The sequence below is a fragment of the Oncorhynchus gorbuscha genome, linkage group LG13 (assembly GCF_021184085.1).
Source record: "Oncorhynchus gorbuscha isolate QuinsamMale2020 ecotype Even-year linkage group LG13, OgorEven_v1.0, whole genome shotgun sequence".
Classification (NCBI taxonomy): Eukaryota; Metazoa; Chordata; class Actinopteri; order Salmoniformes; family Salmonidae; genus Oncorhynchus; species Oncorhynchus gorbuscha.
This window is the reverse complement of record NC_060185.1, coordinates 93,333,436-93,403,283: the sequence shown is the minus strand read 5'-3', so window position 1 is coordinate 93,403,283 and position 69,848 is coordinate 93,333,436. Positions and strand designations below refer to the sequence as shown.

The following is a 69,848-nucleotide window of genomic DNA, read 5'->3' as shown; positions in this document are numbered from 1 at the left end:
ACACACTTATGCTTTGTTAGGACCTTAGAGAGACCCTTTCCCGAAGGCTAAATCGGTCTCAAGTCCGAGTATTCAATTTAAATATCCGTCATTCACACTTGGCCCTGCCTAATGCATCACGTTCGCATCATACGACTTTCTATTCGCACTTTGGTGGCCACCCGTTACCCATCATTCATACATGTGGTAAGTGTTCTCTGTTACCACCTACCAACCAGGCATACTAGTACATCCCATACACAATGCACCATTAAGTATGGTTGATCAATAATAAAATTGCAGTTGCCAATGGAGATATTACTTTCTCAACTATTTTCCAATCTCACACATCATAATAGTTTAAATTTAGTAACTTACATCAAACAGGTGTCTCACAAAACTACATTTGGATAACTCCAATGTGCAGAACTTTAGTTTTTCACAACAGGTGTCTGCTTACCCTTTTTAGTTGACCGGTCAGGATTTGTGAGACACACCGTCCGACGACAGTACTGGCCAATCGGCTGGCATACCAATGTCCAGCGATGTCTTTTTACCAGATCACGTCGGGGTCACCATTTGTCATGTATTGTATGTTTTAGTAAATATATCAAACGTATCTAAAACCCAAAACAGGGCACGCGGCAGTAATACAAAACTGGTTACCTATTAATGTTTACACACGGGACACACAGCTCCTCCGTGGAATAAAATGATTTAATTTACCTCCTTGACCGTACACAACGCGTCAACAGGACACACGGGGCACACAGCTCTTCCGTGGAATAAAATGATTTAATTTACAACAGGACACACGGGGCACACAGCTCTTCCGTGGAATAAAATGATTTAACTTACAACAGGACACACGGGGCACACAGCTCTTCCGTGGAATAAAATGATTTAATTTGATTTAAGTTACTGTCTCGTCTTTGAATTAGCATTTTAATTACGACTCTTTTCCCAATGTATTATTCCCAACAAATCATTTAGTGAACAGACATCGCCTTGCATCAAAATCTCCGTTCTTATATTAAGTTGAATGAATTAGTCTTTCAATTTGAACCAAACAAACTATTTAAAACGTTCAGTTTATATCTTATACCAATACTAGTGACTATAACTTTCTCTGCAAAACAATTAGTTTAATTACAACCAAAAACTCAGACAAATATAATTATTTTTACACCTCAGCTGGGAACCGAACCCTGGCCTCCCGCATGGCAGACGTGAATTCTACCACTGAACCACCAATGCTATGGAACTGAGATTCTCCGCACATAGACCCAATTTTCAGTTATCTGTATTTGTTACTCCGGCATCTGAACAACAGAAAATAGCACTAATTTAAACGCCCAAAGTTTTCCCTCAATTAGGATTCTCATTAATCTCGCTCCCTTCGTATCTGACCCTTCTTTCTTAAATACGTGATTTTTGTTCTTTTCTGCCTCTTTCTCTCTAGCTTCCTGCAACGTCTCTCTTAACCCACATTGCATTTTAATATAAACAGTTACAAATAGACAAAACAAGACAAAACAACCCGTGTTATATCTCTGACCCCTGAAAGCCGATCCTTATCAGTGAACCTCTATCATACTAGCCTCGACCGGGTCACGGGACAAAATTACAATTTCTCCCCTCGGCGCTAGGTTTAATGAATAGTAGTTAACTATCCCCTTACTGATCTCTATTCCTGATCCCTATCGAGCTGACCCCTATCAGAATTATTACACATGTCCGACCCCTATCAGAATCTCTATCAGACTGAGCCGTACCGGGTCGCGGGACAAAATTACAATTTCTCCCCTCGGCGCCAGATTTAATGAATAGTAATTAACTATCCCCTTACTGATCTCTATTCCTGACCCCTATCGGAACTATTACACATGTCTGACCCCTATCAGAATCTCTATCAGACTGAGCCGTACCGGGTCGCGGGACAAAATTACAATTTCTCCCCTCGGCGCCAGATTTAATGAATAGTAATTAACTATCCCCTTACTGATATCTCATCAATGATTTAATCACCCGGCCGTCGCCGGTTTGTACCACATATGTTCACTTCACTGTTCTTTGACTCGTCAGCAAATTATAAATTTACACAAGAATTCATACTTACTCGGAAATACTGATCAAAATTTAGACAGACTATACGACAATATGCAAAGTTTGATTAAAAAGGTTTTGCTTACCTTGTTTATGGTGCACCTTTTAGATCAGTTTCCCGAGTTGAGCAGAATTTTTGTCCTCCCCCGAATGTCTTCACCCGTCTTCCTACAACCGTCCTTCCGTCACTCGCCTTCTCACACCCAAATCAACTCACTTCGACCGGACCGTTATTCAACCATCCTCCTGCTACCAAGGTTCTGTTGATAATAGGATTTGTAGAAGGGTGAGCCGGTTAAGGATCGATTCAGACAAGGTGGTAAAATTGTATGACAAGCGACAGTTTTATTCAGAGTAAAGATATCTGGTACAGTGTATATACGGGCCCTTCTATTAGCTCATGAGGAACCAACAAAAAAGCCCCGCTAATCGTTTGCACAAGCAATTAATACAGAACAGAAAGTAGGTTGATTCTAGGAGTTCGGTTCTTCGGATTGGTTCAGGCTCAAGGCTCTCAAGGCTCTCAGTCACACAATGTTCAGCTAGAAAAAGGAGGTTATGTGTGTGCGCTGGTTTGTCTCCAAGTCAAGGTTGTCTCTCCCTATTCTGTTTCTCCCTGCCAATGTGTGTAGGAGTCTTATCTGTATGTCCTCGGCAGTTAGTGTGTGTATGTGTGTGTGTGTGTGTGTGTGTGTGTGTGTGTGTGTGTGTGTGTGTGTGTGTGTGTGTGTGTGTGTGTGTGTGTGTGTGTGTGTGTGTGTGTGTGTGTGTGTGTGTGGGAGCTATCCTGTAGGGGACCCAACATGCTTTACTGTGAAAATACGTTGCTATGTATTTAGCAGTAGGCTGGTCACTTGCATAAGAAATAGCAATTCTTTACACTTCTCCCATGCTAAAGCCTACTAAAAAGTAAATTATCTTGAAACTGATAGCGCAACTCATGTCCACGTTATGATTAAGCGATTAATAACCAGAGACATTTATCGTTCACAAGTTGTCTGCACATTTATGAAAACTATTTCCCACTCACCAGACACCGCCATGTTTATTTACCATGGAGACAGACGCCCATAGAGATAGATAGAATTAACAACCAGTGAAGAACAAACACCATTATAAATACAACCCATATTTATGCTTATTTATTTTCCCTTGTGTACCCTTAACCATTTGTACATCATTTGTACAACACTGTATATATACGTAATATTACATGTGTAATGTCTTGATTGTTTTGAAACTTCTGTATGTGTAATGTTTGCTGTTAATTTTTTATTGTTTATTTCACTTTTGTATATTATCTACCTCAAATGCTTTGGCAATGTGAACACATTTCCCATGGCATTAAAGCCCCTTGAAAATTGAAATAGAGTTGATAGAGAACTCTAATGGGCAGCGACAACGTCACCCAACGTCACCGCCTGTAGAGAAAAATACTGTGGTTACCTAGGTTACCCCCATTTGGCTCATAGCAACGACAAACAAACAAAAATATATATTTTCCAAACGCAATGTTCCTTGTTGTCTGTTTGTTTTAGTCGATTACACAGCTATATTTAAGAAAAGTACAACATGTTTAAATGACTTTTCAACAATTGTCTGCTCTTAAGCGTTCTCACTACTTAGAAAAGCGTCATATTGTAGGGCTTTCCTCATGCCCTTTTTCATGATGGCGCTAGCAACCAGAACATTAAGCTAGCCAATACCAACAACAAACAAACGGACTGTACAGCTACAAGTAGTGAATGGAAACGGAGGACACTAAACAAGTTAAATGTATTTCCTGTGGTGAAATGTTTTCCACACACATAGCTACGTGTAGCCTACTTGGAGACCAGGTCCACACATTTCCTATTCTCCCAGGCTGAATACCCTGAAGCCACGGGGCTCTTCTCCCAGGCTGGATACCCTGAAGCCACAGGGCTCTTCTCACAGGCTGAATACCCTGAAGCCACAGGGCTCTTCTCCCAGGCTGAATACCCTGAAAGCACAGGGCTCTTCTCGCAGGCTGAATACCCTGAAGCCACAGGGCTCTTCTCCCAGGCTGAATACCCTGAAGCCACAGGGCTCTTCTCCCAGGCTGAATACCCTGAAGCCACAGGGCTCTTCTCCCAGGCTGAATACCCTGAAGCCACAGGGCTCTTCTCCCAGGCTGAATACCTTGAAGCCACAGGGCTCTTCTCCTAGGCTGGATACCCTGAAGCCACAGGGCTCTTCTCCCAGGCTGAATACCCTGAAGCCACAGGGCTCTTCTCCCAGGCTGAATACCCTGAAGCCACAGGGCTCTTCTCCCAGGCTGAATACCCTGAAGCCACAGGGCTCTTCTCCCAGGCTGAATACCCTGAAGCCACAGGGCTCTTCTCACAGGCTGAATACCCTGAAGCCACAGGGCTCTTCTCGCAGGCTCTATTTCCCAAAGTGGGAGCATTGCGAAACATTGGTCAGGCTTTTTTAAAACCTGGTTACATCGACATTGAACAACAAAACAGCTTTTCGGCATGTTTTGTTATTTGTGTAAAACAAAAAAATGTACTACGAAATAGAGTCTTTTACACTGGGAGTCAAGGAGGAAAGGTTGTTTGTTTTCACCGATTTGTGGATGAGGTAAATTCATTATTATTACGTGAATATCGGTTGCGGTCCAAATGGGAAGTAAACTAGACGGCTCCCAACCCTTGAATTATGTTTTACATCCTCACATCTGAGTTTACCTTCAATGTCCCTTGCCCAGATGGAGAGTGATGCTCGGAGAGGCAATGTTCTTGGTTGAAATCTTGGAAGTTGAGGCTATAAATAACGTACCTAAAGCTTTTGATGTACCTAGCAAGCTAATGGTGCTAGCTAGCACTCCTGTCAGGTAGTTAGTGTAACAATAGCTATCAGAGCTTGAAAGGATCTGCAGAGAATAATGGGAGAAACTCCCCAAATACAGGTGTGCCAAACTTGTAGCGTCATACCCAAGACCGAAGGTGCTTCAACAAAGTACTGAGTAAAGGGTCTGAATACTTATGTAAATGTGATATTTCTGTTTTCTTTTGTATACATTTGCAAACATTTCTCATTTGGCTTTGTCATTATTGGGTATTGTGTGTAGATTGATGAAGTATTATTACATTTATATTTAATCAATTTTTAGAATAAGGCTGTAACATAACTAAATGTGTGTATTGTTAGATATTACGGCACTGTTCTGCCTAAAAACAACCAACCTAAAGCTGTTGATGTACCTAGCAAGCTAGTCGCTAGCCAGCACTCCCATTAAGAAAATATTTACCAAATAACCTAAAGTAATAAGTAACACAATAAAATAACAATATTTATTTTATTTAACTAGGCAAATCAGTTAAGAACAAATGCTTATCAAATCAAATTTTATTTGTCACATACACCTGGTTAGCAGTTTTCTATCCTAAGCTGTCAATTATATGCATATTCTAGCATTTTGTCCTGACAAAATAGCCCGTTTACTTTGGGAATGTTATTTTTCCAAAAATGAAAATGCTGCCCCCTAGTTACAAGAAGTTAAGAACAAATGCTTATCAAATCAAATTTTATTTGTCACATACACCTGGTTAGCAGATGTTAATGCGAGTGTAGCGAAATGCTTGTGCTTCTAGTTCTGACCATGTAGTAATATCTAGCAAGTAATCTAACCTAACAATTTCACAACAACTACCTTATACACACAAGTGTAAATGAATTAATAGGAATATGTACATAAAAATATATGAATGAGTGATGGCCGAACGGCATAGGCAGTAGACGGTATAGAGTACAGTACATACATATGAGATGCGTAATGTAGGGTATGTAAGCATTATATAAAGTGCCATTGTTTATTTACAATGATGGCCTACCAGAAGGCCTCCTGTGGGGACAGGGCCCTGGGATTACATTTTTTAAAATAAATATAGGATAAAACACACATCACAACAAGAGTGACAACACTACATAAAGAGAGACCTAAGACAACAACATAGCAAGACAGCAACACATGACAACACAGCATGGTAGCAGCACAACATAACAACAACATGGTAGCAGCACAAAACATGGTACAAACATTATTGGGCATGGACAATAGCACAAAGGGCAAGAAGGTAGAGAAAACAAAACATCACACAAAGCAACCACAACTGTCAGTAAGAGTGTCCATGATTGAGTCTTTGGATTTAGAGATTGAGATAAAACTGTCCAGCTTGAGTGCTTGTTGCAGCGCGTTCCAGTCGCTAGCCGCAGCAAACTGAAAAGAGGAGCGACCCAGGGATGTGTGCGCTTTGGGGACCTTTAACAGAATGTGACTGGCAGAACGGGTGTTGTATGTGGAGGATGAGGTCTGTAGATATCAGATAGGGGGAGTGAGGCCTAAGAGGGTTTTATAAATAAGCATCAACCAGTGGGTCTTGCGACGGGTATACAGAGATGACCAGTTTATATAGGAGTATAGAGTGCAGTGATGTGTCCTATAAGGCGCATTGGTGGCAAATATGATGGCCAAATGGTAAAGAACATCTACCTGACAATCTATAAATTATCTAACCATACTCCAAAGGACTTGTATGAGGTGACTACCTCATGCTCTAAACCCTCAAGAGGTAGTAATAACACCTTGGGAGGAGGGGCATTCTTCTTACCAAACCACATTACCTTTGTTTTGGAGGTGTTCAGAACAAGGTTAAGGGTAGAGAAAGCTTGTTGGACACTAAGAAAGCTTTATTGTAGAGCATTTAACACAACATTTGGGGAGGGGCAAGAGTATAAGACTATCATCAGCATATAAATGGATGAGAGCTTCTTACTGCCTGAACTATGTTTTTGATGTAAATTGAGAAGAGCGTGGGGTGTAGAATCGAGCCTTGGGGTACTCCCTTGGTGACAGGCAGTGGCTGAGACAGCAGATTTTCTGACTTTATACACTGCACTCTTTAAGAGAGGTAGTTATCAAACAAGCCCAAAGACCCATCAGAGACACCAATACTCCTTAGCCGGCCCACAAGAAGGGAATGGTCTACCGTATCAAAAGCTTTGACCAAGTCAATAAAAATAGCAGCACAATATTGCTTAGAATCAAGGGCAATGGTGACATCATTAAGGACCTTTAAGGTTGCAGTGACACATCCATAACCTGAGCGAAAACCAGATTGCATACCAAAGTGAATACTATAGACCTCAAGAAAGCCAGTCAGTTGATTATTGACAAGTTTTTCCAACACTTTTGATAAACAGGGCAAAATAGAAATAGGCCTATAACAGTTAGGATCAGCTTGATCTCCCTCGTTAAATAAAGGATGAACCGTGGCTGCCTTCCAAGCAATGGAAACCTCAGGTTAAAAAGGTTGGAGATCAGTTTGGCGATGATAGGGGCAGCGACCTTAAAGAAGAAAGGGTCGAAACCATCTGACACAGATGTTTTTTTGGGGGGTCAAGTTTAAGGAGCCTCTTTAGCACCTCGGACTCAGTGACCCCTGCAGGGAAAAACTTTGTAGCAGGGCAAAAATGGGGAGAAGCATCGGGGATAGTTGCATTGGAAGGGGTGGGAGATGAGGAAATGTTGGACGGGCAAGGAGGCATGGCTGAGTCAAATAGGAATCCTGACTTAATGAAGTGTTGATTAAAGAGCTCAGACATGTGCTTCTTGTCAGCAACAACCACATCATCAACTTTAAGGGACATGGGCAGCTGTGAGGAGGAGGGTTTATTCTCCAGGTCTTGAACCGTTTTCCAGAACTTCTTGGGGTTAGACCCACAGAGAGAACTGCTCCTTAAAGTAACGAACTTTGGCCTTCCGGATAGCCTGAGTACATATACAGGGTGTACTGGTACTGAGTCAGTGTGCCGGGGTACAGGCTAGTCAGTCATTTGTGCATGTAGGTAGAAGTAAAGTGACTATGCATTGATAATAAACAGTGAGTAACAGCTGTGTAAAATACCCGAAGCGAGCATAAAAGGCATTTAGCTCATCTGGTAGGCTCACGTCACTGGGCACCTCATGGCTGGGTTTCCCTTTGTAGTCCGTAATAGTTTAAGCCCTGCCACATGCGATGAGCATCAGAGCCAGTGCAGTAGTATTCAATCTTAAACCTGTATTGACGCTTTGCCTGTTTGATGGTTCGTCTGAGGGCGTAGCAGAATTTCTTATAAGCGTCCGGATTAGTGTCCCACTCCTTGAAAGTGGCAGTTCCTTTAGCTCGATGCGGATGTTGCCTGTAATCCATGGCATCTGGTTGAGATAGGTACGTACGGTCAACTGTGGGGACGTCGTCGGTGCACTTATTGATGAAGCCTATGACTGAGGTGGTATACTCCTCAATGCCATTTGATGAATCCCGGAACATATTCCAGTCTGTGCTAGCAAAACAGTCCTGTAGCGTAGCATCCGCATCATCTGACCACTTCCGTATAGAGTGAGTCACTTGTACTTCCTGCTTTAGTTTTTGCTTGTAAGCAGGAATCAGGATAGAATTATGGTCAGATTTTCCAAATGGAGGGCGAATAAGAGCTTTGTATGCGTCTCCGTGTGTGAACATCCTTCTGGTTGTGCGTGACATGCTGGTAGAAATGAGGTCAAACGGATTTAAGTTTGCGGCCACAAGGAGCACCATTTCTGGATGATAATTTTCTTGTTTGCTTATGGCCTTATACAGCTGGTTGAGTGGGGTCTTAGTGCCAGCATCGTTTTGTGGCGGAAAATAGATGGCTACAAATAATATCGGGTACTCTCTCGGTAGATAGTGTGGTCTACAGCTTATCATAAGGTACTCTACCTCAGGCGAGCAATACCTCAAGCGTTCTTTAATATTAGACATCGCTCACCAGCTGCTGACAAATAGATGACTGACATGGGACACTGTTTTTAAGCCACTATTGTAACAAAACAATTCGGAAGATATATAAATTCCGTTAAATGTCTACATTTGTTTTGCCATGCTTATTCTATTACAGACATCTTAATGCATTACTTAAATTACGTGAGCTAAACATAATAAAATAAACATTTCCCTTTTAAGTATAATTTGTAGAAAGTACTAATGTTACTACTATATATATATATACACCTATATAAAACATGTAATTTATTTGAAATACTGTAGAATTGCATTCATTCCTATGGAGGACTGCTCCTACTGAGGAGTGCCAATATGGCCGACCACTGGCTTCAAAGCCTTTCATTGGCCAATACATAGCGTCAGTCATCCAGGGTTTATATACATCATTGGTTATAATCCTGAACCTAGAGCAAACTAGAAGGCGGTGATATTATCTTGTTTGAAGAATGTTAAATTACAAAAATGCAATAATTAAGCATGTTTATTAACAATCTTTTAGAGAATGAAGTTCAATTTAACACAAATCTTGAAAACAAATTACATAGGAAAACCGAACAAACAATTCACATTACAGAAAGTAGATCTGAGCTATTTTAACACAAACATAACAATATATATATATTTAGGTAGGTGCTGAACATTTGTTCAGATTAACGTAATCTGCAATCTCATTTATTGTTCTAGGATGAGTTTCACAAAGAGCCTCATGGATGAGGTAAACCTGTGCCGTTCTTCTTGAGTGCAATATAAAGAAAAATCCAGATTCTCCCCCCTCCTCCGGAACACTTCCTGTTAAATTGGGCCTAAAACTGTCATCTTGTCAACTTCCTCCAGAGATGGACATCTTTTAGCTAGAGGCTGTGTCATCACCTGAATGTTCCTGTGAGACAACAAATCATACAGCTCAGTAACCGTCCAGGTAAACATGTAACGTACACAGCAAATAACTGCACAGAAATGTTGGTTGAATAATGTAAAGAATAGATATCCGCGATCTATCCCCTCCATGATCCTACTTTCTCAAACCTGTGCACCTGTGACTTACATTATTTGGTAATAGGGTTACTATATAAAAGAGCAGTCGGCCAACCCTTGTTTCTACACTTATGGTAAAGAAGCATAGACAACTCAAGTGAGATGATTCTGAGGAGATTCAACAGGATTCTGGGTGCTTTACCATAAACTTCAGATAGTGACAGAGGCTGCTGCAGTGTTGGTTCCTAGCTTCGTCCTCATTGACATAGATGACTTGACACAGGTTGCAGAAGTAGCCAATGACAGGTTTAATGAATTCTCTTCCTGTAACAAACACATTAGAAAGCATAGTACTGTACTTCATAAAGACAATGCCTCTTTACTACGGTTCATTGCTGCACAACTTGGTAGTGTTTTCAAAGCAAACTAATTAAAATAGTTGTTTCAAGTGATGAAGTCTAAAAAGGTACTTTTGTTATTTTTCTTGAAAGGAGACATGACAGTAGCCTTGGGTGCCAGTCTTATTGTGCTCTCTTGCCTACTCCTTATAGAATTGTCATGCCATGGAGTTGACAAGAGCACAAACAGATCTGAGACCAGGCTATAGAAAGAGGTAACAGATATGAGACCAGGCTATAGAAAGAGTCAACAGATCTGGGACCAGGCTATAGATACAGACAACAGATCTGAGACCAGGCTATAGATACAGACAACAGATCTGAGACCAGGCTATAGAAAGAGGTAACAGATGTGAGACCAGGCTATAGAAAGAGAACAGATCTGAGACCGGGCTATAGAAAGAGAACAGATCTGAGACCAGGCTATAGAAAGAGACAACAGATCTGAGACCAGGCTATAGAAAGAGACACCAGATCTGAGACCGGGCTATAGAAAGAGGTAACAGATCTGAGACCAGGCTATAGAAAGAGACAACAGATCTGGGACCGGGCTATAGAAAGAGAACAGATCTGAGACCAGGCTATAGAAAGAGATACCAGATCTGGGACCAAGCTACCATGAGTGCAGTGAGGCTATGAATCACATCCAAACACTTACCCACTGGGTTGTTGGCCTGGAACGATGACTCCATACCAGTCTTTATGGAATCTGGTCTTGTTTCCACATTATCCTCCATCTTGGTTTCTGCATTATCCTCGTTGCTACAGGCCTTCTCTTCCTCAGCAGCAGGGACAGGGGCATCCTTTTGGTCTTCACCGTTGGAGGATTGGTCAATATCCCCTTCAGACGCTTCTCTGTCCTCCTTGTCACAGTGTTGGGCTGGCTCGGAGCATACTTGTCGTGCCGTCTTCTCTTTTGTCTCCTCGTCCTTCTCTTTTGTCTCCTCGTCCTTAGCTGCTGACTTTGAGTGACTGCTGGTCCGTCCACTCCTTATCCTGCTACTGCTTCTAGTACTCATGTGATCCTTCTTCCGATCACTTTTAGAATCAGATTCAGGTTTCCACCTGACAAAATAAGAGAATTCCTTTTTAAGTCCAGACTTATATAAAGTTTAGAAACGTTTACCTTAAGATAGATAGGCAGAAATCACTGCACGTAAAATATGATCAGACGGGGATATTTTCTATCAGAAGAGACAAAGAAGCAGCAATTATCAGTGGTTCCCACAAGGGATGGGACGGAGTGTGTTACACGTCTGTTTAGCAGAGCAGACACCAACCCTGTTGTTAGTCTCTTGTATTTCTGAGACCGCAGGACGATCAACCTCTGGCCGTATAATTTACAGCCATCATAACGCAGCGATCTTAAAGCCTTTGTCACATCAGAAGACCTCTCCATCTCAATGAAGCCCTGAGAGATTGATGAGAGAGGAGAGAGAGACCAGGGTTACTGAAACAACAAATGTGATCAGACTTGTAGTACATCATGAGGATCGACTCCATTTTAGATTTCCTTCTGTGAGGAACATACCTCTTCACCATTGCGAAGGAGGAAATAGCGATGCACTCTCCCGAAGCCTTTAACAATCTTCAGGAAGTCACTATCTGTATAGAAGCCTCTGGGAAGGTTTTTGACGTAGATCACTCTACCAGGTGTCTGATCACGTCCTGAGGGCTGAAATAAAAATATATTTTACAGGTGTGGTTGTAACAACCTTATTGACAATAGTTAACTAAAGCTGCATTGAACCCCTCAACCCAGATCGTATATATGGTGTTAGACTGATATATTGCTTAAAACCAATCTTCCCCAGTTAGAAGATTGAATGAACAATTCTAAACAGATGACCAGTACTGACTCACAGAACACATCAGAAACAATGGTGAACAAAGATATATACATTTGCTCACTTTGCTCTTGGATCTGCTCTTGATCTCATCTGTTGACTGGTTATCTGCAATGTAAGATAAACACACAATCAATGACCTTCATAACAATGTTACTCTTTCTCTAAAAATGCTGAAGTTTGAATGGAATCTATGGTCGAGTTGCTAGGTGTTGAGTAATAAGTCACCTTGGTTATCACCCGAGGAATCCTCCTCCAGCTCATCCAACGTAATAAGATTCTCAAGGTCCTCTGGGAAATCAGGCTGAGGGGAACAAACATCAAAACATAACATTTAGGATTTACTGAAACACACAACACGTATTAAACATGGCACCTTGTATTTTGCACTTTTGGAACTATGTTACTTGTCTTTTTTTCAATTTGACTCATTAAATAGACGAACTACATGTTAAAGACCTGACAGATTATGTATAGATGAACTACATGTTAAAGACCTGACAGATTATGTATAGATGAACTACATGTTAAAGACCTGACAGATTATGTATAGATGACTACATGTTAAAGACCTGACAGATTATGTATAGCTGAACTACATGTTAAAGACCTGACAGATTATGTATAGCTGAACTACATGTTAAAGACCGGCATATACTTTACCTCATCATCAACGTATGAAATATCTCCTTTCTGGTCCTCACCATCCATCTCTTTCCCCTGTTCTGACCCGGTCGCTGAGAGCTCTTTCCCCTGTTCTGACCCGGTCGCTGAGAGCTCTTTCCCCTGTTCTGACCCGGTCGCTGAGAGCTCTTTCCCCTGTTCTGACCCGGTCGCTGAGAGCTCTTTCCCCTGTTCTGACCCGGTCGCTGAGAACTCTTTCCCCTGTTCTGACCCGGTCGCTGAGAGCTCTTTCCCCTGTTCTGACCCGGTAGCCGAGAACTCTTTCCCCTGTTCTGACCCGGTAGCCGAGAGCTCTTTCCCCTGTTCTGACCCGGTAGCTGAGAACTCTTTCCCCTGTTCTGACCCGGTAGCTGAGAGCTCTTTCCCCTGTTCTGACCCGGTAGCCGAGAGCTCTTTCCCCTGTTCTGACCCGGTCGCTGAGAGCTCTTTCCCATGTTCTGACCCGGTCGCTGAGAGCTCTTTCCCCTGTTCTGACCCGGTCGCTGAGAGCTCTTCTGTAGGAGCATCATCTACAGTCCCAGAAGTTGCTTTCTGCCTGGGCTCACATAGGTCTTTAAACTCCTGGATTAAGTCCTCAGCACTCTCCTGCAGTTCCTCTCGTTCCTCTCCCTCCCCCACCTCTCCCATGTCAGAGTTCTCCTCCCCATCCTCCCCATACACGGCCATCCCCTCGATGTCACTGTCCATATCACAGGCCTCCATGGCTCCATCCTCCTGGCTGTCGTGGGTCGCAGTTTCTTGCTTGCTCTGGTCAATCGTGTCGACAGCCTTTTTGGACTTCTCCATCACAGTGGAGGACTGGGATGGGGTCTTATTCTTGGTGGGAGGTTGTGAGCGAGTGGATGAGGAAATGGGGGATACCTTCTCACTGGACACCCGCTCTTTAGTATGGGAGCGAAGGCTTCTGGGGACCGACTGGAGCTCTGTTTGCTGGGGGACTTTGGCCTGTTTTTACCCCCACAGTTTGATTTCGCCCGTTCTTTGTGACGGTCGCTATCCCTCTCTACTCCTCCTCCTCTTTGAGGAGATTGGGGAATCTCTCCTGGGGCTGAGGGACCGCCTTCTGGGGCTTGGGGTTCTCTTTCTCTTCGATCTGTCTTCAGACTTCCTGCTCCTGTCTGAAGACTTCCTCTCAGACATGGTCCTGCATGATGTGATGAAAAAAAAAAAAGGTTTACAGACAACACTTTTATTTCCATGTTTTCTAGCTTTTAAAATGAACTATTTCTCCTTTAACACAGTGGTTATAACAGGGACACTGTTCTGACGGTCTGAACTCAGAAGCCATGATCAATGCATGTTCGCATGCAAAACAAAAGGTAATGGCACAACAGGGGGCGCATCAACTTACCGAAGTGTATTATACTCTGATGAGAAGGCCACTTTAATATGTATCTCATCTATTTTCAGGTGTTTGGATGTATGGTGTCCAACCAGCTTCTGTGCATCCAGTGCATTAGTCATTTCCACAAATGCCTAAGAGGACAGAATACACTGTAAGCAAATTGTAGTATACTATAACAAAGACCCCCCCCAAATGCTGTATAATACCTGCGTAGGTAAGAATAGAGAGTGCTCCACAGGTCCAAATCCTTCAGCGACGGCCAGTAACTCTCTCTTCCACGCGGCGGACTCTTTACCAGGAGGCACCGGGGAAAAACTCAACACCCGGGAACTCTATACGGACGTAAATTGATTTATTTAACTCAATGAATAATACTGTGTGTGTGTGGTTGTGTGTGTGTGTGGTTGTGTGTGTGTGGTTGTGTGTGTGTGTGTGTGTGTGTTGTGTGTGTGGTTGTTTTAGGAAAAATCCTCAATTACCCTTTCAAACAAATGTAAACAAAAAAATGGTGTCAATTCATCTTGTAAAAATGTACCTGTAGGAAATTAAATGTTGACGAGACAGAGAAGGTGACTTGTCCTCCTTTCACCATCACTGGGTTACTGAGGTAGTATGTCACAATATCGGCGGCCTGGTCAGTTGAGCCCATCTCCACAAACGCCTGAAGCTGCAGCGTTACAAGAACCGTAAAAACATTATTACTAGAATGGATATCCCTATTGGAGTCAATGAGGCCATGGGATGGGTGGTCGATTCTACTTCTATACTTACAACATGATGACGATAAGATTTTCTCAATTATTATTCAGTCACTGCAAGACTTTTGACCCATTTCAGAGGAATTGAAAACACATATATTAGGTATTTTAATAGATGGCAGGATGAATAAAGCTCCTAGTCTTCTTACCAAAGCGGGGAACATGATGACTTTCACAACTTCCCCAAACGGTTTAATCAGGTCCTTCAAACCATCTTCGTTGAGACACCGGGCGGTAAATTTAGCACAAACCACTTTGCCACTCCCCTGGAAAATCAAGGCAAAGTAAACAGACAATGGGGGGGGGACCTAGATAGTAATAAACCAGAAGAACAACAATACCTTTGTAACCTTTGTCTTAGTGTCTACGTTTTTTCTAGAGCCTCTACTTGACGGTTTACCTACAGGACAATATAAAAGGTATGTTACGTTAATATGTTACATGGATAAATCAGACATATACCAGCAAGGCAAATGGTCCTGTGTGGCTCAGTTTGTAGAGCATGACGCTACCAACACCAGAGTTGTGGGGCGGTAACCTAGTGGTTAGAGCGTTGGGACTAGTAACCGAAAGGTTGCAAGATCGAATGCCAGAGCTGACAAGGTAAAAATCTGTCGTTCTGCCCACTGAACACCACTGAACAAGTTCCTTTACCAGTTAACCCACTGCAGTTAACCCACTGTTCCTTTACCAGTTAACCCACTGTTCTGAGGTTGTCATTGTAAAATAAGAATTTGTTCTTAACTGATTTGCCTCGTTAAATAAAGATACATTTAAAAAAATTAATCTAAAATTCCAAATGCTTGATAAAAGTGTCTGATAAAATGGTATATACAGGAAGTATTCACACCCCTTGACTTATTCCACATTGTTGTGTTTCAGCCTGAAGATAAAATGGATTAAAATTAGATTTTGTGTCACTGGCCTCTATTATGTTCTGAGAAATGTTAACAAATTAATGAAAAGCTGAAATGCCAATATGTATTCAACCACTTTGTTACGGCAAGCCTAAATAAGTTCAGGATTAAAAATGTATTTTATAAGTCACAAGTTGCAAGGACTCATTCTGTGTCCAATAGTAGCGTTTAATATGATTTTTGAATGACTACCTCATCTCTGTACCCTACACACAAAATGATCTGTAAGGTCTCTCAGTTGAGCAGTGAATTTCAAACACAGATTCAACCACAAAGACCAGGGAGGTTTTCTAATGCCTCGCAAAGAAGGGCACGTATTGGTAGATGGGTAAATATAAAATAAAGCAGACATTGAATATCGCTTTGAGCATGCATGGAGAAGTTATTAATTACACTTTGGATGGTGTATCCATCAATACACCTAGCCACTACAAAGTTACAGGTGTCCTTCCTAACTCAGTTTCCGTAGAGGAAGGAAACCACTCAGGGATTTCACCATGAGGAGAATGGTAACTTTAAAACAGTTACAGAGTTTAATGGCTGTAACAGGAGAAAACTAAGGATCAACAACATTGTAGTTAAGCCACAATACTAAAGGGGATACCTAGTCAGTTGTACAACTGAATGCCTTCAACTGAAATGTGTCTTCCGCATTTAACCCAACCCCTCTACAAAAAAATAACTTTATGTCCTGAACACAAGACCTCACTGAGTAACACTCTTAATAATTTCAAGCATGGTGGTGGCTGCATCATGTTATGGGTATGTTCGTCATCGACAAGTACTAGGGAGTTTTTTAGGATAAAAAGAAACAGAATATAGCAAAGCACAGGCAAAATCCTATAGGAAAACCTGGTTCACCTTTCAGAAGACAATAACCTACAACTCAAGGCCAAATATACACTGGAGTTGCTTACCAAGATGACATTGAATGTTCCTGAGTGGCCCAGTTATAGTTTACTTAAATCAGCTTGAAAATCTATGGCAAAACTTAAATGGCTGTTTTGCAATGATCAACAACCAACTTGACAGAGAATGAAGAATTTAAAAATATAATAATGTGCAAATAGTGTACAATTCAGGTGTGCTAAGCTCCTCGAGACTTACCCAGAAAGACTAACAGCTGTAATCACTGACAAATGTGATTCTAACATGCATTGACTCAGGGGTGTGAATACTTATGTATTTCATTTTCAATACATTTGCAACAATTTCAAAAAACATGTTTTTACTTCGTCACTATGGGGTACTGTGTGTAGATGGGCGAGAGAGAACAAAATATATTTAATCCATTTTGAATTCAGGCTGTAACACAACAAAATGTAGAATAAGTCAAGGGGTATGAATACTTTCTGAAGGCACTGTATTATGTATAGGCAAGCTAATGCAGTTAGTTTACCTAAGTAGTTAATAGACCTATGGGAAGGTCCAGCAGTCTTCTCTTCAACCCTTGGTCTGTCTGTGTGGTCGTCACCACTGAAGGGATTGAAAGGCCTGTAGTTAGGATCGATTCTACATTAATACCAAGCCCACACACACACCCAGACAGAGAGATATGCTCTTACCTTCTGGCGGTCTGCATCCGGCAATCCCATTCAGGATACCTAAAAACATAGGCCCAAGACGAAGAGATAGAATGATTTAAAAAATATATTTTTAAAAAGCTGGACAACTTAGGAACTTAAATGGATTTAAGCTAGGCCTATTACAATATCAATAATGACAGTAAGAGTTTGAAACGTCATCAAATGTATTGGTCACATACACATATTTAGCAGATATAGCAAAATGCTTGTGTCATGCTGTTGAGTGGAGAACTGGAAAACACATTGAGTATGTGATTACTCACATTTGAAGAAGTGTGAGCTGTCCGTCTGCATGTTGAGTTCCATTGACGTGTGTGAACCAGAACTGCAACAACAACAAAAAGGACACAACAACAAAAAATCTCACTGATTGTTCATATTTAAGATAATGCATAGGCTGTCTTCTAACATACGTAGCAGTAACTGTATATTATTAGTGGCACAAATAGGCTTAAGATTCATACACTTTTGACCCTTTCACACACACATGAACCTACCTGAGACCCAGATAATGTGTGTGTGGCCTTCCGGAGACACCTGAAACCCCACCTCTTTAAGGAATACCTAGGATAGGATAAAGTAATCCTTCTCACCCCCCTCTTAAAAGATTTAGATGCACTATTGTAAAGTGGCTGTTCCACTGGATGTCATAAGGTGAATGCACCAATTTGTAAGTCGCTCTGGATAAGAGCGTCTGCTAAATGACTTAAATGTAAATGTAATAATGCAGATTCAACAGAAATAAGAGGAGTAAGCTACTTACCTTTTCAGAGAGCACAGTAATATCGCAGAGAGAGCACGAATAAGGAAACGTTTGGGGGATTTCTCCGTGGAAGTCAAGAGCAGCCTTCTTGGTGGGAGTTTTGCCAGAGGTGGCCATCTTGATTGTGACAACTGGGACATCTTGGTCTGGGCGTGGTCTGTAGTCTGTAGGTGGTGGGTACCTGTAATCTACTGCTGGTTGGGATGAGTTGGGGGGTTTCCAGGTGTTGCTGCTTCCTCCTTGGGCCGTGTTGTAAGTGGACCTAGGAGTTTGGTAACTTCTGGGAGTTTCTTTACCATAGTGGTAGTCCACAACTCGGACAGGCACAGGTTCCAGGCGAGAGCGTGTGTACTGCATCGGGTTGCCATGACGATCTAGTTGCCAGGGCTCAGCCTGTTCTGTGGGAAGGAGTTGGGAAGGCGGAAGAGCGGGGTGGGGGTAGTCTAATGGCTGAGAACGACTCTGGTCAGGCTGCTCCCACGCACGGCCTGGAGGAGGGGTAGCAGTGGGGGGCGAGATGTGGCAGCAGGGGGTAAGAGGTCATAGCTGGATATGGTGGCTGCTGTGTCGCCCTCTTCTTTCTGATCTCCAGGAGCAGACGTGGTAGGTTCTCCACAGTGATGAGCTCCTCAGGCATCTCGGCTAGTAGAGACAAGTCTTTGGGCTCAAGCCCACAGCTGCTCAGGAGGGTCAGAGTTTGATCTGACCGGCTTAGAGAGGAAGAGTAAGGGTCTGACCGGCTTAGGGAGGAGTAAGGGTCTGACTGGCTTAGTGAGAAGGAGTAAGGGGACTCGGTGGCAGCAGAGGCTCTGGATGAGGAGGATGGGTAGGATGGTATTGTGGAATGAGACGGAGCCTCCTGGGACGATCTGTAAACATTGTGACTGTGGTCTCCAGGGTGCAGGTGATCTGGAGAGTCGAAAGCGCTGGCTCTTAGATCTTTAGCTGGTGGTGGTCGTCTGTAGGAGTAGTTGTGAGACATGCTGGAACGTAAACGTATCGAATCTCTGTAGAGAAAGTTGCCAGTGAAGAGATGAGGGATCAAAGAAGCAATCTAGGGGAATATGGATTTAATATCAGGAAACTTGGGGGCGGGACCTATCTTGACTTTAGCTGATTCCTTGTAGGTGTGACATGCTGGCGATAACCAGCAGGCCTAGCCCGAACCGTCATGCAGATCTAGCTAACGTCACTGGCAAATGCTGGCTGAACGTTAGTTAGTTCTGACATGGAGCCAAACCATAGGCCTGAAAGGGTTGCTCATGCAAGTGATAAAAATGACATAGATAGATATGGTAGACCATCGAAATACCAAAAAGTTATAAATAGCATAAATTTACAAAAACGAAACTGACACTGGCTGAACTAGCAAAGCTAACGTTGACGTAAGCAAGCTAACTTCCTCTCGCGTTAGCTCGATAACTAGCCATCAAACAAACCAGCAATTTTTTGAAAGATGAAGATAATTAGTGAATAGATATAAAGACTTGACATAAATATCGGTATGCAACTTTTGGTCATTGTGTCTTACCGTAACCTGTAGCTAGCGCACTTCACAGGCGTCTAAACCGGAACCGGAAGTGAAAGGTAAACGACAATATTTTTGTACAAAGTCGATTGCGGTTTGTTTACTATATGAAAACAGGGTATTCAAAAGTATACATTTATGAGGCACCCATGTTTATTTTTTGGTGAAATCACAAATATAGAGTCCATCAATATTTATTTTCAAATACTTTAAGAAAAAATATATATATGTTTTTTTGTTGTATATTTGTGCAATACTTTTGGTACATTTTTATACAGCAGTTTTCCATTTTATGTGCATTTAAAAAAAAATCTAAAGTCAACATCTGCATGGCAGTAGGATATCAAGCACCTGGACGATAATGGCAGGAAGTAGAGGAGCAATGAAAATAAAAGACTCCTTAACAGCTTTCACCCACAAGCCATAAGACTGCTGAACAATAAATCAAATGGCCACACAGACTATTTAGAATCTGCATTTCAATAAAAGGAATTCATAATTCAAACCAAGATCTAATGAAAAATGTCTTTTGATTTTTAAATGAACCACTAATTTTGATTGAACAGAAAATTATTATTTGATGGGGCAGGTATGTTAGAACTACATAGGCCTATATTATTCAAAAAGGAAATAAAAGTACATGGTCTTCTGGCTCCTACCCTGTTTTTACATGCAGAAGAGTTACAAAAAACATATGATTTATATACACAACATTATTCAAAACGTTAAACATGCAGGGCTAGCTGGAAAACTTTGGCAACACATTAAGTGCAACAGATTAACAAAACTCAAACAGATCTTCCTACGCCGGCTTCAGTGTGGACAGATGACTTCTTCATCAGAGGACTAGTCTCAGTGCTTCAATCCTGGTACGAATTCTTGTGCTTCAGGGTTCAAATTGCTGTTAATCTAAAGAGAAAAAAAACATGAGGGAAAATGTAATCAAAGCTTACAGAGATTATTCAAACCAAACAAATGGAGATGTCATAGGCCGACTATTTGTACAGTATGTTCCAGCCTGAGCCATCTTGACAAAAATCATACTTTATACTTATGCTAAAATGTTTATTCTATTCTACTGAGCCATTTACTTTCTGTTCGTATTCTTATCTTTTATTATTTCTTATTGTTGGTGCATTGTCGACAAGGAACCTGCAAGTAAGCATTTCATTGGACGGTGTATCCCTTGTGTATCCCGTACATACGACTAATAAAACTTGAAACTAGAACAAGATAGCACATATATATATCTGGGACCTAGGCTAGCCTCAGTCTGTATTACATCCGGCCGTGATTGGGAGTCCCTACAGGGCGGCCACAATCGGCCCAGTGTCATCCGGGTTTGGCCGGGATAGGCCGTCATTGTAAATAAGAATTTGTTCTTAACTGACTTGCCTAGTTAAATAAAGGTAAAAAAAAAATATATATATATATATATATTTTTAAAGCCTCAGAAACACAGGCTTTTCACCAGTTGATTGTGTGAACAACGGAAAAAAATTGCGTTTTCTAACGTAACGTCATTTTTTAAAATTAAAAAAGTCGACGATAAACTTTCACAAAACACTTCAAAATACTTTTGTAATGCAACTTTAGGTATTAGTACACGTTAATAAGCGCTAAAATTGATCACGAGGCGATGTCAATTCTATAGGTGTCCGTCTGAAAATCATGTCCCAATAAATCTCAAACAAAATATCCGGTCGGATACCTGAAGAAATGGCTTGTCTCTTCTTTGTTTGACCAAGAAACAAATCGTAGGCAAATGACAAGACTGTTGACATCGTGTGAAAGCTGTAGGTATTGCAACCTCGTCCTCATTTAATCTGATTCACCTTTAACAATTCTTGGAAGTGGCGCATGGATATTTTTTTCCATTTTCAGTGATCAGATTTTCCTGCACTTTTCGATGAAACGCACGTTCTGTTATAGTCACAGCCGTGATTTAACCAGTTTTAGAAACGTCTGAGTGTTTTCTATCCACACATACTAATAATATGCATATACTATATTCCTGGCATGAATAGCAGGGTGCTGAAATGTTGCGCGATTTTTAACAAAAAGCTGCGAAAATTCGCAACTTCCCTAAGAGGTTTTAAAAGGTCGCTAAAATGTTAAATATGGGTTATCTGTATCGTTTTTTTGTTGGCAAGAAAAATATCAGATATCAGCCAAAAATGTAATATCGGTGCATCACTAATTCTCGCTACACAATAATTATTAGGCTACCATTTAGCCATCACTCATTCACTAGCCAACCATGCTAGCCAAACCATGCCAACCATTATACCATTTAACCATCGCTCATTCACTAGCCAACCATACTACCATTTAACCATCGCTCATTCACTAGCCAACCATGCTACCATTTAGCCATCGCTCATTCAATACCATGCTAATTTAGCCATCGCTCATTCAATAGCAAACCATGCTACCATTTAGCAAATCGCTCAATGGTACTCTACTTATTCTGCCTATTGATCAGGTACTAGATTAGGTAGCTAGTTGATGTCATTTTTCATGCCTACACCACACACAAATAAATACCTATTTTTGTAATGCTAATGTATCGTTATTTATTTAATTTATAGTGTTACGAAGAGTTGGGTGTCTAAAGTATTTTTTTATGCTTTTCCCCCAGGTTGAGGAGGAGCTGTGGGAGGAGGAGTTCATTGAGCAGTGTTTCCAGGAGATGTTAGAGGAAGAGGAGAACGAATGGTTCATCCCAGCCAGAGATCTCCCTCCAACCCTCGGTCAGCTCCAGGACCAACTAAACCTACTGGTCCTCAGTGACACAGGCATCGTACACAGCCTGGCGGTAAATGTTTCAGAGTGGTTTTGTTTGTCCAGATTTTATGAAAGTTAAGTCTGAGGAAAGTAGCCATTTTAGTTGGCCTAGTCCTAGTTTCGCGTTAGCCTCGTAAATACCAGACTGATTACCACTGCGTGTAGGGAACCATTCATGTAAGCGTGCAGGATCAATCGGCTCGCCAGGCTAGTTTCGTGTGGCCATCCTTCCAAATCTGTTCTCATCAACTGGTGAAAAGCCTGTGTTTCTGAGGCTTTAAAAAAAAAAATATATATATATATATATTTTTTTTAACCTTTATTTAACTAGGCAAGTCAGTTAAGAACAAATTCTTATTTACAATGACGGCCTATCCCGGCCAAACCCGGATGACACTGGGCCGATTGTGGCCGCCCTGTAGGGACTCCCAATCACGGCCGGATGTAATACAGACTGAGGCTAGCCTAGGTCCCAGATATATATATGTGCTATCTTGTTCTAGTTTCAAGTTTTATTAGTCGTATGTACGGGATACACAAGGGATACACCGTCCAATGAAATGCTTACTTGCAGGTTCCTTGTCGACAATGCACCAACAATAAGAAATAATAAAAGATAAGAATACGAACAGAAAGTAAATGGCTCAGTAGAATAGAATAAACATTTTAGCATAAGTATAAAGTGTGATTTTTGTCAAGATGGCTCAGGCTGGAACATACTGTACAAATAGTCGGCCTATGACATCTCCATTTGTTTGGTTTGAATAATCTCTGTAAGCTTTGATTACATTTTCCCTCATGTTTTTTTTTTCTCTTTAGATTAACAGCAATTTGAACCCTGAAGCACAAGAATTCGTACCAGGATTGAAGCACTGAGACTAGTCCTCTGATGAAGAAGTCATCTGTCCACACTGAAGCCGGCGTAGGAAGATCTGTTTGAGTTTTGTTAATCTGTTGCACTTAATGTGTTGCCAAAGTTTTCCAGCTAGCCCTGCATGTTTAACGTTTTGAATAATGTTGTGTATATAAATCATATGTTTTTTGTAACTCTTCTGCATGTAAAAACAGGGTAGGAGCCAGAAGACCATGTACTTTTATTTCCTTTTTGAATAATATAGGCCTATGTAGTTCTAACATACCTGCCCCATCAAATAATAATTTTCTGTTCAATCAAAATTAGTGGTTCATTTAAAAATCAAAAGACATTTTTCATTAGATCTTGGTTTGCATTATGAATTCCTTTTATTGAAATGCAGATTCTAAATAGTCCGTGTGGCCATTTGATGTATTGTTCAGCAGTCTTATGGCTTGTGGGTGAAAGCTGTTAAGGAGTCTTTTATTTTCATTGCTCCTCTACTTCCTGCCATTATCGTCCAGGTGCTTGATATCCTACTGCCATGCAGATGTTGACTTCAGATTTTTTTTAAATGCACATAAAATGGAAAACTGCTGTATAAAAATGTACCAAAAGTATTGCACAAATATACAACAAAAAAACATATATATATTTTTTCTTAAAGTATTTGAAAATAAATATTGATGGACTCTATATTTGTGATTTCACCAAAAAATAAACATGGGTGCCTCATAAATGTATACTCTTGAATACCCTGTTTTCATATAGTAAACAAACCGCAATCGACTTTGTACAAAAATATTGTCGTTTACCTTTCACTTCCGGTTCCGGTTTAGACGCCTGTGAAGCGCGCTAGCTACAGGTTACGGTAAGACACAATGACCAAAAGTTGCATACCGATATTTATGTCAAGTCTTTATATCTATTCACTAATTATCTTCATCTTTCAAAAAATTGCTGGTTTGTTTGATGGCTAGTTATCGAGCTAACGCGAGAGGAAGTTAGCTTGCTTACGTCAACGTTAGCTTTGCTAGTTCAGCCAGTGTCAGTTTCGTTTTTGTAAATTTATGCTATTTATAACTTTTTGGTATTTCGATGGTCTACCATATCTATCTATGTCATTTTTATCACTTGCATGAGCAACCCTTTCAGGCCTATGGTTTGGCTCCATGTCAGAACTAACTAACGTTCAGCCAGCATTTGCCAGTGACGTTAGCTAGATCTGCATGACGGTTCGGCTAGGCCTGCTGGTTATCGCCAGCATGTCACACCTACAAGGAATCAGCTAAAGTCAAGATAGGTCCCGCCCCCAAGTTTCCTGATATTAAATCCATATTCCCCTAGATTGCTTCTTTGATCCCTCATCTCTTCACTGGCAACTTTCTCTACAGAGATTCGATACGTTTACGTTCCAGCATGTCTCACAACTACTCCTACAGACGACCACCACCAGCTAAAGATCTAAGAGCCAGCGCTTTCGACTCTCCAGATCACCTGCACCCTGGAGACCACAGTCACAATGTTTACAGATCGTCCCAGGAGGCTCCGTCTCATTCCACAATACCATCCTACCCATCCTCCTCATCCAGAGCCTCCGCTGCCACCGAGTCCCCTTACTCCTTCTCACTAAGCCAGTCAGACCCTTACTCCTCCCTAAGCCGGTCAGACCCTTACTCTTCCTCTCTAAGCCGGTCAGATCAAACTCTGACCCTCCTGAGCAGCTGTGGGCTTGAGCCCAAAGACTTGTCTCTACTAGCCGAGATGCCTGAGGAGCTCATCACTGTGGAGAACCTACCACGTCTGCTCCTGGAGATCAGAAAGAAGAGGGCGACACAGCAGCCACCATATCCAGCTATGACCTCTTACCCCCCTGCTGCCACATCTCGCCCCCCCACTGCTACCCCTCCTCCAGGCCGTGCGTGGGAGCAGCCTGACCAGAGTCGTTCTCAGCCATTAGACTACCCCCACCCCGCTCTTCCGCCTTCCCAACTCCTTCCCACAGAACAGGCTGAGCCCTGGCAACTAGATCGTCATGGCAACCCGATGCAGTACACACGCTCTCGCCTGGAACCTGTGCCTGTCCGAGTTGTGGACTACCACTATGGTAAAGAAACTCCCAGAAGTTACCAAACTCCTAGGTCCACTTACAACACGGCCCAAGGAGGAAGCAGCAACACCTGGAAACCCCCCAACTCATCCCAACCAGCAGTAGATTACAGGTACCCACCACCTACAGACTACAGACCACGCCCAGACCAAGATGTCCCAGTTGTCACAATCAAGATGGCCACCTCTGGCAAAACTCCCACCAAGAAGGCTGCTCTTGACTTCCACGGAGAAATCCCCCAAACGTTTCCTTATTCGTGCTCTCTCTGCGATATTACTGTGCTCTCTGAAAAGGTAAGTAGCTTACTCCTCTTATTTCTGTTGAATCTGCATTATTACATTTACATTTAAGTCATTTAGCAGACGCTCTTATCCAGAGCGACTTACAAATTGGTGCATTCACCTTATGACATCCAGTGGAACAGCCACTTTACAATAGTGCATCTAAATCTTTTAAGAGGGGGGTGAGAAGGATTACTTTATCCTATCCTAGGTATTCCTTAAAGAGGTGGGGTTTCAGGTGTCTCCGGAAGGCCACACACACATTATCTGGGTCTCAGGTAGGTTCATGTGTGTGTGAAAGGGTCAAAAGTGTATGAATCTTAAGCCTATTTGTGCCACTAATAATATACAGTTACTGCTACGTATGTTAGAAGACAGCCTATGCATTATCTTAAATATGAACAATCAGTGAGATTTTTTGTTGTTGTGTCCTTTTTGTTGTTGTTGCAGTTCTGGTTCACACACGTCAATGGAACTCAACATGCAGACGGACAGCTCACACTTCTTCAAATGTGAGTAATCACATACTCAATGTGTTTTCCAGTTCTCCACTCAACAGCATGACACAAGCATTTTGCTATATCTGCTAAATATGTGTATGTGACCAATACATTTGATGACGTTTCAAACTCTTACTGTCATTATTGATATTGTAATAGGCCTAGCTTAAATCCATTTAAGTTCCTAAGTTGTCCAGCTTTTTAAAAATATATTTTTTAAATCATTCTATCTCTTCGTCTTGGGCCTATGTTTTTAGGTATCCTGAATGGGATTGCCGGATGCAGACCGCCAGAAGGTAAGAGCATATCTCTCTGTCTGTGTGTGTGTGTGGGCTTGGTATTAATGTAGAATCGATCCTAACTACAGGCCTTTCAATCCCTTCAGTGGTGACGACCACACAGACAGACAGACCAAGGGTTGAAGAGAAGACTGCTGGACCTTCCCATAGGTCTATTAACTACTTAGGTAAACTAACTGCATTAGCTTGCCTATACATAATACAGTGCCTTCAGAAAGTATTCATACCCCTTGACTTATTCTACATTTTGTTGTGTTACAGCCTGAATTCAAAATGGATTAAATATATTTTGTTCTCTCTCGCCCATCTACACACAGTACCCCATAGTGACGAAGTAAAAACATGTTTTTTGAAATTGTTGCAAATGTATTGAAAATGAAATACATAAGTATTCACACCCCTGAGTCAATGCATGTTAGAATCACATTTGTCAGTGATTACAGCTGTTAGTCTTTCTGGGTAAGTCTCGAGGAGCTTAGCACACCTGAATTGTACACTATTTGCACATTATTATATTTTTAAATTCTTCATTCTCTGTCAAGTTGGTTGTTGATCATTGCAAAACAGCCATTTAAGTTTTGCCATAGATTTTCAAGCTGATTTAAGTAAACTATAACTGGGCCACTCAGGAACATTCAATGTCATCTTGGTAAGCAACTCCAGTGTATATTTGGCCTTGAGTTGTAGGTTATTGTCTTCTGAAAGGTGAACCAGGTTTTCCTATAGGATTTTGCCTGTGCTTTGCTATATTCTGTTTCTTTTTATCCTAAAAAACTCCCTAGTACTTGTCGATGACGAACATACCCATAACATGATGCAGCCACCACCATGCTTGAAAATATTAAGAGTGTTACTCAGTGAGGTCTTGTGTTCAGGACATAAAGTTATTTTTTTGTAGAGGGGTTGGGTTAAATGCGGAAGACACATTTCAGTTGAAGGCATTCAGTTGTACAACTGACTAGGTATCCCCTTTAGTATTGTGGCTTAACTACAATGTTGTTGATCCTTAGTTTTCTCCTGTTACAGCCATTAAACTCTGTAACTGTTTTAAAGTTACCATTCTCCTCATGGTGAAATCCCTGAGTGGTTTCCTTCCTCTACGGAAACTGAGTTAGGAAGGACACCTGTAACTTTGTAGTGGCTAGGTGTATTGATGGATACACCATCCAAAGTGTAATTAATAACTTCTCCATGCATGCTCAAAGCGATATTCAATGTCTGCTTTATTTTATATTTACCCATCTACCAATACGTGTCCTTCTTTGTGAGGCATTGGAAAACCTCCCTGGTCTTTGCGGTTGAATCTGTGTTTGAAATTCACTGCTTGACTGAGGGACCTTACAGATGTATGTGTGGGGTACAGAGATGAGGTAGTCATTCAAAAATTATATTAAACGCTACTATTGGACACAGAATGAGTCCTTGCAACTTGTGACTTATAAAATACATTTTTAATCCTGAACTTATTTAGGCTTGCCGTAACAAAGTGGTTGAATACATATTGGCATTTCAGCTTTTCATTAATTTGTTAACATTTCTCAGAACATAATAGAGGCCAGTGACACAAAATCTAATTTTAATCCATTTTATCTTCAGGCTGAAACACAACAATGTGGAATAAGTCAAGGGGTGTGAATACTTCCTGTATATACCATTTTATCAGACACTTTTATCAAGCATTTGGAATTTTAGATATTTTTTTTAATTTAACGAGGCAAGTCAGTTAAGAACAAATTCTTATTTTCAATGAAGGCCGAGGAACAGTGGGTTAACTGGTAAAGGAACAGTGGGTTAACTGGTAAAGGAACAGTGGGTTAACTGGTAAAGGAACAGTGGGTTAACTGGTAAAGGAACAGTGGGTTAACTGGTAAAGGAACAGTGGGTTAACTGGTAAAGGAACAGTGGGTTAACTGGTAAAGGAACAGTGGGTTAACTGGTCTAGGAACAGTGGGTTAACTGGTAAAGGAACAGTGGGTTAACTGGTAAAGGAACAGTGGGTTAACTGGTAAAGGAACAGTGGGTTAACTGGTAAAGGAACAGTGGGTTAACTGGTAAAGGAACAGTGGGTTAACTGGTCTAGGAACAGTGGGTTAACTGGTCTAGGAACAGTGGGTTAACTGGTAAAGGAACAGTGGGTTAACTGGTAGAGGAACAGTGGGTTAACTGAACAGTGGGTTAACTGGTAAAGGAACAGTGGGTTAACTGGTAAAGGAACAGTGGGTTAACTGGTAAAGGAACAGTGGGTTAACTGGTCTAGGAACAGTGGGTTAACTGGTAAAGGAACAGTGGGTTAACTGCCTTGTTCAGTGGGCAGAACGACAGATTTTTACCTTGTCAGCTCAGGCATTCGATCTTGCAACCTTTCGGTTACTAGTCCCAACGCTCTAACCACTAGGTTACCGCCCCACAACTCTGGTGTTGGTAGCGTCATGCTCTACAAACTGAGCCACACAGGACCATTTGCCTTGCCGGTATATGTCTGATTTATCCATGTAACATATTAACGTAACATACCTTTTATATTGTCCTGTAGGTAAACTGTCAAGTAGCGGCTCTAGAAAAAACGTAGACACTAAGACAAAGGTTACAAAGGTATTGTTGTTCTTCTGGTTTATTACTATTATTACTATCTAGGTTCCCCCCCCCCCCATTGTCTGTTTACTTTGCCTTGATTTTCCAGGGGAGTGGCAAAGTGGTTTGTGCCAAATTTACCGCCCGGTGTCTCAACGAAGATGGTTTGAAGGACCTGATTAAACCGTTTGGGGAAGTTGTGAAAGTCATCATGTTCCCTGCTTTGGTAAGAAGACTAGGAGCTTTATTCATCCTGCCATCTATTAAAATACCTAATATATGTGTTTTTAATTCCTCTGAAATGGGTCAAAAGTCTTGCAGTGACTGAATAATAATTGAGAAAATCTTATCGTCATCATGTTGTAAGTATAGAAGTAGAATCGACCACCCATCCCATGGCCTCATTGACTACAATAGGGATATCCATTCTAGTAATAATGTTTTTATGGTTCTTGTAATGCTGCAGCTTCAGGCGTTTGTGGAGATGGGCTCAACTGACCAGGCCGCCGATATTGTGACATACTACCTCAGTAACCCAGTGATGGTGAAAGGAGGACAAGTCACCTTCTCTGTCTCGTCAACATTTAATTTCCTACAGGTACATTTTTACAAGATGAATTGACACCATTTTTTTGTTTACATTTGTTTGAAAGGGTAATTGAGGATTTTTCCTAAAACAACCACACACACACACACACACACACACACACACACACACACACACACACACACACACACACACACACACACACACACACACACACACACACACACACACACACACAGTATTATTCATTGAGTTAAATAAATCAATTTACGTCCGTATAGAGTTCCCGGGTGTTGAGTTTTTCCCCGGTGCCTCCTGGTAAAGAGTCCGCCGCGTGGAAGAGAGAGTTACTGGCCGTCGCTGAAGGATTTGGACCTGTGGAGCACTCTCTATTCTTACCTACGCAGGTATTATACAGCATTTGGGGGGGGTCTTTGTTATAGTATACTACAATTTGCTTACAGTGTATTCTGTCCTCTTAGGCATTTGTGGAAATGACTAATGCACTGGATGCACAGAAGCTGGTTGGACACCATACATCCAAACACCTGAAAATAGATGAGATACATATTAAAGTGGCCTTCTCATCAGAGTATAATACACTTCGGTAAGTTGATGCGCCCCCTGTTGTGCCATTACCTTTTGTTTTGCATGCGAACATGCATTGATCATGGCTTCTGAGTTCAGACCGTCAGAACAGTGTCCCTGTTATAACCACTGTGTTAAAGGAGAAATAGTTCATTTTAAAAGCTAGAAAACATGGAAATAAAAGTGTTGTCTGTAAACCTTCTTTTTTTTCATCACATCATGCAGGACCATGTCTGAGAGGAAGTCTTCAGACAGGAGCAGGAAGTCTGAAGACAGATCGAAGAGAAAGAGAACCCCAAGCCCCAGAAGGCGGTCCCTCAGCCCCAGGAGAGATTCCCCAATCTCCTCAAAGAGGAGGAGGAGTAGAGAGAGGGATAGCGACCGTCACAAAGAACGGGCGAAATCAAACTGTGGGGGTAAAAACAGGCCAAAGTCCCCCAGCAAACAGAGCTCCAGTCGGTCCCCCAGAAGCCTTCGCTCCCATACTAAAGAGCGGGTGTCCAGTGAGAAGGTATCCCCCATTTCCTCATCCACTCGCTCACAACCTCCCACCAAGAATAAGACCCCATCCCAGTCCTCCACTGTGATGGAGAAGTCCAAAAAGGCTGTCGACACGATTGACCAGAGCAAGCAAGAAACTGCGACCCACGACAGCCAGGAGGATGGAGCCATGGAGGCCTGTGATATGGACAGTGACATCGAGGGGATGGCCGTGTATGGGGAGGATGGGGAGGAGAACTCTGACATGGGAGAGGTGGGGGAGGGAGAGGAACGAGATGAACTGCAGGAGAGTGCTGAGGACTTAATCCAGGAGTTTAAAGACCTATGTGAGCCCAGGCAGAAAGCAACTTCTGGGACTGTAGATGATGCTCCTACAGAAGAGCTCTCAGCTACCGGGTCAGAACAGGGGAAAGAGCTCTCAGCTCCCGTGTCAGAACAGGGGAAAGAGCTCTCAGCGACCGGGTCAGAACAGGGGAAAGAGCTCTCGGCGACCGGGTCAGAACAGGGGAAAGAGCTCTCAGCGACCGGGTCAGAACAGGGGAAAGAGCTCTCGGCGACCGGGTCAGAACAGGGGAAAGAGCTCTCGGCTACCGGGTCAGAACAGGGGAAAGAGTTCTCAGCTACCGGGTCAGAACAGGGGAAAGAGCTCTCGGCTACCGGGTCAGAACAGGGGAAAGAGTTCTCAGCGACCGGGTCAGAACAGGGGAAAGAGCTCTCAGCGACCGGGTCAGAACAGGGGAAAGAGCTCTCAGCTACCGGGTCAGAACAGGGGAAAGAGCTCTCAGCTACCGGGACAGAACAGGGGAAAGAGTTCTCAGCGACCGGGTCAGAACAGGGGAAAGAGCTCTCAGCTACCGGGTCAGAACAGGGGAAAGAGTTCTCAGCTACCGGGTCAGAACAGGGGAAAGAGCTCTCGGCTACCGGGTCAGAACAGGGGAAAGAGTTCTCAGAGACCGGGTCAGAACAGGGGAAAGAGCTCTCAGCGACCGGGTCAGAACAGGGGAAAGAGCTCTCAGCGACCGGGTCAGAACAGGGGAAAGAGCTCTCAGCGACCGGGTCAGAACAGGGGAAAGAGCTCTCAGCGACCGGGTCAGAACAGGGGAAAGAGCTCTCAGCTACCGGGTCAGAACACGGGAAAGAGTTCTCAGCGACCGGGTCAGAACAGGGGAAAGAGCTCTCAGCGACCGGGTCAGAACAGGGGAAAGAGCTCTCAGCGACCGGGTCAGAACAGGGGAAAGAGATGGATGGTGAAGACCAGAAAGGAGATATTTCAGGGAAATGAGGTAAAGTATATGCCGGTCTTTAACATGTAGTTCAGCTATACATAATCTGTCAGGTCTTTAACATGTAGTTCATCTATACATAATCTGTCAGGTCTTTAACATGTAGTTCAGCTATACATAATCTGTCAGGTCTTTAACATGTAGTTCATCTATACATAATCTGTCAGGTCTTTAACATGTAGTTCATCTATACATAATCTGTCAGGTCTTTAACATGTAGTTCAGCTATACATAATCTGTCAGGTCTTTAACATGTAGTTCATCTATACATAATCTGTCAGGTCTTTAACATGTAGTTCATCTATACATAATCTGTCAGGTCTTTAACATGTAGTTCATCTATACATAATCTGTCAGGTCTTTAACATGTAGTTCATCTATACATAATCTGTCAGGTCTTTAACATGTAGTTCATCTATACATAATCTGTCAGGTCTTTAACATGTAGTTCATCTATACATGATCTGTCAGGTCTTTAACATGTAGTTCATCTATACATAATCTGTCAGGTCTTTAACATGTAGTTCATCTATACATGATCTGTCAGGTCTTTAACATGTAGTTCATCTATACATAATCTGTCAGGTCTTTAACATGTAGTCATCTATACATAATCTGTCAGGTCTTTAACATGTAGTTCATCGATACATGATCTGTCAGGTCTTTAACATGTAGTTCATCTATACATGATCTGTCAGGTCTTTAACATGTAGTTCATCTATACATGATCTGTCAGGTCTTTAACATGTAGTTCATCTATACATGATCTGTCAGGTCTTTAACATGTAGTTCATCTATAGATAATCTGTCAGGTCTTTAACATGTAGTTCGTCTATTTAATGAGTCAAATTGAAAAAAGACAAATAACATAGTTCCAAAAGTGTAAAATACAAGGTGCCATGTTTAATACGTGTTGTGTGTTTCAGTAAATCCTAAATGTTATGTTTTGATGTTTGTTCCCCTCAGCCTGATTTCCCAGAGGACCTTGAGAATCTTATTACGTTGGATGAGCTGGAGGAGGATTCCTCGGTTGATAACCAAGGTGACTTATTACTCAACACCTAGCAACTCGACCATAGATTCCATTCAAACTTCAGCATTTCTAGAGAAAGAGTAACATTGTTATGAAGGTCATTGATTGTGTGTTTATCTTACATTGCAGATAACCAGTCAACAGATGAGATCAAGAGCAGATCCAAGAGCAAAGTGAGCAAATGTATATATCTTTGTTCACCATTGTTTCTGATGTGTTCTGTGAGTCAGTACTGGTCATCTGTTTAGAATTGTTCATTCAATCTTCTAACTGGGGAAGATTGGTTTTAAGCAATATATCAGTCTAACACCATATATACGATCTGGGTTGAGGGGGTTCAATGCAGCTTTAGTTAACTATTGTCAATAAGGTTGTTACAACCACACCTGTAAAATATGTTTTTATTTCAGCCCTCAGGACGTGATCAGACACCTGGTAGAGTGATCTACGTCAAAAACCTTCCCAGAGGCTTCTATACAGATAGTGACTTCCTGAAGATTGTTAAAGGCTTCGGGAGAGTGCATCGCTATTTCCTCCTTCGCAATGGTGAAGAGGTATGTTCCTCACAGAAGGAAATCTAAAATGGAGTCGATCCTCATGATGTACTACAAGTCTGATCACATTTGTTGTTTCAGTAACCCTGGTCTCTCTCTCCTCTCTCATCAATCTTTCAGGGCTTCATTGAGATGGAGAGATCTTCTGATGTGACAAAGGCTTTAAGATCGCTGCGTTATGATGGCTGTAAATTATACGGCCAGAGGTTGATCGTCCTGCGGTCTCAGAAATACAAGAGACTAACAACAGGGTTGGTGTCTGCTCTGCTAAACAGACGTGTAACACACTCCGTCCCATCCCTTGTGGGAACCACTGATAATTGCTGCTTCTTTGTCTCTTCTGATAGAAAATATCCCCGTCTGATCATATTTTACGTGCAGTGATTTCTGCCTATCTATCTTAAGGTAAGCGTTTCTAAACTTTATATAAGTCTGGACTTAAAAAGGAATTCTCTTATTTTGTCAGGTGGAAACCTGAATCTGATTCTAAAAGTGATCGGAAGAAGGATCACATGAGTACTAGAAGCAGTAGCAGGATAAGGAGTGGACGGACCAGCAGTCACTCAAAGTCAGCGGCTAAGGACGAGGAGACAAAAGAGAAGGACGAGGAGACAAAAGAGAAGACGGCACGACAAGTATGCTCCGAGCCAGCCCAACACTGTGACAAGGAGGACAGAGAAGCGTCTGAAGGGGATATTGACCAATCCTCCAACGGTGAAGACCAAAAGGATGCCCCTGTCCCTGCTGCTGAGGAAGAGAAGAAGGCCTGTAGCAACGAGGATAATGCAGAAACCAAGATGGGGGATAATGTGGAAACGAGACCAGATTCCATAAAGACTGGTATGGAGTCATCGTTCCAGGCCAACAACCCAGTGGGTAAGTGTTTGGATGTGATTCATAGCCTCACTGCACTCATGGTAGCTTGGTCCCAGATCTGGTATCTCTTTCTATAGCCTGGTCCCAGATCTGTTGTCTCTTTCTATAGCCTGGTCTCAGATCTGGTATCTCTTTCTATAGCCCGGTCTCAGATCTGTTCTCTTTCTATAGCCTGGTCCCAGATCTGTTGTCTCCTTCTATAGCCCGGTCTCAGATCTGTTCTCTTTCTATAGCCTGGTCTCAGATCTGTTCTCTTTCTATAGCCCGGTCTCAGATCTGTTCTCTTTCTATAGCCTGGTCTCACATCTGTTACCTCTTTCTATAGCCTGGTCTCAGATCTGTTGTCTGTATCTATAGCCTGGTCTCAGATCTGTTGTCTGTATCTATAGCCTGGTCCCAGATCTGTTGTCTCTTTCTATAGCCTGGTCTCAGATCTGTTGTCTCTTTCTATAGCCTGGTCCCAGATCTGTTGTCTCTTTCTATAGCCTGGTCCCAGATCTGTTGTCTCTTTCTATAGCCTGGTCCCAGATCTGTTGTCTCTTTCTATAGCCTGGTCTCAGATCTGTTGTCTCTTTCTATAGCCTGGTCCCAGATCTGTTGTCTCTTTCTATAGCCTGGTCTCAGATCTGTTGTCTCTTTCTATAGACTGGTCCCAGATCGGTTGTCTCTTTCTATAGCCTGGTCTCATATCTGTTACCTCTTTCTATAGCCTGGTCTCAGATCTGTTTGTGCTCTTGTCAACTCCATGGCATGACAATTCTATAAGGAGTAGGCAAGAGAGCACAATAAGACTGGCACCCAAGGCTACTGTCATGTCTCCTTTCAAGAAAAATAACAAAAGTACCTTTTTAGACTTCATCACTGAAACAACTATTTTAATTAGTTTGCTTTGAAAACACTACCAAGTTGTGCAGCAATGAACCGTAGTAAAGAGGCATTGTCTTTATGAAGTACAGTACTATGCTTTCTAATGTGTTTGTTACAGGAAGAGAATTCATTAAACCTGTCATTGGCTACTTCTGCGACCTGTGTCAAGTCATCTATGTCAATGAGGACGAAGCTAGGAACCAACACTGCAGCAGCCTCTGTCACTATCTGAAGTTTATGGTAAAGCACCCAGAATCCTGTTGAATCTCCTCAGAATCATCTCACTTGAGTTGTCTATGCTTCTTTACCATAAGTGTAGAAACAAGGGTTGGCCGACTGCTCTTTTATATAGTAACCCTATTACCAAATAATGTAAGTCACAGGTGCACAGGTTTGAGAAAGTAGGATCATGGAGGGGATAGATCGCGGATATCTATTCTTTACATTATTCAACCAACATTTCTGTGCAGTTATTTGCTGTGTACGTTACATGTTTACCTGGACGGTTACTGAGCTGTATGATTTGTTGTCTCACAGGAACATTCAGGTGATGACACAGCCTCTAGCTAAAAGATGTCCATCTCTGGAGGAAGTTGACAAGATGACAGTTTCAGGCCCAATTTAACAGGAAGTGTTCCGGAGGAGGGGGGAGAATCTGGATTTTTCTTTATATTGCACTCAAGAAGAACGGCACAGGTTTACCTCATCCATGAGAGGCTCTTTGTGAAACTCATCCTAGAACAATAAATGAGATTGCAGATTACGTTAATCTGAACAAATGTTCAGCACCTACCTATATATATATATATATATATATATATATTGTTATGTTTGTGTTAAAATAGCTCAGATCTACTTTCTGTAATGTGAATTGTTTGTTCGGTTTTCCTATGTAATTTGTTTTCAAGATTTGTGTTAAATTGAACTTCATTCTCTAAAAGATTGTTAATAAACATGCTTAATTATTGCATTTTTGTCATTTAACATTCTTCAAGCAAGATAATATCACCGCCTTCTAGTTTGCTCTAGGTTCAGGATTATAACCAATGATGTATATAAACCCTGGATGACTGACGCTATGTATTGGCCAATGAAAGGCTTTGAAGCCAGTGGTCGGCCATATTGTCACTCCTCAGTAGGAGCAGTCCTCCATAGGAATGAATGCAATTCTACAGTATTTCAAATAAATGACATGTTTTATATAGGTGTATATATATATATATAGTAGTAACATTAGTACTTTCTACAAATTATACTTAAAAGGGAAATGTTTATTTTATTATGTTTAGCTCACATAATTTAAGTAATTGATAGAGGAAAATATAGTTTAGATGATTACAATTATGTATTCATTAATGATTAGAACCATTTATGCTAATACTATTATGTTATGATTTGAAAAGTATGGGTTCTTAATTGTACTGTTACTGAAAATGTAAGCAGAAATAAATTGTGTCTGTGTCTCCTGGGAAAGTTTGAGGGATGCTGTGGCTTTTCAGACAGATAAGAAATGCCTGGGAAAATGTTCCATTCCTAAAACAATGGGTTCTTGTGAGAATCGGAGAGAGGGGGTGTAACTGATGACGTCATTTTATGTCTTCTTTCTTTAAAATGTAATGTTCTTTGTATTTTGGGCCAGTACTCATCAAGAATAAATGCTGAACTTGTTTTTAAGACTGGTCTCTTGCTAATTCATGCAAATGATAAACTTACAACTTATCATGAATTAGAAATGAGTGCGAATTGAATTGATTTTGGCAATAAAACATAAAGGGATTAAGAATTCCTCTATCAATTTGGTCCTTCGAGCCGGATCTAAACATCTCTCTCTGTGCCTGGAGGTAGTAAGCTGGAAAATCGTGCACGGACGAGTTTGACTCGTTTTACTAAAGACCTGACCTCTGAATTGAGGTTAAAATTGAAACAGGCCTGCGTATTATCACAGAGGACAGAGAGAGTGACTAGATACAACGAACATTGCTTTCCCAGTCGGCGATAAGGTCAGTATTTTTTATTCTTGATTTTGGGGGAATTGAGTTTAATTGATGTTTTGAGAATTCATCAATAGTGAGAACTTTGCTATCCCCACAAGGGTGTATGATCATCATACAATGGGTTTTGTAGAACCGATATACACGGAAGCAGGTTCGAAAATAACCTGTGGTAATGTGCACTACCGAAAATAAACTAAAACTTAGTCATGAGTGGCACACCAGCCCGAGATTAAGAAGGGATATTAAATAGGTACTGGGAGATAGGACGGGATCTTGTACAAATACTGGGCGTAGAGAGACGGCAAGAATGCGCAAGATAACTGGATGGGTCATTTAAATAGTGGCAGTATTGATCACCGTCCGGATTCAACTAATACTACGGAAAATATCCAAATGAGGAGGAGAGGGAAAATTAAATCTAAAGAAATGAGATAAAAGCCATATTTGTAGACATGATGTTTCTAGGCGAGAGGGAAAATCTAACAATTAATGGCGTGAGATAACGATTATTAGAGTTCTTTACTGACACAACCGGAAAATAAGATTTTAACTAGGGCTTTACAAACCCTGGGCTTATAGTTGTAAGGTTAGACCTAATGTTTGTTTCAAAAGTCAAAGCTATTGGTAAGATTTCCATAAAAGAGCTAAACTTAAATCATGAGAAACGCACCCGACCGAGATGGAAAATACATACTGATTATTTTTAAAGGAACACACACATAGGCAGACAGGATAGTAACTAAGTAACGGTAAATTACAAATTTATAGAACTGCACGCACATAGAATTTAAAATTATATAGAAAGGCATAGATAAGTGATTAGATACCATAGCTACAAAAGAACGGCAAGGATTTATAATGGGTAGTAACACTTCTAAACTGCTTTCTGCAAAGACGGAAGATTACCGTTATATGAAACAAAAAGATAGAAGGAATGTAGATTTCTGTCCTAAATGGGAAAAAGGTATGGTTTTGACGGACGCCTAGATGTCGAAAAGTTAGAATCCCTTCTAAAACAGATACAAAGGGAGCGAGATGAATGAGAATCTTAAACTGAGAGAAAACGTTGGGCGTTTAAATTTGGGCTATTTTCTGTTGTCTAGATGTCGGAGTAACAAATAAAATTAACTGTGAAAATGGGTATATTTGCGGAGAGTCTCAGTCAAAATCCATTGTGCTGGTAGGGGAGTGGTGAGCACGGCCGTCTCACCAACGGTAATCCACGGTTCGGTTCCCGTTTAACTAAAATTGATTTTAGATCGTAATTGACCTATTTGCATGTTTTGCCTGAAAAATACGGTCGCCAGTGTTTGCAAAAGATATAACTGAACAGATATTATGTGTTCTAGATAGAATTGATAAAAGAAGTTATTAAAAAAAAAAAAAAAACGGCGAAACAATTTAGCTCATATTACGATACAATTTTGAAACATATTCCGCCCAAAATGATCGGGTGGAATAATAATGTATTGAGATGGGAGTCGTAATTAAATAGATGTATCATAGAAGAGAGAGAGTTACCTAAAGTTAAATGGAGGGGATAACGGAGAGATACAATACAATTCCAGCCTGCCTGGACGTTATGGCTATTTATGAATCAATTGACATGAGAAGTTTAACACAAAAACAGGGTACGTTAAATGTTAGGGTAAATTCAATTGAGAAGTTCGGTTGGGTTTTGTTGATAAAAGGATATGTAGAAGGGTGAGCCGGTTAAGAATCGATTCAGACAAGGTGGTCAAATTTGTACGACAAGCGACAGTTTATTCAGAGTGAGAATATCTGGTACACGTAAATACGGCTCTCCCGTTCGCTCGCACAGAACAGCAGGAAAAGAGGGCGAGTTAACCGCTACACACACAATTTATACAGAACAGAAAGTAGGTTGATCCTGGGAGATCGGATCTTTGGATTGGTTCAGCTGGGGTGTAGTCTGTAGTCTTCCGCCATTGGCTCAGTTGTCTGTCCGTCATCGTAGAATCCTCTTCGGGCACACAATGTTCAGCTAGAAAGGAGACTATGTGTGTGCGCTGGTTTGGCAGTCAGTGTGTAATGTGGGAGCTATCCTGTAGGGGACCCCACAGGCTTTACTGTGAGTTGTAGCCATGTATTTAGCAGTAGGCTGGTCACTTGCATAAGAAAATAGCAATTCTTTACAAAACCCTCTCTTCACGTCTCACCAGAGACGTGACACAACCTAACTAGATCCAGACACAAAGAGAAACTTCTCCCAAAGGGACTATGAAATAAGGCACGGTATTAAACAGAAATAGATATATATGTATTACCATCATGTTCTCCATTCAATCCCACTATGTACTAAGTTGGCTACCAGCCACCTAGGAACTTACAACCCTCATTTAACAGAGCGGAGAACAGCTCAAAATAAAAATAAAATGATTGTCCACATAAGCCAACTTTTTCCAGCAGGAAAAAGTTGTGATTCCCTCTCTTCACATCTCCTAAGAGATGTGATATAGTCCAGATACATTACTCCAAACAAAAACGAAAATATAATCCAAAAAGGAAAAATAGCCTAAACTAGGTAAGTCTATACGGAAATGGCCCACAAAGAAAAATAATTTCCCCCTCTTCCCATCCCAGATGGGACACGACATACAATGGAGAAGCTTAATCAATAAAAGCAACTGGATCCCCCTCCTAAAATGGCTGCAAAAACTGAAAGATGGGTCTCATGCTCCATACCGTTATCTAGCACCTGGCTCCTGTTATCTAACAAAAAGACCACTTGTTCTCGCAACCCCACGCTCTGAATGTGCCCTCCCTTCTGTATTTTTCCAGCATGAGAAAGTTCCATGGCCCTGATACTTTTAACAATGTTTCAAATCAGCTAGGTAGCATAACACATACATACCTCCACACAAGGCAACAGCAGATAATATTCAATCTTATATATGGTAATGGCTATAATGTAAAATAACCCCAAGGGTGTGAACAAAAATTCAGCAATGAATCATATAACAGTTACAAAGTTTAAACTACCTTCATGTCAAAAGAGAACAGCTCATTCAAAAACAGAACAAAAGAAAATAGTGTGAAATTTAAGTCCCCCTTTTGACACCCGCTAGGGTGTCACTCATTATCCTTTATTTCAGCAGTCATAGCATTACATGAAAATAATAAAAAGTTTATTATTAATAACAAGTGATATATGCCTTTGTTGTATGCTTTTGTTTCCCCCTTTGTCACCCACAAGGGTGTCACTTATTAAAAACAGGATAAAACTTTATTGTTATTGACATGTAAGATGTAGGATAAAACTTGGTCATGGAAAACAGAGTAAAGAATTATTAGAAACCATCTGGTCCTCTCAGCTACTCCTATCCTGTACCAGGTGGGCTCCTTGCCACCCAGGGACTCCAAACCTTTACAACAGGGAGAACAAACATACTGGAAAGAAAACCTATCATAAAAATGTATAACAAGGAACTGTGGTGGTGTAAAATCATTCTACTACCTCACCCACAGCATACCATGTGTCATCCTCAGTCAGTCCCATCCTCCCTGAAGCCTTCATCACATCTGTAACAGACTTCTTAAAACACAGTATGATGCAAGCAGCACATCACATCAATAACAGATAATACAAGAATTAGGGTCAGAAATCCAGTAACCATCATACCAGTGTACTTACCAAACCAGGCCAAGAGAACAGACTCCTCCAACCCCCCTCCGTGGACCTCATCTTAGCAGATAGTGCATCAAGCCCGCCTCAGATATACCACCATCTGGACTGGTATTATTAGGAATATACATGCAACATTGTTTACCGAACATCTTGCAGACGTCCCCCTGACTGGCAAGAAGCATATCCAAGGCAAGTCTATTCTGTCTGGAAACCCCAAATGTGGCCTCAAGCTGTTCAGACATACCAGTGAGTGCATCACGGGAGTAATTCACCAAACGCTGTTGATTATAGTAGATATAATTAATCCATGCAGTCTGTCTAGCATCCACTATGGCTGGACCCATAATAGGTAGTAAGTGCCAGAGTCCATCATTCCTACCCAAGGCCTGAAACTCATGAGGAATCCCCACTGGCACTCCCAACAGGTTGGTGTGTATGTCAACTACATCCTCTGTCCATGGAGCACTACATCTATGTCTCCCATGGGATGGAATGTTTTCAGGTCCCCTGGTTACAGAACTCAGCAGCTGTTCAGCAGCAACATCAACAATGGTCAGTGGAATTATCACTGGTCAGACCACACGTACCTTGCCATTCTCCTCTAAGAATGGGTCTCAGCACTCTTTTGCATCAGCCAGACCACTAGTTTGGTTTAGGCCTGTAACTGGCCAAGTGGAATTAATGGTTATGTTACTACTGCAATCAGCTTCAGGCAATCTCCCATAATCAATGCCATTACCTGTACCCGTGATGCACTCGTAATTGCCCCCATATGCCCCAACACCCCAAGAGGCCAGGTGAGGAGGTACTGCAGGAAACACAAGGCTCAAAGAGGAACAGCGGGTTGAATTGGGCTTAACCTGGTAAAAACTTCTCAGAATACACAACCACCCCTCTCCTTCTCCTACAGCAAATGGGTGTGTAGCCAGAACAGGTCTAGCATGACTACAAATAATGCAGTCCTTTCTTCTCAGGGTTTTAGCTGTGTACCTTATATAAGACAGCCACAAATTGTCCCTACCATCAAAACCAGTCCCAGTTCCTAATTGATCAATAGCCGAATAGTCTCTAACATTAATTACCTGAATGGTATTTTTAACACAGTGGTGGTAGAGGAGTGTGTCCGGTTACCTCTGGTCTTGGCAGTACCTTAATAGAAAACACACCCATCATGTCTGTCCTCGTCCTTTGTAGTCCGAGGGTGTGAGTGCCTGCATCAGAGAGCTTAATATTTTTTATGGTTAGTAGGATTTCATCACCTTTACAAAGTTCAACATTGCTCCCAGGTTTCCCCATATCATGGAAAACCTATCCACCTTTGTGGGATCCTCTATGCTATAAGGATACCCTCTTCTCCAATCCTAGAACAGTCCGAAGTCGGTTATCATGTCATCTCTACTCTAACTTCCTGTCTACCCAGATCTAGGGATCTCTTATGTTCATTTTGGAACAAAATACACATCACTTAGCCAGAGCCAGACACATCTTCACTTCTATGAACAAAAACAGGGGTGATAGGACAGGGAGGGTTACTTCATTCGAGAGTTGGCCCCCGGAATTCTGTTAATTCCAGTTCTTCTCCCGAACTCTGCTTATTGTCCGACAGTGAAAAAGTGTCTTACCCTTCCGCCGTGCGATATGAATCTGGGTAGCTCTTTCAGCTAGCTGTCACCAGGGGTCTTCTATGGTCCCCAAGCCTCTGGGACTGGATTGAGTGACTTCACCTGTAGTTCACCTGTAATGCATAAAATCCTGGACATACAGGCTTGGTTAACAAACAAACAAACAATTTCTCATATGTTTTATCTGATTATATCTTTAACTTCTATGTCCATTTGTTAGCTACATTTTTTAATTATTAGTTTCTTATCCAATAGTCCCCATCCTATCCTAGACCACAATTTACCCATCCCCATTTTGATACCTGGCTCTGCCCAGGTATCAACCTTACCTACTCTAAATAATGACTTAGGTAAGATTAGTATAGTATCCTTATGTTCTGACATTATCCTGTAGGAGCGCCCCCTACATTTTCCACATGTCCAACTCTCCCCCCCTGTCTCCACTCAGCAACTGCTATCTTTGCCTGTCCTGCAGTGCGGGAGGGCCCCTCCGTCTGCCTTTTCCCCTATCTGTAAAATACCATGTCTCTGGGAACGTGAAAATCCCGTTAACCCAAACGTTTACTACAAAAACAAAACCTAATAATTATGATAATCCCCTCAAACTCAAATAATTTGTCTCGGTGTTTCATGTTTTATTCGTGTTTCTCCAAATTGTCTCCCCAAAAATACTTCTTAAATCCCCAGCCATTAGACACACACACAACTGTGATAAATGTGCACTGTCCCTTTAACATAAAAACCTCAGCCTGCAATCCCCTCTGCGGGCATTTCATTGTTCCCCATAATGCAAACAGATTCTAATGTTAGTCTACCTTAACCTCCTGTTTAATTTCAGTGGTGTTATCTGAACAATCAAACCAAAATCAATAACCGGGGAGTACTTGTGTAAATTAATTAAAAGAACAAAATAAATCTACCTTATTTCTCAGCACTTGGTTAGAACACCACTCCCGTCTTACATCGACCACACCCGTCGCCCCGTACCTAGTGTATATCTTATCTATTACTCAGTGGCTCAATTAATGTTTATCGTAAGTATGTTCAGATGTTGATTATGTAATTCCACAATATTAGTATAGTTCAAACCTCATAATATAACTCTACACACAGAATTTTACGTTAATAGAGTTTAACACCTTTTCCAACAGTCATGCACACCCCCTCAATATTCTATGATATTACTCTCATCAGCAAGCCTGCGACTTTTTCAACATTCTCACCGGTACCAGCTCCAACTGAAATACCTAATGTACCACACTCGCTTGGTCCCCGACCTCATTCATACCGATATTAGTCCCCGGCTGAATATCAAACGTATTTCATGCACACGATTTGAGTCTCACAAATCTTCATTTATGCCAGTAAACTTCAATTTACACCAGACACACACAAATCTTCATTCTCCCCAGCAAGCAGACCAGTAGGAGATGCAATAGCCCCACCTTCTGTCCATACTCTGTACAGCTTCTCACCCAGTCTTCTCCACTCCTTGCCCTCTCTGCCTTTATTTAATCCTAGAGTGGACTTCAGCGTTCTCAACACCTTTTCCATTTCCAACGATATTCCATGTACACTACAATACTGCCAACAACCCATGCCTTTACTGAAACCCAAGTGATACCCTTTCCCTACGGCTAAATTGGCCCCCAATTAGGTCTAAAGTAAGAACTCAATTATGCACTGTGGGTCCCCTAGGGTATTAAGAAGTCTAGTGTCCCCCGGATTATCACCTTTACTTCACTACCCAATGTACTTCACACACACTTATGCTTTGTTAGGACCTTAGAGAGACCCTTTCCCGAAGGCTAAATCGGTCTCAAGTCCGAGTATTCAATTTAAATATCCGTCATTCACACTTGGCCCTGCCTAATGCATCACGTTCGCATCATACGACTTTCTATTCGCACTTTGGTGGCCACCCGTTACCCATCATTCATACATGTGGTAAGTGTTCTCTGTTACCACCTACCAACCAGGCATACTAGTACATCCCATACACAATGCACCATTAAGTATGGTTGATCAATAATAAAATTGCAGTTGCCAATGGAGATATTACTTTCTCAACTATTTTCCAATCTCACACATCATAATAGTTTAAATTTAGTAACTTACATCAAACAGGTGTCTCACAAAACTACATTTGGATAACTCCAATGTGCAGAACTTTAGTTTTTCACAACAGGTGTCTGCTTACCCTTTTTAGTTGACCGGTCAGGATTTGTGAGACACACCGTCCGACGACAGTACTGGCCAATCGGCTGGCATACCAATGTCCAGCGATGTCTTTTTACCAGATCACGTCGGGGTCACCATTTGTCATGTATTGTATGTTTTAGTAAATATATCAAACGTATCTAAAACCCAAAACAGGGCACGCGGCAGTAATACAAAACTGGTTACCTATTAATGTTTACACACGGGACACACAGCTCCTCCGTGGAATAAAATGATTTAATTTACCTCCTTGACCGTACACAACGCGTCAACAGGACACACAGGGCACACAGCTCTTCCGTGGAATAAATGATTTAATTTACAACAGGACACACGGGGCACACAGCTCTTCCGTGGAATAAAATGATTTAACTTACAACAGGACACACGGGGCACACAGCTCTTCCGTGGAATAAAATGATTTAATTTGATTTAAGTTACTGTCTCGTCTTTGAATTAGCATTTTAATTACGACTCTTTTCCCAATGTATTATTCCCAACAAATCATTTAGTGAACAGACATCGCCTTGCATCAAAATCTCCGTTCTTATATTAAGTTGAATGAATTAGTCTTTCAATTTGAACCAAACAAACTATTTAAAACGTTCAGTTTATATCTTATACCAATACTAGTGACTATAACTTTCTCTGCAAAACAATTAGTTTAATTACAACCAAAAACTCAGACAAATATAATTATTTTTACACCTCAGCTGGGAACCGAACCCTGGCCTCCCGCATGGCAGACGTGAATTCTACCACTGAACCACCAATGCTATGGAACTGAGATTCTCCGCACATAGACCCAATTTTCAGTTATCTGTATTTGTTACTCCGGCATCTGAACAACAGAAAATAGCACTAATTTAAACGCCCAAAGTTTTCCCTCAATTAGGATTCTCATTAATCTCGCTCCCTTCGTATCTGACCCTTCTTTCTTAAATACGTGATTTTTGTTCTTTTCTGCCTCTTTCTCTCTAGCTTCCTGCAACGTCTCTCTTAACCCACATTGCATTTTAATATAAACAGTTACAAATAGACAAAACAAGACAAAACAACCCGTGTTATATCTCTGACCCCTGAAAGCCGATCCTTATCAGTGAACCTCTATCATACTAGCCTCGACCGGGTCACGGGACAAAATTACAATTTCTCCCCTCGGCGCTAGGTTTAATGAATAGTAGTTAACTATCCCCTTACTGATCTCTATTCCTGATCCCTATCGAGCTGACCCCTATCAGAATTATTACACATGTCCGACCCCTATCAGAATCTCTATCAGACTGAGCCGTACCGGGTCGCGGGACAAAATTACAATTTCTCCCCTCGGCGCCAGATTTAATGAATAGTAATTAACTATCCCCTTACTGATCTCTATTCCTGACCCCTATCGGAACTATTACACATGTCTGACCCCTATCAGAATCTCTATCAGACTGAGCCGTACCGGGTCGCGGGACAAAATTACAATTTCTCCCCTCGGCGCCAGATTTAATGAATAGTAATTAACTATCCCCTTACTGATATCTCATCAATGATTTAATCACCCGGCCGTCGCCGGTTTGTACCACATATGTTCACTTCACTGTTCTTTGACTCGTCAGCAAATTATAAATTTACACAAGAATTCATACTTACTCGGAAATACTGATCAAAATTTAGACAGACTATACGACAATATGCAAAGTTTGATTAAAAAGGTTTTGCTTACCTTGTTTATGGTGCACCTTTTAGATCAGTTTCCCGAGTTGAGCAGAATTTTTGTCCTCCCCCGAATGTCTTCACCCGTCTTCCTACAACCGTCCTTCCGTCACTCGCCTTCTCACACCCAAATCAACTCACTTCGACCGGACCGTTATTCAACCATCCTCCTGCTACCAAGGTTCTGTTGATAATAGGATTTGTAGAAGGGTGAGCCGGTTAAGGATCGATTCAGACAAGGTGGTAAAATTGTATGACAAGCGACAGTTTTATTCAGAGTAAAGATATCTGGTACAGTGTATATACGGGCCCTTCTATTAGCTCATGAGGAACCAACAAAAAAGCCCCGCTAATCGTTTGCACAAGCAATTAATACAGAACAGAAAGTAGGTTGATTCTAGGAGTTCGGTTCTTCGGATTGGTTCAGGCTCAAGGCTCTCAAGGCTCTCAGTCACACAATGTTCAGCTAGAAAAAGGAGGTTATGTGTGTGCGCTGGTTTGTCTCCAAGTCAAGGTTGTCTCTCCCTATTCTGTTTCTCCCTGCCAATGTGTGTAGGAGTCTTATCTGTATGTCCTCGGCAGTTAGTGTGTGTATGTGTGTGTGTGTGTGTGTGTGTGTGTGTGTGTGTGTGTGTGTGTGTGTGTGTGTGTGTGTGTGTGTGTGTGTGTGTGTGTGTGTGTGTGTGTGTGTGTGTGTGTGGGAGCTATCCTGTAGGGGACCCAACATGCTTTACTGTGAAAATACGTTGCTATGTATTTAGCAGTAGGCTGGTCACTTGCATAAGAAATAGCAATTCTTTACACTTCTCCCATGCTAAAGCCTACTAAAAAGTAAATTATCTTGAAACTGATAGCGCAACTCATGTCCACGTTATGATTAAGCGATTAATAACCAGAGACATTTATCGTTCACAAGTTGTCTGCACATTTATGAAAACTATTTCCCACTCACCAGACACCGCCATGTTTATTTACCATGGAGACAGACGCCCATAGAGATAGATAGAATTAACAACCAGTGAAGAACAAACACCATTATAAATACAACCCATATTTATGCTTATTTATTTTCCCTTGTGTACCCTTAACCATTTGTACATCATTTGTACAACACTGTATATATACGTAATATTACATGTGTAATGTCTTGATTGTTTTGAAACTTCTGTATGTGTAATGTTTGCTGTTAATTTTTTATTGTTTATTTCACTTTTGTATATTATCTACCTCAAATGCTTTGGCAATGTGAACACATTTCCCATGGCATTAAAGCCCCTTGAAAATTGAAATAGAGTTGATAGAGAACTCTAATGGGCAGCGACAACGTCACCCAACGTCACCGCCTGTAGAGAAAAATACTGTGGTTACCTAGGTTACCCCCATTTGGCTCATAGCAACGACAAACAAACAAAAATATATATTTTCCAAACGCAATGTTCCTTGTTGTCTGTTTGTTTTAGTCGATTACACAGCTATATTTAAGAAAAGTACAACATGTTTAAATGACTTTTCAACAATTGTCTGCTCTTAAGCGTTCTCACTACTTAGAAAAGCGTCATATTGTAGGGCTTTCCTCATGCCCTTTTTCATGATGGCGCTAGCAACCAGAACATTAAGCTAGCCAATACCAACAACAAACAAACGGACTGTACAGCTACAAGTAGTGAATGGAAACGGAGGACACTAAACAAGTTAAATGTATTTCCTGTGGTGAAATGTTTTCCACACACATAGCTACGTGTAGCCTACTTGGAGACCAGGTCCACACATTTCCTATTCTCCCAGGCTGAATACCCTGAAGCCACGGGGCTCTTCTCCCAGGCTGGATACCCTGAAGCCACAGGGCTCTTCTCACAGGCTGAATACCCTGAAGCCACAGGGCTCTTCTCCCAGGCTGAATACCCTGAAAGCACAGGGCTCTTCTCTGAATACCCTGCAGGCTGAATACCCTGAAGCCACAGGGCTCTTCTCCCAGGCTGAATACCCTGAAGCCACAGGGCTCTTCTCCCAGGCTGAATACCCTGAAGCCACAGGGCTCTTCTCCCAGGCTGAATACCCTGAAGCCACAGGGCTCTTCTCCCAGGCTGAATACCTTGAAGCCACAGGGCTCTTCTCCTAGGCTGGATACCCTGAAGCCACAGGGCTCTTCTCCCAGGCTGAATACCCTGAAGCCACAGGGCTCTTCTCCCAGGCTGAATACCCTGAAGCCACAGGGCTCTTCTCCCAGGCTGAATACCCTGAAGCCACAGGGCTCTTCTCACAGGCTGAATACCCTGAAGCCACAGGGCTCTTCTCGCAGGCTCTATTTCCCAAAGTGGGAGCATTGCGAAACATTGGTCAGGCTTTTTTAAAACCTGGTTACATCGACATTGAACAACAAAACAGCTTTTCGGCATGTTTTGTTATTTGTGTAAAACAAAAAAATGTACTACGAAATAGAGTCTTTTACACTGGGAGTCAAGGAGGAAAGGTTGTTTGTTTTCACCGATTTGTGGATGAGGTAAATTCATTATTATTACGTGAATATCGGTTGCGGTCCAAATGGGAAGTAAACTAGACGGCTCCCAACCCTTGAATTATGTTTTACATCCTCACATCTGAGTTTACCTTCAATGTCCCTTGCCCAGATGGAGAGTGATGCTCGGAGAGGCAATGTTCTTGGTTGAAATCTTGGAAGTTGAGGCTATAAATAACGTACCTAAAGCTTTTGATGTACCTAGCAAGCTAATGGTGCTAGCTAGCACTCCTGTCAGGTAGTTAGTGTAACAATAGCTATCAGAGCTTGAAAGGATCTGCAGAGAATAATGGGAGAAACTCCCCAAATACAGGTGTGCCAAACTTGTAGCGTCATACCCAAGACCGAAGGTGCTTCAACAAAGTACTGAGTAAAGGGTCTGAATACTTATGTAAATGTGATATTTCTGTTTTCTTTTGTATACATTTGCAAACATTTCTCATTTGGCTTTGTCATTATTGGGTATTGTGTGTAGATTGATGAAGTATTATTACATTTATATTTAATCAATTTTTAGAATAAGGCTGTAACATAACTAAATGTGTGTATTGTTAGATATTACGGCACTGTTCTGCCTAAAAACAACCAACCTAAAGCTGTTGATGTACCTAGCAAGCTAGTCGCTAGCCAGCACTCCCATTAAGAAAATATTTACCAAATAACCTAAAGTAATAAGTAACACAATAAAATAACAATATTTATTTTATTTAACTAGGCAAATCAGTTAAGAACAAATGCTTATCAAATCAAATTTTATTTGTCACATACACCTGGTTAGCAGTTTTCTATCCTAAGCTGTCAATTATATGCATATTCTAGCATTTTGTCCTGACAAAATAGCCCGTTTACTTTGGGAATGTTATTTTTCCAAAAATGAAAATGCTGCCCCCTAGTTACAAGAAGTTAAGAACAAATGCTTATCAAATCAAATTTTATTTGTCACATACACCTGGTTAGCAGATGTTAATGCGAGTGTAGCGAAATGCTTGTGCTTCTAGTTCTGACCATGTAGTAATATCTAGCAAGTAATCTAACCTAACAATTTCACAACAACTACCTTATACACACAAGTGTAAATGAATTAATAGGAATATGTACATAAAAATATATGAATGAGTGATGGCGAACGGCATAGGCAGTAGACGGTATAGAGTACAGTACATACATATGAGATGCGTAATGTAGGGTATGTAAGCATTATATAAAGTGCCATTGTTTATTTACAATGATGGCCTACCAGAAGGCCTCCTGTGGGGACAGGGCCCTGGGATTACATTTTTAAAATAAATATAGGATAAAACACACATCACAACAAGAGTGACAACACTACATAAAGAGAGACCTAAGACAACAACATAGCAAGACAGCAACACATGACAACACAGCATGGTAGCAGCACAACATAACAACAACATGGTAGCAGCACAAAACATGGTACAAACATTATTGGGCATGGACAATAGCACAAAGGGCAAGAAGGTAGAGAAAACAAAACATCACACAAAGCAACCACAACTGTCAGTAAGAGTGTCCATGATTGAGTCTTTGGATTTAGAGATTGAGATAAAACTGTCCAGCTTGAGTGCTTGTTGCAGCGCGTTCCAGTCGCTAGCCGCAGCAAACTGAAAGAGGAGCGACCCAGGGATGTGTGCGCTTTGGGGACCTTTAACAGAATGTGACTGGCAGAACGGGTGTTGTATGTGGAGGATGAGGTCTGTAGATATCAGATAGGGGGAGTGAGGCCTAAGAGGGTTTTATAAATAAGCATCAACCAGTGGGTCTTGCGACGGGTATACAGAGATGACCAGTTTATATAGGAGTATAGAGTGCAGTGATGTGTCCTATAAGGCGCATTGGTGGCAAATATGATGGCCAAATGGTAAAGAACATCTACCTGACAATCTATAAATTATCTAACCATACTCCAAAGGACTTGTATGAGGTGACTACCTCATGCTCTAAACCCTCAAGAGGTAGTAATAACACCTTGGGAGGAGGGGCATTCTTCTTACCAAACCACATTACCTTTGTTTTGGAGGTGTTCAGAACAAGGTTAAGGGTAGAGAAAGCTTGTTGGACACTAAGAAAGCTTTATTGTAGAGCATTTAACACAACATTTGGGGAGGGGCAAGAGTATAAGACTATCATCAGCATATAAATGGATGAGAGCTTCTTACTGCCTGAACTATGTTTTTGATGTAAATTGAGAAGAGCGTGGGGTGTAGAATCGAGCCTTGGGGTACTCCCTTGGTGACAGGCAGTGGCTGAGACAGCAGATTTTCTGACTTTATACACTGCACTCTTTAAGAGAGGTAGTTATCAAACAAGCCCAAAGACCCATCAGAGACACCAATACTCCTTAGCCGGCCCACAAGAAGGGAATGGTCTACCGTATCAAAAGCTTTGACCAAGTCAATAAAAATAGCAGCACAATATTGCTTAGAATCAAGGGCAATGGTGACATCATTAAGGACCTTTAAGGTTGCAGTGACACATCCATAACCTGAGCGAAAACCAGATTGCATACCAAAGTGAATACTATAGACCTCAAGAAAGCCAGTCAGTTGATTATTGACAAGTTTTTCCAACACTTTTGATAAACAGGGCAAAATAGAAATAGGCCTATAACAGTTAGGATCAGCTTGATCTCCTCGTTAAATAAAGGATGAACCGTGGCTGCCTTCCAAGCAATGGAAACCTCAGGTTAAAAAGGTTGGAGATCAGTTTGGCGATGATAGGGGCAGCGACCTTAAAGAAGAAAGGGTCGAAACCATCTGACACAGATGTTTTTTTGGGGGGTCAAGTTTAAGGAGCCTCTTTAGCACCTCGGACTCAGTGACCCCCTGCAGGGAAAAACTTTGTAGCAGGGCAAAAATGGGGAGAAGCATCGGGGATAGTTGCATTGGAAGGGGTGGGAGATGAGGAAATGTTGGACGGGCAAGGAGGCATGGCTGAGTCAAATAGGAATCCTGACTTAATGAAGTGTTGATTAAAGAGCTCAGACATGTGCTTCTTGTCAGCAACAACCACATCATCAACTTTAAGGGACATGGGCAGCTGTGAGGAGGAGGGTTTATTCTCCAGGTCTTGAACCGTTTTCCAGAACTTCTTGGGGTTAGACCCACAGAGAGAACTGCTCCTTAAAGTAACGAACTTTGGCCTTCCGGATAGCCTGAGTACATATACAGGGTGTACTGGTACTGAGTCAGTGTGCCGGGGTACAGGCTAGTCAGTCATTTGTGCATGTAGGTAGAAGTAAAGTGACTATGCATTGATAATAAACAGTGAGTAACAGCTGTGTAAAATACCCGAAGCGAGCATAAAAGGCATTTAGCTCATCTGGTAGGCTCACGTCACTGGGCACCTCATGGCTGGGTTTCCCTTTGTAGTCCGTAATAGTTTAAGCCCTGCCACATGCGATGAGCATCAGAGCCAGTGCAGTAGTATTCAATCTTAAACCTGTATTGACGCTTTGCCTGTTTGATGGTTCGTCTGAGGGCGTAGCAGAATTTCTTATAAGCGTCCGGATTAGTGTCCCACTCCTTGAAAGTGGCAGTTCCTTTAGCTCGATGCGGATGTTGCCTGTAATCCATGGCATCTGGTTGAGATAGGTACGTACGGTCAACTGTGGGGACGTCGTCGGTGCACTTATTGATGAAGCCTATGACTGAGGTGGTATACTCCTCAATGCCATTTGATGAATCCCGGAACATATTCCAGTCTGTGCTAGCAAAACAGTCCTGTAGCGTAGCATCCGCATCATCTGACCACTTCCGTATAGAGTGAGTCACTTGTACTTCCTGCTTTAGTTTTTGCTTGTAAGCAGGAATCAGGATAGAATTATGGTCAGATTTTCCAAATGGAGGGCGAATAAGAGCTTTGTATGCGTCTCCGTGTGTGAACATCCTTCTGGTTGTGCGTGACATGCTGGTAGAAATGAGGTCAAACGGATTTAAGTTTGCGGCCACAAGGAGCACCATTTCTGGATGATAATTTTCTTGTTTGCTTATGGCCTTATACAGCTGGTTGAGTGGGGTCTTAGTGCCAGCATCGTTTTGTGGCGGAAAATAGATGGCTACAAATAATATCGGGTACTCTCTCGGTAGATAGTGTGGTCTACAGCTTATCATAAGGTACTCTACCTCAGGCGAGCAATACCTCAAGCGTTCTTTAATATTAGACATCGCTCACCAGCTGCTGACAAATAGATGACTGACATGGGACACTGTTTTTAAGCCACTATTGTAACAAAACAATTCGGAAGATATATAAATTCCGTTAAATGTCTACATTTGTTTTGCCATGCTTATTCTATTACAGACATCTTAATGCATTACTTAAATTACGTGAGCTAAACATAATAAAATAAACATTTCCCTTTTAAGTATAATTTGTAGAAAGTACTAATGTTACTACTATATATATATATACACCTATATAAAACATGTAATTTATTTGAAATACTGTAGAATTGCATTCATTCCTATGGAGGACTGCTCCTACTGAGGAGTGCCAATATGGCCGACCACTGGCTTCAAAGCCTTTCATTGGCCAATACATAGCGTCAGTCATCCAGGGTTTATATACATCATTGGTTATAATCCTGAACCTAGAGCAAACTAGAAGGCGGTGATATTATCTTGTTTGAAGAATGTTAAATTACAAAAATGCAATAATTAAGCATGTTTATTAACAATCTTTTAGAGAATGAAGTTCAATTTAACACAAATCTTGAAAACAAATTACATAGGAAAACCGAACAAACAATTCACATTACAGAAAGTAGATCTGAGCTATTTTAACACAAACATAACAATATATATATATATAGGTAGGTGCTGAACATTTGTTCAGATTAACGTAATCTGCAATCTCATTTATTGTTCTAGGATGAGTTTCACAAAGAGCCTCATGGATGAGGTAAACCTGTGCCGTTCTTCTTGAGTGCAATATAAAGAAAAATCCAGATTCTCCCCCCTCCTCCGGAACACTTCCTGTTAAATTGGGCCTAAAACTGTCATCTTGTCAACTTCCTCCAGAGATGGACATCTTTTAGCTAGAGGCTGTGTCTTCACCTGAATGTTCCTGTGAGACAACAAATCATACAGCTCAGTAACCGTCCAGGTAAACATGTAACGTACACAGCAAATAACTGCACAGAAATGTTGGTTGAATAATGTAAAGAATAGATATCCGCGATCTATCCCCTCCATGATCCTACTTTCTCAAACCTGTGCACCTGTGACTTACATTATTTGGTAATAGGGTTACTATATAAAAGAGCAGTCGGCCAACCCTTGTTTCTACACTTATGGTAAAGAAGCATAGACAACTCAAGTGAGATGATTCTGAGGAGATTCAACAGGATTCTGGGTGCTTTACCATAAACTTCAGATAGTGACAGAGGCTGCTGCAGTGTTGGTTCCTAGCTTCGTCCTCATTGACATAGATGACTTGACACAGGTTGCAGAAGTAGCCAATGACAGGTTTAATGAATTCTCTTCCTGTAACAAACACATTAGAAAGCATAGTACTGTACTTCATAAAGACAATGCCTCTTTACTACGGTTCATTGCTGCACAACTTGGTAGTGTTTTCAAAGCAAACTAATTAAAATAGTTGTTTCAAGTGATGAAGTCTAAAAAGGTACTTTTGTTATTTTTCTTGAAAGGAGACATGACAGTAGCCTTGGGTGCCAGTCTTATTGTGCTCTCTTGCCTACTCCTTATAGAATTGTCATGCCATGGAGTTGACAAGAGCACAAACAGATCTGAGACCAGGCTATAGAAAGAGGTAACAGATATGAGACCAGGCTATAGAAAGAGTCAACAGATCTGGGACCAGGCTATAGATACAGACAACAGATCTGAGACCAGGCTATAGATACAGACAACAGATCTGAGACCAGGCTATAGAAAGAGGTAACAGATGTGAGACCAGGCTATAGAAAGAGAACAGATCTGAGACCGGGCTATAGAAAGAGAACAGATCTGAGACCAGGCTATAGAAAGAGACAACAGATCTGAGACCAGGCTATAGAAAGAGACACCAGATCTGAGACCGGGCTATAGAAAGAGGTAACAGATCTGAGACCAGGCTATAGAAAGAGACAACAGATCTGGGACCGGGCTATAGAAAGAGAACAGATCTGAGACCAGGCTATAGAAAGAGATACCAGATCTGGGACCAAGCTACCATGAGTGCAGTGAGGCTATGAATCACATCCAAACACTTACCCACTGGGTTGTTGGCCTGGAACGATGACTCCATACCAGTCTTTATGGAATCTGGTCTTGTTTCCACATTATCCTCCATCTTGGTTTCTGCATTATCCTCGTTGCTACAGGCCTTCTCTTCCTCAGCAGCAGGGACAGGGGCATCCTTTTGGTCTTCACCGTTGGAGGATTGGTCAATATCCCCTTCAGACGCTTCTCTGTCCTCCTTGTCACAGTGTTGGGCTGGCTCGGAGCATACTTGTCGTGCCGTCTTCTCTTTTGTCTCCTCGTCCTTCTCTTTTGTCTCCTCGTCCTTAGCTGCTGACTTTGAGTGACTGCTGGTCCGTCCACTCCTTATCCTGCTACTGCTTCTAGTACTCATGTGATCCTTCTTCCGATCACTTTTAGAATCAGATTCAGGTTTCCACCTGACAAAATAAGAGAATTCCTTTTTAAGTCCAGACTTATATAAAGTTTAGAAACGTTTACCTTAAGATAGATAGGCAGAAATCACTGCACGTAAAATATGATCAGACGGGGATATTTTCTATCAGAAGAGACAAAGAAGCAGCAATTATCAGTGGTTCCCACAAGGGATGGGACGGAGTGTGTTACACGTCTGTTTAGCAGAGCAGACACCAACCCTGTTGTTAGTCTCTTGTATTTCTGAGACCGCAGGACGATCAACCTCTGGCCGTATAATTTACAGCCATCATAACGCAGCGATCTTAAAGCCTTTGTCACATCAGAAGACCTCTCCATCTCAATGAAGCCCTGAGAGATTGATGAGAGAGGAGAGAGAGACCAGGGTTACTGAAACAACAAATGTGATCAGACTTGTAGTACATCATGAGGATCGACTCCATTTTAGATTTCCTTCTGTGAGGAACATACCTCTTCACCATTGCGAAGGAGGAAATAGCGATGCACTCTCCCGAAGCCTTTAACAATCTTCAGGAAGTCACTATCTGTATAGAAGCCTCTGGGAAGGTTTTTGACGTAGATCACTCTACCAGGTGTCTGATCACGTCCTGAGGGCTGAAATAAAAATATATTTTACAGGTGTGGTTGTAACAACCTTATTGACAATAGTTAACTAAAGCTGCATTGAACCCCCTCAAAGCAGATCGTATATATGGTGTTAGACTGATATATTGCTTAAAACCAATCTTCCCCAGTTAGAAGATTGAATGAACAATTCTAAACAGATGACCAGTACTGACTCACAGAACACATCAGAAACAATGGTGAACAAAGATATATACATTTGCTCACTTTGCTCTTGGATCTGCTCTTGATCTCATCTGTTGACTGGTTATCTGCAATGTAAGATAAACACACAATCAATGACCTTCATAACAATGTTACTCTTTCTCTAAAAATGCTGAAGTTTGAATGGAATCTATGGTCGAGTTGCTAGGTGTTGAGTAATAAGTCACCTTGGTTATCACCCGAGGAATCCTCCTCCAGCTCATCCAACGTAATAAGATTCTCAAGGTCCTCTGGGAAATCAGGCTGAGGGGAACAAACATCAAAACATAACATTTAGGATTTACTGAAACACACAACACGTATTAAACATGGCACCTTGTATTTTGCACTTTTGGAACTATGTTACTTGTCTTTTTTTCAATTTGACTCATTAAATAGACGAACTACATGTTAAAGACCTGACAGATTATGTATAGATGAACTACATGTTAAAGACCTGACAGATTATGTATAGATGAACTACATGTTAAAGACCTGACAGATTATGTATAGATGACTACATGTTAAAGACCTGACAGATTATGTATAGCTGAACTACATGTTAAAGACCTGACAGATTATGTATAGCTGAACTACATGTTAAAGACCGGCATATACTTTACCTCATCATCAACGTATGAAATATCTCCTTTCTGGTCCTCACCATCCATCTCTTTCCCCTGTTCTGACCCGGTCGCTGAGAGCTCTTTCCCCTGTTCTGACCCGGTCGCTGAGAGCTCTTTCCCCTGTTCTGACCCGGTCGCTGAGAACTCTTTCCCCTGTTCTGACCCGGTCGCTGAGAGCTCTTTCCCCTGTTCTGACCCGGTCGCTGAGAACTCTTTCCCCTGTTCTGACCCGGTCGCTGAGAGCTCTTTCCCCTGTTCTGACCCGGTCGCTGAGAACTCTTTCCCCTGTTCTGACCCGGTAGCCGAGAGCTCTTTCCCCTGTTCTGACCCGGTAGCTGAGAACTCTTTCCCCTGTTCTGACCCGGTAGCTCTTTCCCCTGTTCTGACCCGAGCTCTTTCCCCTGTTCTGACCCGGTCGCTGAGAGCTCTTTCCCCTGTTCTGACCCGGTCGCTGAGAGCTCTTTCCCCTGTTCTGACCCGGCTCTTTCCCCTGTTCTGACTGAGAGCTCTTTCCCCTGTTCTGACCCGGTCGCTGAGAGCTCTTCTGTAGGAGCATCATCTACAGTCCCAGAAGTTGCTTTCTGCCTGGGCTCACATAGGTCTTTAAACTCCTGGATTAAGTCCTCAGCACTCTCCTGCAGTTCCTCTCGTTCCTCTCCCTCCCCCACCTCTCCCATGTCAGAGTTCTCCTCCCCATCCTCCCCATACACGGCCATCCCCTCGATGTCACTGTCCATATCACAGGCCTCCATGGCTCCATCCTCCTGGCTGTCGTGGGTCGCAGTTTCTTGCTTGCTCTGGTCAATCGTGTCGACAGCCTTTTTGGACTTCTCCATCACAGTGGAGGACTGGGATGGGGTCTTATTCTTGGTGGGAGGTTGTGAGCGAGTGGATGAGGAAATGGGGGATACCTTCTCACTGGACACCCGCTCTTTAGTATGGGAGCGAAGGCTTCTGGGGGACCGACTGGAGCTCTGTTTGCTGGGGGACTTTGGCCTGTTTTTACCCCCACAGTTTGATTTCGCCCGTTCTTTGTGACGGTCGCTATCCCTCTCTCTACTCCTCCTCCTCTTTGAGGAGATTGGGGAATCTCTCCTGGGGCTGAGGGACCGCCTTCTGGGGCTTGGGGTTCTCTTTCTCTTCGATCTGTCTTCAGACTTCCTGCTCCTGTCTGAAGACTTCCTCTCAGACATGGTCCTGCATGATGTGATGAAAAAAAAAAAAAGGTTTACAGACAACACTTTTATTTCCATGTTTTCTAGCTTTTAAAATGAACTATTTCTCCTTTAACACAGTGGTTATAACAGGGACACTGTTCTGACGGTCTGAACTCAGAAGCCATGATCAATGCATGTTCGCATGCAAAACAAAAGGTAATGGCACAACAGGGGGCGCATCAACTTACCGAAGTGTATTATACTCTGATGAGAAGCCAACTTTAATATGTATCTCATCTATTTTCAGGTGTTTGGATGTATGGTGTCCAACCAGCTTCTGTGCATCCAGTGCATTAGTCATTTCCACAAATGCCTAAGAGGACAGAATACACTGTAAGCAAATTGTAGTATACTATAACAAAGACCCCCCCCAAATGCTGTATAATACCTGCGTAGGTAAGAATAGAGAGTGCTCCACAGGTCCAAATCCTTCAGCGACGGCCAGTAACTCTCTCTTCCACGCGGCGGACTCTTTACCAGGAGGCACCGGGGAAAAACTCAACACCCGGGAACTCTATACGGACGTAAATTGATTTATTTAACTCAATGAATAATACTGTGTGTGTGTGGTTGTGTTGTGTGTGTGTGTGTGTTGTGTGTGTGTGGTTGTGTGTGTGTGTGTGTGTGTGTGTTGTGTGTGTGTTTGTTTTGTGTGTGTGTGGTTGTGTGTGTGTGTGTGTGTGTGTGTGTGTGTGTGTGTGTGTGGTTGTGTGTGTGGTTGTTTTAGGAAAAATCCTCAATTACCCTTTCAAACAAATGTAAACAAAAAAATGGTGTCAATTCATCTTGTAAAAATGTACCTGTAGGAAATTAAATGTTGACGAGACAGAGAAGGTGACTTGTCCTCCTTTCACCATCACTGGGTTACTGAGGTAGTATGTCACAATATCGGCGGCCTGGTCAGTTGAGCCCATCTCCACAAACGCCTGAAGCTGCAGCGTTACAAGAACCGTAAAAACATTATTACTAGAATGGATATCCCTATTGTAGTCAATGAGGCCATGGGATGGGTGGTCGATTCTACTTCTATACTTACAACATGATGACGATAAGATTTTCTCAATTATTATTCAGTCACTGCAAGACTTTTGACCCATTTCAGAGGAATTGAAAACACATATATTAGGTATTTTAATAGATGGCAGGATGAATAAAGCTCCTAGTCTTCTTACCAAAGCGGGGAACATGATGACTTTCACAACTTCCCCAAACGGTTTAATCAGGTCCTTCAAACCATCTTCGTTGAGACACCGGGCGGTAAATTTAGCACAAACCACTTTGCCACTCCCCTGGAAAATCAAGGCAAAGTAAACAGACAATGGGGGGGGGGGGGGGACCTAGATAGTAATAAACCAGAAGAACAACAATACCTTTGTAACCTTTGTCTTAGTGTCTACGTTTTTTCTAGAGCCTCTACTTGACGGTTTACCTACAGGACAATATAAAAGGTATGTTACGTTAATATGTTACATGGATAAATCAGACATATACCAGCAAGGCAAATGGTCCTGTGTGGCTCAGTTTGTAGAGCATGACGCTACCAACACCAGAGTTGTGGGGCGGTAACCTAGTGGTTAGAGCGTTGGGACTAGTAACCGAAAGGTTGCAAGATCGAATGCCAGAGCTGACAAGGTAAAAATCTGTCGTTCTGCCCACTGAACAAGGCAGTTAACCCACTGTTCCTTTACCAGTTAACCCACTGTTCCTTTACCAGTTAACCCACTGTTCTGAGGTTGTCATTGTAAAATAAGAATTTGTTCTTAACTGATTTGCCTCGTTAAATAAAGATACATTTAAAAAAATTAATCTAAAATTCCAAATGCTTGATAAAAGTGTCTGATAAAATGGTATATACAGGAAGTATTCACACCCCTTGACTTATTCCACATTGTTGTGTTTCAGCCTGAAGATAAAATGGATTAAAATTAGATTTTGTGTCACTGGCCTCTATTATGTTCTGAGAAATGTTAACAAATTAATGAAAAGCTGAAATGCCAATATGTATTCAACCACTTTGTTACGGCAAGCCTAAATAAGTTCAGGATTAAAAATGTATTTTATAAGTCACAAGTTGCAAGGACTCATTCTGTGTCCAATAGTAGCGTTTAATATGATTTTTGAATGACTACCTCATCTCTGTACCCTACACACAAAATGATCTGTAAGGTCTCTCAGTTGAGCAGTGAATTTCAAACACAGATTCAACCACAAAGACCAGGGAGGTTTTCTAATGCCTCGCAAAGAAGGGCACGTATTGGTAGATGGGTAAATATAAAATAAAGCAGACATTGAATATCGCTTTGAGCATGCATGGAGAAGTTATTAATTACACTTTGGATGGTGTATCCATCAATACACCTAGCCACTACAAAGTTACAGGTGTCCTTCCTAACTCAGTTTCCGTAGAGGAAGGAAACCACTCAGGGATTTCACCATGAGGAGAATGGTAACTTTAAAACAGTTACAGAGTTTAATGGCTGTAACAGGAGAAAACTAAGGATCAACAACATTGTAGTTAAGCCACAATACTAAAGGGGATACCTAGTCAGTTGTACAACTGAATGCCTTCAACTGAAATGTGTCTTCCGCATTTAACCCAACCCCTCTACAAAAAAATAACTTTATGTCCTGAACACAAGACCTCACTGAGTAACACTCTTAATAATTTCAAGCATGGTGGTGGCTGCATCATGTTATGGGTATGTTCGTCATCGACAAGTACTAGGGAGTTTTTTAGGATAAAAAGAAACAGAATATAGCAAAGCACAGGCAAAATCCTATAGGAAAACCTGGTTCACCTTTCAGAAGACAATAACCTACAACTCAAGGCCAAATATACACTGGAGTTGCTTACCAAGATGACATTGAATGTTCCTGAGTGGCCCAGTTATAGTTTACTTAAATCAGCTTGAAAATCTATGGCAAAACTTAAATGGCTGTTTTGCAATGATCAACAACCAACTTGACAGAGAATGAAGAATTTAAAAATATAATAATGTGCAAATAGTGTACAATTCAGGTGTGCTAAGCTCCTCGAGACTTACCCAGAAAGACTAACAGCTGTAATCACTGACAAATGTGATTCTAACATGCATTGACTCAGGGGTGTGAATACTTATGTATTTCATTTTCAATACATTTGCAACAATTTCAAAAAACATGTTTTTACTTCGTCACTATGGGGTACTGTGTGTAGATGGGCGAGAGAGAACAAAATATATTTAATCCATTTTGAATTCAGGCTGTAACACAACAAAATGTAGAATAAGTCAAGGGGTATGAATACTTTCTGAAGGCACTGTATTATGTATAGGCAAGCTAATGCAGTTAGTTTACCTAAGTAGTTAATAGACCTATGGGAAGGTCCAGCAGTCTTCTCTTCAACCCTTGGTCTGTCTGTGTGGTCGTCACCACTGAAGGGATTGAAAGGCCTGTAGTTAGGATCGATTCTACATTAATACCAAGCCCACACACACACCCAGACAGAGAGATATGCTCTTACCTTCTGGCGGTCTGCATCCGGCAATCCCATTCAGGATACCTAAAAACATAGGCCCAAGACGAAGAGATAGAATGATTTAAAAAATATATTTTTAAAAAGCTGGACAACTTAGGAACTTAAATGGATTTAAGCTAGGCCTATTACAATATCAATAATGACAGTAAGAGTTTGAAACGTCATCAAATGTATTGGTCACATACACATATTTAGCAGATATAGCAAAATGCTTGTGTCATGCTGTTGAGTGGAGAACTGGAAAACACATTGAGTATGTGATTACTCACATTTGAAGAAGTGTGAGCTGTCCGTCTGCATGTTGAGTTCCATTGACGTGTGTGAACCAGAACTGCAACAACAACAAAAAGGACACAACAACAAAAAATCTCACTGATTGTTCATATTTAAGATAATGCATAGGCTGTCTTCTAACATACGTAGCAGTAACTGTATATTATTAGTGGCACAAATAGGCTTAAGATTCATACACTTTTGACCCTTTCACACACACATGAACCTACCTGAGACCCAGATAATGTGTGTGTGGCCTTCCGGAGACACCTGAAACCCCACCTCTTTAAGGAATACCTAGGATAGGATAAAGTAATCCTTCTCACCCCCCCTCTTAAAAGATTTAGATGCACTATTGTAAAGTGGCTGTTCCACTGGATGTCATAAGGTGAATGCACCAATTTGTAAGTCGCTCTGGATAAGAGCGTCTGCTAAATGACTTAAATGTAAATGTAATAATGCAGATTCAACAGAAATAAGAGGAGTAAGCTACTTACCTTTTCAGAGAGCACAGTAATATCGCAGAGAGAGCACGAATAAGGAAACGTTTGGGGGATTTCTCCGTGGAAGTCAAGAGCAGCCTTCTTGGTGGGAGTTTTGCCAGAGGTGGCCATCTTGATTGTGACAACTGGGACATCTTGGTCTGGGCGTGGTCTGTAGTCTGTAGGTGGTGGGTACCTGTAATCTACTGCTGGTTGGGATGAGTTGGGGGGTTTCCAGGTGTTGCTGCTTCCTCCTTGGGCCGTGTTGTAAGTGGACCTAGGAGTTTGGTAACTTCTGGGAGTTTCTTTACCATAGTGGTAGTCCACAACTCGGACAGGCACAGGTTCCAGGCGAGAGCGTGTGTACTGCATCGGGTTGCCATGACGATCTAGTTGCCAGGGCTCAGCCTGTTCTGTGGGAAGGAGTTGGGAAGGCGGAAGAGCGGGGTGGGGGTAGTCTAATGGCTGAGAACGACTCTGGTCAGGCTGCTCCCACGCACGGCCTGGAGGAGGGGTAGCAGTGGGGGGCGAGATGTGGCAGCAGGGGGGTAAGAGGTCATAGCTGGATATGGTGGCTGCTGTGTCGCCCTCTTCTTTCTGATCTCCAGGAGCAGACGTGGTAGGTTCTCCACAGTGATGAGCTCCTCAGGCATCTCGGCTAGTAGAGACAAGTCTTTGGGCTCAAGCCCACAGCTGCTCAGGAGGGTCAGAGTTTGATCTGACCGGCTTAGAGAGGAAGAGTAAGGGTCTGACCGGCTTAGGGAGGAGTAAGGGTCTGACTGGCTTAGTGAGAAGGAGTAAGGGGACTCGGTGGCAGCAGAGGCTCTGGATGAGGAGGATGGGTAGGATGGTATTGTGGAATGAGACGGAGCCTCCTGGGACGATCTGTAAACATTGTGACTGTGGTCTCCAGGGTGCAGGTGATCTGGAGAGTCGAAAGCGCTGGCTCTTAGATCTTTAGCTGGTGGTGGTCGTCTGTAGGAGTAGTTGTGAGACATGCTGGAACGTAAACGTATCGAATCTCTGTAGAGAAAGTTGCCAGTGAAGAGATGAGGGATCAAAGAAGCAATCTAGGGAATATGGATTTAATATCAGGAAACTTGGGGGCGGGACCTATCTTGACTTTAGCTGATTCCTTGTAGGTGTGACATGCTGGCGATAACCAGCAGGCCTAGCCCGAACCGTCATGCAGATCTAGCTAACGTCACTGGCAAATGCTGGCTGAACGTTAGTTAGTTCTGACATGGAGCCAAACCATAGGCCTGAAAGGGTTGCTCATGCAAGTGATAAAAATGACATAGATAGATATGGTAGACCATCGAAATACCAAAAAGTTATAAATAGCATAAATTTACAAAAACGAAACTGACACTGGCTGAACTAGCAAAGCTAACGTTGACGTAAGCAAGCTAACTTCCTCTCGCGTTAGCTCGATAACTAGCCATCAAACAAACCAGCAATTTTTTGAAAGATGAAGATAATTAGTGAATAGATATAAAGACTTGACATAAATATCGGTATGCAACTTTTGGTCATTGTGTCTTACCGTAACCTGTAGCTAGCGCACTTCACAGGCGTCTAAACCGGAACCGGAAGTGAAAGGTAAACGACAATATTTTTGTACAAAGTCGATTGCGGTTTGTTTACTATATGAAAACAGGGTATTCAAGAGTATACATTTATGAGGCACCCATGTTTATTTTTTGGTGAAATCACAAATATAGAGTCCATCAATATTTATTTTCAAATACTTAAAAAAAAATATGTTTTTTTGTTGTATATTTGTGCAATACTTTTGGTACATTTTTATACAGCAGTTTTCCATTTTATGTGCATTTAAAAAAAAATCTAAAGTCAACATCTGCATGGCAGTAGGATATCAAGCACCTGGACGATAATGGCAGGAAGTAGAGGAGCAATGAAAATAAAAGACTCCTTAACAGCTTTCACCCACAAGCCATAAGACTGCTGAACAATACATCAAATGGCCACACGGACTATTTAGAATCTGCATTTCAATAAAAGGAATTCATAATGCAAACCAAGATCTAATGAAAAATGTCTTTTGATTTTTAAATGAACCACTAATTTTGATTGAACAGAAAATTATTATTTGATGGGGCAGGTATGTTAGAACTACATAGGCCTATATTATTCAAAAAGGAAATAAAAGTACATGGTCTTCTGGCTCCTACCCTGTTTTTACATGCAGAAGAGTTACAAAAAACATATGATTTATATACACAACATTATTCAAAACGTTAAACATGCAGGGCTAGCTGGAAAACTTTGGCAACACATTAAGTGCAACAGATTAACAAAACTCAAACAGATCTTCCTACGCCGGCTTCAGTGTGGACAGATGACTTCTTCATCAGAGGACTAGTCTCAGTGCTTCAATCCTGGTACGAATTCTTGTGCTTCAGGGTTCAAATTGCTGTTAATCTAAAGAGAAAAAAAACATGAGGGAAAATGTAATCAAAGCTTACAGAGATTATTCAAACCAAACAAATGGAGATGTCATAGGCCGACTATTTGTACAGTATGTTCCAGCCTGAGCCATCTTGACAAAAATCACACTTTATACTTATGCTAAAATGTTTATTCTATTCTACTGAGCCATTTACTTTCTGTTCGTATTCTTATCTTTTATTATTTCTTATTGTTGGTGCATTGTCGACAAGGAACCTGCAAGTAAGCATTTCATTGGACGGTGTATCCCTTGTGTATCCCGTACATACGACTAATAAAACTTGAAACTAGAACAAGATAGCACATATATATATCTGGGACCTAGGCTAGCCTCAGTCTGTATTACATCCGGCCGTGATTGGGAGTCCCTACAGGGCGGCCACAATCGGCCCAGTGTCATCCGGGTTTGGCCGGGATAGGCCGTCATTGTAAATAAGAATTTGTTCTTAACTGACTTGCCTAGTTAAATAAAGGTTAAAAAAATATATATATATATATATATATTTTTTTTTTAAAGCCTCAGAAACACAGGCTTTTCACCAGTTGATGAGAACAGATTTGGAAGGATGGCCACACGAAACTAGCCTGGCGAGCCGATTGATCCTGCACGCTTACATGAATGGTTCCCTACACGCAGTGGTAATCAGTCTGGTATTTACGAGGCTAACGCGAAACTAGGACTAGGCCAACTAAAATGGCTACTTTCCTCAGACTTAACTTTCATAAAATCTGGACAAACAAAACCACTCTGAAACATTTACCGCCAGGCTGTGTACGATGCCTGTGTCACTGAGGACCAGTAGGTTTAGTTGGTCCTGGAGCTGACCGAGGGTTGGAGGGAGATCTCTGGCTGGGATGAACCATTCGTTCTCCTCTTCCTCTAACATCTCCTGGAAACACTGCTCAATGAACTCCTCCTCCCACAGCTCCTCCTCAACCTGGGGGAAAAGCATAAAAAAATACTTTAGACACCCAACTCTTCGTAACACTATAAATTAAATAAATAACGATACATTAGCATTACAAAAATAGGTATTTATTTGTGTGTGGTGTAGGCATGAAAAATGACATCAACTAGCTACCTAATCTAGTACCTGATCAATAGGCAGAATAAGTAGAGTACCATTGAGCGATTTGCTAAATGGTAGCATGGTTTGCTATTGAATGAGCGATGGCTAAATGGTAGCATGGTTGGCTAGTGAATGAGCGATGGTTAAATGGTAGTATGGTTGGCTAGTGAATGAGCGATGGTTAAATGGTAGTATGGTTGGCTAGTGAATGAGCGATGGCTAAATGGTAATGGTTGGCTAGTGAATGAGCGATGGTTAAATGGTAGCATGGTTGGCTAGTGAATGAGTGATGGCTAAATGGTAGCCTAATAATTATTGTGTAGCGAGAATTAGTGATGCACCGATATTACATTTTTGGCTGATATCTGATATTTTTCTTGCCAACAAAAAAACGATACAGATAACCCATATTTAACATTTTAGCGACCTTTTAAAACCTCTTAGGGAAGTTGCGAATTTTCGCAGCTTTTTGTTAAAAATCGCGCAACATTTCAGCACCCTGCTATTCATGCCAGGAATATAGTATATGCATATTATTAGTATGTGTGGATAGAAAACACTCAGACGTTTCTAAAACTGGTTAAATCACGGCTGTGACTATAACAGAACGTGCGTTTCATCGAAAAGTGCAGGAAAATCTGATCACTGAAAATGGAAAAAAATATCCATGCGCCACTTCCAAGAATTGTTAAAGGTGAATCAGATTAAATGAGGACGAGGTTGCAATACCTACAGCTTTCACACGATGTCAACAGTCTTGTCATTTGCCTACGATTTGTTTCTTGGTCAAACAAAGAAGAGACAAGCCATTTCTTCAGGTATCCGACCGGATATTTTGTTTGAGATTTATTGGGACATGATTTTCAGACGGACACCTATAGAATTGACATCGCCTCGTGATCAATTTTAGCGCTTATTAACGTGTACTAATACCTAAAGTTGCATTACAAAAGTATTTTGAAGTGTTTTGTGAAAGTTTATCGTCGACTTTTTTAATTTTAAAAAATGACGTTACGTTAGAAAACGCAATTTTTTTCCGTTGTTCACACAATCAACTGGTGAAAAGCCTGTGTTTCTGAGGCTTTAAAAATATATATATATATATATATTTTTTTAACCTTTATTTAACTAGGCAAGTCAGTTAAGAACAAATTCTTATTTACAATGACGGCCTATCCCGGCCAAACCCGGATGACACTGGGCCGATTGTGGCCGCCCTGTAGGGACTCCCAATCACGGCCGGATGTAATACAGACTGAGGCTAGCCTAGGTCCCAGATATATATATGTGCTATCTTGTTCTAGTTTCAAGTTTTATTAGTCGTATGTACGGGATACACAAGGGATACACCGTCCAATGAAATGCTTACTTGCAGGTTCCTTGTCGACAATGCACCAACAATAAGAAATAATAAAAGATAAGAATACGAACAGAAAGTAAATGGCTCAGTAGAATAGAATAAACATTTTAGCATAAGTATAAAGTATGATTTTTGTCAAGATGGCTCAGGCTGGAACATACTGTACAAATAGTCGGCCTATGACATCTCCATTTGTTTGGTTTGAATAATCTCTGTAAGCTTTGATTACATTTTCCTCATGTTTTTTTTTTCTCTTTAGATTAACAGCAATTTGAACCCTGAAGCACAAGAATTCGTACCAGGATTGAAGCACTGAGACTAGTCCTCTGATGAAGAAGTCATCTGTCCACACTGAAGCCGGCGTAGGAAGATCTGTTTGAGTTTTGTTAATCTGTTGCACTTAATGTGTTGCCAAAGTTTTCCAGCTAGCCCTGCATGTTTAACGTTTTGAATAATGTTGTGTATATAAATCATATGTTTTTTGTAACTCTTCTGCATGTAAAAACAGGGTAGGAGCCAGAAGACCATGTACTTTTATTTCCTTTTTGAATAATATAGGCCTATGTAGTTCTAACATACCTGCCCCATCAAATAATAATTTTCTGTTCAATCAAAATTAGTGGTTCATTTAAAAATCAAAAGACATTTTTCATTAGATCTTGGTTTGAATTATGAATTCCTTTTATTGAAATGCAGATTCTAAATAGTCTGTGTGGCCATTTGATGTATTGTTCAGCAGTCTTATGGCTTGTGTGTGAAAGCTGTTAAGGAGTCTTTTATTTTCATTGCTCCTCTACTTCCTGCCATTATCGTCCAGGTGCTTGATATCCTACTGCCATGCAGATGTTGACTTCAGATTTTTTTTAAATGCACATAAAATGGAAAACTGCTGTATAAAAATGTACCAAAAGTATTGCACAAATATACAACAAAAAAACATATATATTTTTTTTCTTAAAGTATTTGAAAATAAATATTGATGGACTCTATATTTGTGATTTCACCAAAAAATAAACATGGGTGCCTCAAATGTATACTCTTGAATACCCTGTTTTCATATAGTAAACAAACCGCAATCGACTTTGTACAAAAATATTGTCGTTTACCTTTCACTTCCGGTTCCGGTTTAGACGCCTGTGAAGTGCGCTAGCTACAGGTTACGGTAAGACACAATGACCAAAAGTTGCATACCGATATTTATGTCAAGTCTTTATATCTATTCACTAATTATCTTCATCTTTCAAAAAATTGCTGGTTTGTTTGATGGCTAGTTATCGAGCTAACGCGAGAGGAAGTTAGCTTGCTTACGTCAACGTTAGCTTTGCTAGTTCAGCCAGTGTCAGTTTCGTTTTTGTAAATTTATGCTATTTATAACTTTTTGGTATTTCGATGGTCTACCATATCTATCTATGTCATTTTTATCACTTGCATGAGCAACCCTTTCAGGCCTATGGTTTGGCTCCATGTCAGAACTAACTAACGTTCAGCCAGCATTTGCCAGTGACGTTAGCTAGATCTGCATGACGGTTCGGGCTAGGCCTGCTGGTTATCGCCAGCATGTCACACCTACAAGGAATCAGCTAAAGTCAAGATAGGTCCCGCCCCAAGTTTCCTGATATTAAATCCATATTCCCCTAGATTGCTTCTTTGATCCCTCATCTCTTCACTGGCAACTTTCTCTACAGAGATTCGATACGTTTACGTTCCAGCATGTCTCACAACTACTCCTACAGACGACCACCACCAGCTAAAGATCTAAGAGCCAGCGCTTTCGACTCTCCAGATCACCTGCACCCTGGAGACCACAGTCACAATGTTTACAGATCGTCCCAGGAGGCTCCGTCTCATTCCACAATACCATCCTACCCATCCTCCTCATCCAGAGCCTCTGCTGCCACCGAGTCCCCTTACTCCTTCTCACTAAGCCAGTCAGACCCTTACTCCTCCCTAAGCCGGTCAGACCCTTACTCTTCCTCTCTAAGCCGGTCAGATCAAACTCTGACCCTCCTGAGCAGCTGTGGGCTTGAGCCCAAAGACTTGTCTCTACTAGCCGAGATGCCTGAGGAGCTCATCACTGTGGAGAACCTACCACGTCTGCTCCTGGAGATCAGAAAGAAGAGGGCGACACAGCAGCCACCATATCCAGCTATGACCTCTTACCCCCTGCTGCCACATCTCGCCCCCACTGCTACCCCTCCTCCAGGCCGTGCGTGGGAGCAGCCTGACCAGAGTCGTTCTCAGCCATTAGACTACCCCCACCCCGCTCTTCCGCCTTCCCAACTCCTTCCCACAGAACAGGCT

General features: G+C 41.6%; 8 protein-coding genes across 9 annotated transcripts; 3 read left to right on the top strand and 5 right to left on the bottom strand.

The window, feature by feature from the left end:
• Positions 1-9,377: 9,377 nt before the first annotated feature.
• On the bottom strand, positions 9,378-13,602 carry LOC123992401 (matrin-3-like). The gene is made up of 9 exons (XM_046293541.1): positions 13,201-13,602; positions 12,796-13,017; positions 12,361-12,436; positions 12,197-12,240; positions 11,817-11,960; positions 11,566-11,696; positions 10,944-11,350; positions 10,090-10,211; positions 9,378-9,792 (listed from the first exon to the last, which is right to left on the bottom strand). The coding sequence occupies exons 1-9, from the start codon at positions 13,600-13,602 to the stop codon at positions 9,760-9,762; spliced, it is 1,581 nt and encodes a 526-aa protein (XP_046149497.1). The 3' UTR covers positions 9,378-9,759.
• A 192-nt stretch (positions 13,603-13,794) lies between these two features.
• On the bottom strand, positions 13,795-18,692 carry LOC123993731 (matrin-3-like). Of its 2 annotated transcripts, none has more exons than XM_046296164.1 (10): positions 18,186-18,692; positions 17,686-17,747; positions 17,402-17,440; positions 17,236-17,330; positions 15,261-15,319; positions 15,069-15,185; positions 14,697-14,828; positions 14,368-14,493; positions 14,168-14,292; positions 13,795-13,960 (listed from the first exon to the last, which is right to left on the bottom strand). In XM_046296164.1, the coding sequence occupies exons 1-10, from the start codon at positions 18,540-18,542 to the stop codon at positions 13,810-13,812; spliced, it is 1,263 nt and encodes a 420-aa protein (XP_046152120.1). In that variant the 5' UTR covers positions 18,543-18,692; the 3' UTR covers positions 13,795-13,809. The 2 variants fall into 2 exon arrangements, with proteins under 2 accessions (XP_046152120.1, XP_046152121.1); XM_046296165.1 differs by having other exon boundaries at positions 17,236-17,312.
• On the bottom strand, positions 18,652-19,812 carry LOC123992399 (matrin-3-like). The gene is made up of 2 exons (XM_046293540.1): positions 19,717-19,812; positions 18,652-19,192 (listed from the first exon to the last, which is right to left on the bottom strand). Exon 2 carries the CDS (start codon positions 19,165-19,167, stop codon positions 18,652-18,654), a length of 516 nt encoding a protein of 171 aa, XP_046149496.1. The 5' UTR covers positions 19,168-19,192; positions 19,717-19,812.
• A 2,303-nt stretch (positions 19,813-22,115) lies between these two features.
• On the top strand, positions 22,116-24,096 carry LOC123993732 (polyadenylate-binding protein-interacting protein 2-like). The gene is made up of 3 exons (XM_046296166.1): positions 22,116-22,198; positions 22,355-22,531; positions 23,320-24,096. Exons 1-3 carry the CDS (start codon positions 22,142-22,144, stop codon positions 23,374-23,376), a joined length of 291 nt encoding a protein of 96 aa, XP_046152122.1. The 5' UTR covers positions 22,116-22,141; the 3' UTR covers positions 23,377-24,096.
• A 676-nt stretch (positions 24,097-24,772) lies between these two features.
• Positions 24,773-32,969, top strand: LOC123992398 (matrin-3-like). The gene is made up of 9 exons (XM_046293539.1): positions 24,773-25,707; positions 26,195-26,256; positions 26,502-26,540; positions 29,077-29,135; positions 29,224-29,340; positions 29,581-29,712; positions 30,144-30,268; positions 30,475-31,179; positions 32,960-32,969. Exons 1-9 carry the CDS (start codon positions 24,773-24,775, stop codon positions 32,967-32,969), a joined length of 2,184 nt encoding a protein of 727 aa, XP_046149495.1.
• On the top strand, positions 32,955-36,331 carry LOC123994199 (matrin-3-like). The gene is made up of 7 exons (XM_046296731.1): positions 32,955-33,075; positions 33,196-33,239; positions 33,477-33,620; positions 33,741-33,871; positions 34,087-34,496; positions 35,482-35,603; positions 35,901-36,331. Exons 1-7 carry the CDS (start codon positions 32,970-32,972, stop codon positions 35,931-35,933), a joined length of 990 nt encoding a protein of 329 aa, XP_046152687.1. The 5' UTR covers positions 32,955-32,969; the 3' UTR covers positions 35,934-36,331.
• Positions 36,332-63,029: 26,698 nt separating this feature from the next.
• LOC123993728 (matrin-3-like) lies at positions 63,030-64,287 on the bottom strand. The gene is made up of 2 exons (XM_046296157.1): positions 64,192-64,287; positions 63,030-63,668 (listed from the first exon to the last, which is right to left on the bottom strand). The coding sequence occupies exon 2, from the start codon at positions 63,641-63,643 to the stop codon at positions 63,104-63,106; it is 540 nt and encodes a 179-aa protein (XP_046152113.1). The 5' UTR covers positions 63,644-63,668; positions 64,192-64,287; the 3' UTR covers positions 63,030-63,103.
• Positions 64,288-64,420: 133 nt separating this feature from the next.
• Positions 64,421-66,344, bottom strand: LOC123993729 (polyadenylate-binding protein-interacting protein 2-like). Its single transcript, XM_046296158.1, has 3 exons — positions 66,212-66,344; positions 65,879-66,055; positions 64,421-65,090 (listed from the first exon to the last, which is right to left on the bottom strand). Exons 1-3 carry the CDS (start codon positions 66,266-66,268, stop codon positions 65,034-65,036), a joined length of 291 nt encoding a protein of 96 aa, XP_046152114.1. The 5' UTR covers positions 66,269-66,344; the 3' UTR covers positions 64,421-65,033.
• Between the last annotated feature and the right edge of the window lie 3,504 nt (positions 66,345-69,848).

Excerpts from the sequence above, each read along its gene's own strand:
- LOC123992399 (XM_046293540.1), bottom strand. The coding sequence starts at position 19,167 with ATGTCTCACAACTACTCCTACAGACGACCACCACCAGCTAAAGATCTA.
- LOC123993728 (XM_046296157.1), bottom strand. The coding sequence starts at position 63,643 with ATGTCTCACAACTACTCCTACAGACGACCACCACCAGCTAAAGATCTA.
- LOC123993732 (XM_046296166.1), top strand. The coding sequence starts at position 22,142 with ATGCTACCATTTAGCAAATCGCTCAATGGTACTCTACTTATTCTGCCT. Across the intron at positions 22,199-22,354 it reads TTATTCTGCCTATTGATCAG|GTTGAGGAGGAGCTGTGGGA; the intron begins GTACTAGATTAG and ends CTTTTCCCCCAG. Across the intron at positions 22,532-23,319 it reads GCATCGTACACAGCCTGGCG|ATTAACAGCAATTTGAACCC; the intron begins GTAAATGTTTCA and ends TTTTCTCTTTAG.
- LOC123994199 (XM_046296731.1), top strand. The coding sequence starts at position 32,970 with ATGTTATGTTTTGATGTTTGTTCCCCTCAGCCTGATTTCCCAGAGGAC. Across the intron at positions 33,621-33,740 it reads TCCTTCGCAATGGTGAAGAG|GGCTTCATTGAGATGGAGAG; the intron begins GTATGTTCCTCA and ends TCAATCTTTCAG. Across the intron at positions 35,604-35,900 it reads GTCACTATCTGAAGTTTATG|GAACATTCAGGTGATGACAC; the intron begins GTAAAGCACCCA and ends GTTGTCTCACAG.
- LOC123993729 (XM_046296158.1), bottom strand. The coding sequence starts at position 66,268 with ATGCTACCATTTAGCAAATCGCTCAATGGTACTCTACTTATTCTGCCT. Across the intron at positions 66,056-66,211 it reads TTATTCTGCCTATTGATCAG|GTTGAGGAGGAGCTGTGGGA; the intron begins GTACTAGATTAG and ends CTTTTCCCCCAG. Across the intron at positions 65,091-65,878 it reads GCATCGTACACAGCCTGGCG|ATTAACAGCAATTTGAACCC; the intron begins GTAAATGTTTCA and ends TTTTCTCTTTAG.
- LOC123993731 (XM_046296164.1), bottom strand. The coding sequence starts at position 18,542 with ATGCAGTACACACGCTCTCGCCTGGAACCTGTGCCTGTCCGAGTTGTG. Across the intron at positions 17,331-17,401 it reads CGGATGCAGACCGCCAGAAG|GCCTTTCAATCCCTTCAGTG; the intron begins GTAAGAGCATAT and ends TCCTAACTACAG. Across the intron at positions 14,829-15,068 it reads TCATCATGTTCCCCGCTTTG|CTTCAGGCGTTTGTGGAGAT; the intron begins GTAAGAAGACTA and ends GTAACGCTGCAG.
- LOC123992398 (XM_046293539.1), top strand. The coding sequence starts at position 24,773 with ATGTCTCACAACTACTCCTACAGACGACCACCACCAGCTAAAGATCTA. Across the intron at positions 29,136-29,223 it reads CTAAGACAAAGGTTACAAAG|GGGAGTGGCAAAGTGGTTTG; the intron begins GTATTGTTGTTC and ends TTGATTTTCCAG. Across the intron at positions 30,269-30,474 it reads TCAGAGTATAATACACTTCG|GACCATGTCTGAGAGGAAGT; the intron begins GTAAGTTGATGC and ends CACATCATGCAG.
- LOC123992401 (XM_046293541.1), bottom strand. The coding sequence starts at position 13,602 with ATGGAGAAGTCCAAAAAGGCTGTCGACACGATTGACCAGAGCAAGCAA. Across the intron at positions 11,351-11,565 it reads TACAAGAGACTAACAACAGG|GTGGAAACCTGAATCTGATT; the intron begins GTTGGTGTCTGC and ends TTATTTTGTCAG. Across the intron at positions 9,793-10,089 it reads GTCACTATCTGAAGTTTATG|GAACATTCAGGTGATGACAC; the intron begins GTAAAGCACCCA and ends GTTGTCTCACAG.